This window comes from Meleagris gallopavo, chromosome 1 (genome assembly GCF_905368555.1).
Source record: "Meleagris gallopavo chromosome 1, MGAL_WU_HG_1.1, whole genome shotgun sequence".
Classification (NCBI taxonomy): domain Eukaryota; kingdom Metazoa; phylum Chordata; class Aves; order Galliformes; family Phasianidae; genus Meleagris; species Meleagris gallopavo.
Genome location: NC_139404.1, coordinates 152378755 through 152449239, shown reverse-complemented (window position 1 = coordinate 152449239; position 70485 = coordinate 152378755). Strand labels below are relative to the sequence as shown.

Genomic DNA, 70485 nt, shown 5'->3' with positions numbered 1-70485 from the left:
CAGCACTATTCGCAGTCTGAGAGTCTGTACATTCTGTGCTCTTTTCAGGCTTGGGGATTTTTGTATGTACTAAGACCGAGATGTATCACATATATCCAATGGAATCCTTAATTCATTGAAAGCTGTGGCAAAAAGCCTTCTGATATACAAAAGCTTGTTTTATATCTCTAGAGCTTTGTTTTTTTGTTTTTTTTGTTTTTTTTTTGGTGAGCATGTCTTGTACATGTTAATGTCAGCTAAATAAGAGAACTGATATCTCCTATCAGTACATGTTCATTTACTCTATATGCCTCATTTGAACCCAATAAACTGTTAGTGTTCTGAGCTGTAATAAGTCATTAAATGATTTTAAGAGCCCAGGAAAACAGATGGAGAACCTTCAGGGCATACCATCTGATGAATTTAAAACTATAATCCTACTGCAAGAAAACAGTGTGCAGTTATATACACACGACACAAAATTCCACAAAAATTAGGCTTTGGCTATTAGTGTGGCTTATGCGAGAACTGCACATCTGTATTTGTAAGGTTGAAAGATCCATAACCTGACAGCAAGCATCGAAGTATATTCCTTTTCAATTACAATTAATAAACAACACCTTAGCCTGAGCAAAGCGGTGAATTTTGAACGGGTTTTGGGGAATTATAAGCCAGACTTGGAAAACCCAGTGGCTACCAGAAGCTTCATCAAATGCTATCAATGGAAATACTATGCCCCCAGCCTGCCACGGGGGAGGATTTGCTATGCTGCTTACAGTGCTAATGCACTGTGAATAAAATCTGCTCACAGGTGACCTTTCATTACATAAAACGGCAGATGGCAGCCTACAGCCAGTATTTTCTGCTGTGCTGTTTGGTACAGTAATTAATAAACAGAATCCACTCTAAGGGACATTTTTGTAGGAAATTTCTGGTATATCTAGGTGTTTAGAACTATGAAAAAGGAATGTTTGTGTTACTGCCTTCTCTCCATGTCATAGCTGTGCTCATTTGTATTTTGGGAGGGTGAGGTTCTCCACTTTTCCCCATTCTGTTGGTGAAATTTATTGCTGCAGTATAGTCAGCTTCTGAAAGAAACTGGGCAGCAGAAGCTGATTTTCAGCCAGCATGAAGGAAGTTTTAAGTCTTTAAGGCAAGTTGCTGAATATCCCTGACTGTAGTGTTTGGTGAACAAAAGATCACCCAAGTGACCCTTCTTGTTTTTAGTGTTTGGCCAAAAAGGCCTTCGTAACAGTCTTCACTCCCTACTGAAGTCTGCCTTAAAAGAAATAACTGTAGAGGATGTCCCATTTCCCCGGCTGCCTGCTGCTGTGCAAAGGCTGCTCCTAAAGTAATGCTTCTTGTTTTACTGTGTTGTCCCACAATATCAGAGATGAATGTTGGTTGTATGGCAATAGAAGCAGACCCTTCCCACCAACATGCCATTATGTTTTGTTTCTGTTTGATAGATGGCAGCAGAGGGGCAGTCTGACAAAATGACATCTGACATTGAAATGCATATGGAGCAAAGGGGTCATTGAATTCCTCCATGTGGAAAAATGGCACCCACTGACATTAATTGATGCTTGCTGAACATTTCTGGAGACCAAACAGTGGATGTGAGCATAGTGTGGCTGTGGGTGGTTCATTTCAGCAGTAACAATAGCAATGTGAAAGACAGCTGTCACACCACGAAATGAAAAACACCTCAATCAGCTTATCCATGTGAATCAGCAGATTATGACCAGGGAACTGTGTCCAGAGCTGAACATTGTCTTAAATGTGTTGGAAATTATGGTGGCAGCTCTGGAATATTGAAAAGGTGGGTCCCACAAATACACAGGAACAGGTTAAGCACTGCATGAAAGTCTGTTAGAACCTACTGAACCAATACGAGGCTGAAGGTAACAGTTTTCTAGATCGCGTCATATCCGGTGACAAGATTGTAGTCACCACTGCTAGACAGAGGCAAGATGGCAGTCCATGGAGCAACTATGTGAATTCTCCATCAAAGAAAACATTAAAGGCTCAGCCCTCAGTGGGTAAATTGATGTGCACTGTCCTTGCGAGTACATTCGTAACTTGAGAAAATACAGCTTCCATGTGGCATTCCTCTTATGACTGGTCAACAAAACAAAGTATTCTATCCAGAGGGAAGCCTTATATAAATGCTGAATGATGGGCTTGATAATAGACTTACAATTTTGATCCAAACACGCCCAAACAAATACATAGTACAAGGGACCCTGCTGAAATCAGTGAAAGCTTTGTTTCTTATTTCAATATGACCAGCATTTTAATTACCCATTTTAAGCATGGTTTTTAAAGAGTTGGCACTGTGAGTTTCAAATATCTTTTGTATACAAAATTTTACACAAGCAGTTGATATGCTAGTTGTCCCTTTAACACTAAAATGGCCACAATTACATGTTACAAGCTAAGAATAGTAGAATGGCAGTCTATTTGCAAAGGATTTTCTTTGGTTCAAAAATGAGAAAGAACAATTTTTTTAAAATGTGGTCTTTCAGCACAATTTGATTTTAGAGATGCAAAGGGAAATTTTATGTATATTCATTAGGTGAACTATGAGTCTATTTCTTTCTTTAATTTGCTGAAGAAAAATCTAATCACAAAAAGATTTTTATAGCATTAAAAAAAAGCCACTACAAACATTGCCAACAGGATATTATATCAATAATTCAGGATATCTTTTACAAAATATGGAAATATTATTAGGACATTTAAAGTGGAAAATCACAAAGTTCCTAATACCCTCTTTCATTGGAGAAGATTTGTCTCATCTCATTTGTTACCCTGCCTTAGAAAAATCTATGGAAAGTCACCTTACATGCTACTCATAGAACAGGGTCTGATCTTCTTGTGAGCTACCGCATGCCTTTTCCGGCCTTTAGATTTGCCTCCTTGGATCAGTAGGAACAGAAACATAATCTCAGAGTCTCAGTTTTGTCACCCTCTTCTGTATTCTTGTGGTGGTTTGATCCTGCCCAGCAGCTAAACCCCCGCTCAGTCACTCACTCCCTGCAAGGGAGTGGGAAAAAATACTGGGACAGCAAAAGCCATGATGACTCTTGCTCAAGATAAAGACAGCTTAAAAAGTAAAGGAAAAGCTGTTAATGCGATTAAAGAAAAATAAGGAATTAATTCTCTACTTCTTGTCAGGAGGCAGATGTCCATTCATTTCATGGAAATCTGGGCCTCAGCATGTGTAATAGTAACTTCAAAGGAAAAATACCACAACTGTGAACATCCCTGCATCCTCTTTTTCCCAAGCTTTTATCTCTGATCTGTAGTCAGCTGCCCTGGCTGTGCCCCTCCTGGCTTCTTGCACAGCCTCAGCCTCCTCATTGTCAGAGCAGAGTAGGAACAAGAAAACTTCAGTGCTCTGCAAGTACTGCTCAGCTACAGCAAAAACACTGGTTTGCTATCAACACTGTTTTAGTCCAAAATCCAAAACACAGGACTATGCATGCAACCATGAAGAAAATTAATGCTATCCCAGCCAGACCCAGTATAACTCTTCAACTAACCTTTTATCCAATGGACAAGATTAAGAACAAGGAAAGAACAAGAAATTCAGTCTTAACCGTCTTTCTAACCACAAAGACTTTGAATTCATTCAACATAATCAAAATGAGTAAGGATAAGGTGTAACACATTTTTCATGAAAGTCTCCTGCTAAGAGAACTTAATGGGGGCTTTTTTGAAACAGAAATATAGCAATAACTCTTTGCGTTGCATTTAGAGCACTTCTTTATTTATATATTAAATACTTTATGAAGTTGTAATTATAACAATGTGAACATTATAGGAGAAATTGGATTTTTTTTTTCCAGACAGGCCCAAATGAAAGACATCTGCCATGATGCCCATTGTTACGGTCTAGGAACCATCTCTTGCAAGGTTAGCAGGTGTGGTTTGAGCTATGCCAGATGCCTCCAGAGGAGATGCTCTCTGGTTCCCTGGACATTAAGAGCATGTGCATGTAGGATAACTGACACATAAACCAAAACGCAGGAACTGAAGAGATTTGCCAGATGGTCTGAGGAGCCTTTTCTCTGGTGAGGATATTATTTTGAAGGCTTATGGAAGGATTTGTAGAACCTCACTGAAAATAACCAACAGAAATTCACCTTCACAGAATGGCCAGGGTTGGAAGGTACCTCAAGGATCATGAATCTCAACCTTCTCTTAATCTCTGTCATCTTCTCATCACTGTTTCCTGTGTGTTGCATGCTATGTACAATATTTCTTTTCAGCTGCGTGATGGTATCACTGATTCTGTAAAACTGTCATCAGGAATAACAGAATTAGGCTGGCTTTTACAGATTTCTTTTGTTTCCTCTTTGCCTGCAGACAGCATCGATTGTCATATTTCAGTGGTAGATTGGAAGATGAGATTATAACTATCAGCTTTTCTGGAGAGTAATTTTCCTTTAATTGCTCTCATAATACTGTAATAACAGAATCAGAAACAGGGAATATTAACATATTACTGTTACCTTCTGCTACTGGAAGGTGACTGAACTACAACTGCAAGACAGAAACAAATGTTTCCCAAATTCTACTGTACATACTGATTGCCCAGCTCTGCAAATGCAGCAACTCAAATCCAAATCCTCTTCTCGAGTGACAGTAGTTTACAGGCTGAACCAGCCTGATTCCATGACTAGCGGGGCAGAGGAATTCTCGAATCTGTGCATCCAAAAAGGGGAAACAGGACCCCTAATGATTAAAAACAATGGCAACGATCTGAGGAGGAGTAAACTAATTTACTAAACATGGTATTGAAATGCAAGATAACACACTATAATACAATATAATACAGTATGACTAGAATTGAAGCTAATAAATCAAATAAGATGAGAGTGTCCGAAAGCTGTAGGCTTTATACTAGTGCTGAGGCGATGCATGCAGTAGGGATGAGCAGCAGGAAGAAGAGCCGACGGAAAAAGGGCCATCATGTGATCTTGCCAGGGGTTATATCTCCTCTCTGAACATGAAGTCCTCTGGGGTATGTAGTTCTTCTCTTCTGGACAGGTGCCTGGAACTGGAGCATTAACTCTTTAACTCCCAGTGCGCTACATGATGTTATGATGTGGAATACCGATAACCAAAAATCATAAAACTATGACATAAAGCATCCTGAAAAAACTGTCAATCAGCTTCTGAGACCTCTTCTGTTTGTAACACGTGTTCTGTGCTCCAAAACCTCACTATTTCTCTAGCATGTATAATACTGTCTTCATATAACTGTTGTGCAGTTGTCAGTTTGCTAAGGCAATCCCAAAGTTATTAGATTGCATTCTCTTTTTCTTCATTCTCTTTCTCTAGTTCTGATATTTACACCTCACATAGCTGTAATAAAATTTAGCTAGTAGGACACTGTGTTTCCTAATTGGCAACATGTGCAGTAATGAAGAACTTATCTCCTAGCAAGTATGTTTAGAATGACTGGACTGGAAATATTTGCAAAATAATTTTAAATTCACACCTCTTTCCTTTCAGTGCAGAAGAAGCTGTGTGTGAGAGATACTGGTAGAAAAAAAAGGGAAAGAGAAGGAAGAATGTGGACCAAGTAAACAGAGAATGGCATGCATGGGATTATAGATTTGAAAGGAACAGCTTTCTGTGTTCATAAGTTTGTTGAAGATTCAGAATTTGAAATTTCTCCTGTGTGTGCTGATACTAAATTTGTGCTTGTGTATAAAAGAGAACACACAAGTACACATAATCCTGCCTCTCTGCACAGATATTCCCACTAGCTGCTCAAGGTTTTTACCTTTTGGACACTGGGAATAGTGGCTGAGGTTTGCCAGTGTAGTCAGGCAGAGTGGAGGCATTTTCCTAGCTACTGTCAAAACTAGATAGGAAGATAGATAGGGAAGACAAAAGCCAATCCCTTATTTACCTCAGGGAAAAGCCAGTAGGAACAGAATGGTATTTAACCTTAAAACTCAGAAAATTCAAGTGCTAGAAGAACCGAATTTTAAGTTATAGACTTTGTATCAGTGCTGTAGTAGCTGCCACAGTTCTTTGTTAAACGTTACTCTTTAGGGAGTACTATTTGCTTGTTAAAGACAGCTTGTGTAACAGGAAGGAATGCTAAATAGAGAGGAACACATTCTTAAAACTTCTCTTTCTCTGACTAGTATCTGAATGGCCACCAGGTACGGTTTGTCTTTTAGATTTGCACCATCGTTAAAGTTAGGGTTTGTACCCTAGAGATAGTGGTGTGTCAATCACACTGGTCCTTTAATGTAATACATGAGGCTATGTTTCCAATGTCTGTATTCATTTATTTCAGTTTTCATGATTTAGCGACAGTGCCTCATTCATTACCTGTGTTTCTATGGTAACCAAATATCCCATAATGGCCCTGTTACAATGCCAAAAAATGTTTCAATTTAAGCTAATCTGTTCAATTTTAGGTCATTATTCTGCAGCACTAGCAAGGATGATGTTATAGCTTTTTGACCTTTTTAGGCTTATTTTGTCGTGGAGAAAAGAAAAAAATAGACACTAAAAAGATGATGAGAATAAGAAGCCATGGGATATCCACACATTCAAAAAATCTTTCATAGCTGTCTAGCATCTAAATCAAATATATTTTGTGGTCTTGTGGTCCTTACAGATGTGTGCTACAGTTGGTTTTTACTTTGAAAAAAAGAGTAAAGTCCTGCTTTGATTTCTGTGGCCTTGATTTTCCTTGCTTGGATTCTGGATGCCTTATGTTTTCCCTATTAAAAGGAAATATTCAAGATTTTTCTAGTGTATGGATACTCATGCTTCAAAAATAATGGGACTTATGCTCATTGATTAAATATTATAAGATTGATGTTATCACTTTGATCATAAATATCTCATGGAGGCTCTGACCTTCTAGTGACACGTTCCAGGACAGTACCATTACACATCTGCAGCCTCAACACTGCAAACACTGAACACACATTTGACCTGAGGTTGGTGGAACTCTTGCAAACAGCTGAAAATGAACAGCTGCAGAAGAGTTTGAAGAAATAGGAACATAATGTATTTTTTTTGTTCTGCTCATGTCTGTTTGTCTCTGTAATTGGTTGCTTTTTATCAGTGGGTATAGCAGTGGCCATGTGAAGGAACTCAGAAGAGTTCCCTTAGGTGCAAAGTGAAGCAGCTAGAATTTCAGCAAGGGGCTTTGGTATCAGTAAGTGATACTGCTCTTTTCTCCACCTTATCTGCTCAGTATTCCTCCTGATTTCCTCTGAGATTCTCTCAGACTGAAGAACTTTTGCCCCAGTATCAACAAATTGTTGTAGGAGTCATTTCAGTGATGTGTTGCTACAGGGTTCTGCTGCTACAGTAGTATCAGGCCGCCTGCTTTGGTGAACTGAAGGAAAGCAAGAAACCTGTTTACAGGTCCTTCGACTGCAGCTAGTAAATGTATTTTGTTACCTGGGCTTGACAAGATAAATACCAGCACCAGAAACGAAGCTGGAGAATGGAGAGAAATTGAACAATTTTTTTTGGAGCATACATACTTTTTGTAGAAACAAAAGATGAAATCTGGAGGAATATATAAAGCACTCAGTGCTTTAAATGTGTTGTAATGACACACACGTGCCTGGCAGACAGACTGTAAGTGGGTATGCCATGAAGACAGAGTGGCAGTGTCACACTTGCATTGGCAGCATACCTTGCTGGCGAAAAGGAGACAGACAGCACAGCTGGATTTGCTCAGGCTCACTCATACTGTAGGCTATGTGCTGCCCAGCTGGAGTCTTTGCCTGACAGCTGAGTACAAACAAATGAGGGCAAATGGAGACTGAGTTTTCCTAGAGAGGAAGAGGAGGAGGAAGCTTTCTGCACATGCTCCTTGCAGCAGAGAGATTACTAGATCAAAGTGTCTGAAAAGCATACATCATCTTTCCATTGCTCCACCCAAACTGGCCCTTTTGTCTCTCATACTTTGCTCTCCTGCCCCCTGGAATGGCTGAGCTGGTTAAAAAGACACTGTTTCTAATGTCATTGTCCAGCCACCTCTCCAAGTGGCACATGAGCAACTGTGAGCTCTTGACAGTGGTGACATCCACCCTCAGCCAGCATGTGTGGCCACCAGCCAGTACCTGGGCAGGCTTCAGAAAGCAAAGCACTCATAATTTCTCTCCCTAGTTAGTTATACATCAGAAGGAACTGTACTAATAAAAACCCTCTATTCATTAGATCATCCTGCAAGTGTTAATTTACAGAGAACTGTTCCATAAAGGATCCATAAAAGGTAAAGCACTGATATCAAATTTTACAACCCATTGTTGTTTTTTTATACGTGTGAAACAGTGGTACCATAACCTTTTAAGACAGTGATATTATATGCCATGTGCATAATTACCTCTTCTTCAAAGTTCAGTGGTGAAGGAAACAAAAGACTTATGAAGAGTTGCGTAATGTTGACCATACTGCCCAGATTTTATCACTGTGGTACCTATAAATCTTTGGAGGCAGGAATGCTTAGCTGCTTACTAGCAGGTGCCCAGAAAAGAGGCTTAAGTCTGTGATGAATAATTAAAGAATGTTATCATGGATCAAAATTTTCATTCCTTTAAGCTTTGTTTTGTCCAGCTTTTCTAAGAAAACAGTAATGGTTTCTAGAATCTAGTTCAGAACATTCATATAGTCCATCAAATTGCACCCTTTCCTACCTCTTATGTGAGCACTTCTCCAAAACAGAACACTGCAGTGCTTGCTTTCAGTGTTTCCTGTGTCTGGGTTTGATGGTACTTTGTACCAGAACATTACTGGTAATGGAGAAAATGCAGAAAATTCACCCATTCACAATCCCCTTAATTTTGTCCACATACAAGTGCCGCACTTCACTGGGATGTGAAGAACAATATAGTACATTAATGTGAAATTTATATTCTTTGTGATCCTTGAAAATGACATTTCTAACTGTTTATTGAGAGAAAAATGCTGCTAGTAGAACAGAAGTGTATTCTTTCTTTGAAGACGATACTTCCTTCTGTACATCAGGTTATACAGCCATCTTGTGTTTGGGCCCCTAGCCTTCATTAAGCCACAACATTTAAAATTGCTACTGTTCACTGCTTTGTTTTCAAGAGTCACAACAAGTAAAAACATGCACAGTTTTAAAATCTGGAGATTTAACACAGCCAAAGAGCATGTAGGCAAGGGCTGTGCCCATTTAATGACATAAATATGTAAAAGTGGGTGTAAGGAAATACTCATCTCCCTCTTAGTTAGTGGCATGCAGACTGCTGTTTTTAAAGAATGGCTTTGTGATAGCTATGATATTTCCCCAATACTTTCTGTCTTCCTCATGCACAACTGCATTGTATTGTGGAAATTTAAAGTGCAGTAAATGGGTAATTTCAATTGTTAGAGTAGTATGTTCATGACAAGTATAAGTGTAGCGATAACCCTTTTTCTTCTATGTGTGTAGCTACTTTAATACAGAAGTGAATACAAAGATCTGAGCCTACTAAAACCACTAAAAAGTTGCTTTAGATATTTCTTACCACTCACAAAAGAATTTGTGATGTCCCTATTTTTTAAATCCAGGGTAGACAAAGAAAAGTCAGCATGATTCCTGTTCTGCAAGTGAAGATCTGCAATAAAAGCAAATATACAGAGAGGTACCAAAATGCTGTGCATTTAAGCACACTGTCAAAAATAGGCATAAGCATGCTGCTGCCCAATCCACATACTTTGTGTCTGCCTTGTGTGAGCTACTGTCACAGGTGCAGCTCAGGCTCAAAGCACAGAAAAACCTTAGAATAAGCAAATTTATGATGATGGATTTAGCTGTAGCTTCTTGATCCGGACATGCCTAATCATTTTAAGCTGTATGAGGAAGAACTTTGGCTTCCCCTCAGAAATATCCCAGAATAATGCAAGTCTTTGACTGAACTTGGTTTAACAGTAAATATGAGCTGAGAGTGAGAGTACGCTCAGACCACTGTGTAACTGATGCACTGCAAATATATATATATATATATATATATAGGATCACACAGAAAGTATGTGGCTGAGTTGGGATCTGATGAAATAGCTCCTATGTTCCAGTTTAGAGGTGAAATAGTTGACAGAAGGAGCATTTGTTTTTCTTTGGCTGTTCCCATCTGGAATATAATACAAGGTTTGCAGTGACTCATGCAAGTTGACTCACAAATCTAAGGAGTACCCACTGGTACAGCAGTTGCTGTACATTTTGCTCCTGCAGCTTAATAAAATTTCTCCCACATATGCAGTATTGCCTTATTACTGCAGAGGATAATGAGGAAATAGAATTACATATTAAAAAAAACATTGAAAAATCATTCAGGGCATCATTGCATTACTGGGAAGTTCCTGACTAAGTATTATGGTGGCTATCAACCTGATTCAGTTATTCTGGGAAGATAGTTAGGGTGGCTGGTTTAGGTAAAAGACATTTTTATAACAAGATGTTCAAGTGGGCAAGGTGGAAAGCCTTGGAAGAGCTTGGAAAAATATCTGCACTGAAGTAAGTAGAAAAACACGGCTATTAAAAACAACAGAGAAGCGAATAGTGAGACATTATCAATGATTGCATTTATTGTGCAAAAAGAATGCAGATTTTCTTCTGTTGGCATGCAATACTGTTATGAAAAGTATTATTCCAAAAGTGTGCATTTTCTGCATAAATTCTTGTAGGCTTTCATTTGACAACATTAGCCAATATATTTCCAACAGCTTTTCTTAATATTTGTCTTTGACCCATTCACAATATCAGTTTCCATTACTCATATGGTAAAATCTTGAAGAGCACATTGGTACTTTCTGCCTATCGCTCTCTGTGATCCCATCAATGAAATCATCTCTGTATAAATATGTGCAAAACCAATCCTTTGCTCTCCTTTATACAACCGGGTCTTAGGTTTGTTATTCCCAGAGAGAACTGACAGTAATTTGCTATTCTGATTCTTTGAGATTCATTTTCTCTAATTTTAGATGCATGTAAAGTGGATGTCTCAATCAGAAATCTCCATATCCCTTTTATAATCTCTAGAGAGAAGAGGAAATTTTGGGGGCTTTGTCTATTGCACTTTTGAGTGGATGTATATTTTTAGTATGAATATTTTTTCTGTCCATTGTTCTGTCTGGCATAATTTTTGCACTGCCTTCTACCTCTGTAATCTCATGTTGAGATCATACACTCTTACAGGCAGAGAACACTTTTTGTTTCATATGGGGAAAGGCTGCATGGAATCAGAACTGAAGTTTTACGTGTTTTATAGGAACAGTAAAAGCACAAAGTATTGAATGTACTCCCAGATGATTATTTGTCTCTTATAGTATGTCATCGAGTAGTTCAAGGATATTTGAATCTCCAGTTGTAAGGTATATATGTGGTTTTAAAAGACTCGGGTTTTGACAAGCTGGTGCTCTCCGGCCTTCATTCTTGTGACACAGCAACCAGATAGCAAATCTGTAAGCAGAAAGAGGAGCCTTGTTTATTGCCTATTCTGCTGTGTCTGATGAAAATAGCTGTAAGATAGAAAAACTTGAAACTGAGAAGCAAAATAGCAGCATAAAAATATTTTTTTTTCCTGGATAGACTGTAACATCTGGTCATACGTCACTCTGGCTAAATAATGAAGAAAGTTTTCTTCTGCTCCAGGAAATTTGAATTTTAAGCCTGTCCAACAAAAGTTTTATGAACACACTTTAAATACATTAAAATGCACTTCAGCAATCCCTATCCAACATTACATTCAGTCACTCATTTTATTTTTATAGCATTCTCCAAGTGCCACAGAGAGTTCGACTGCAAAGCACACTTAATTAAAAACACAGCTAAGTAAATAGGATTGGGTTTTATAAACCACGAGACACCTATCATTTTAATCATACATGGAAATGTAGTCCATACACCAGAGGCATAGGTAGCTATCTAGAAAAACTGCAAAAACAATCCCATTTTTGTTTTATTGAGCTTCGGTAGAGATTAAAAAAAGAAATCCATATATGATGTAGAATTCTGAACATCTGGTGTTTCATGTACAAATAACTAAATATTGAAAATTGAATTGATGTTGTCCTAAAGCAGGCTATAAAAATGGAAGCTTAAAGTTGGACCTCTTTCAGACAAAAAGAAAAAGAAATGCTTTTCAAAAAAGATGAGTTTTTCAGCTTGGAATCTTCATCAGTACTGTCATATTGCCATCTATTTTTTAAGTAGTTGTATGAATTATGTTTATGTTTTTATCATTTCACTACATCTCTAGTTATTACATTTACATATCCAATATGATGCACAAGAAATGAGCCAGATAATCATGAGTAAGATGAGCCAGCCGCAAATTCAGATAGTGTACATTCATTATGCTCTAATAAGAAGACTCTGTAAAGATTTGTATACTGAGCTATGTCTGTTTTTCAGTTGTTATGCGTGCACCATGAGATGCTTACCAAGGTTTTCAGGTTTGTGCAGACTGCCTCTGCTGCTTTTGTGAGCCCACATGAACAGAGAGCTGCATGCCAGTGGGCTTTATGGCAGGAATTTGTCTTCAACTCTGTCTGTGTGGAGTAGTGGATAGCTTACAGCAAGACCATGAGTGCTCTGACTCAATGGTCCTGGTCCTTAGAAAAGCCAGCATGCTAGGAATAAATAATAAACAGAATGTTAACAATAGTGTCACTTATTAAACAAATATTCCATGATAAGACTGACATTTTTTACTTTAAATGACAACTCCTGTAAGCACAACAGAGATCTCTTGCATATAAAAGGAAAAATATTAGAATTACTTATTAAATTGCTATTTTAAAAGTGAACAGAAAGCTCAGCGCATTTGCACTTGACAGCTACTGTTGTTGTCATAAAATGAGTTTGACATTTAAATGTCAAAATTATTTATATGGATATGCTATTCTTACAAGATTTACATTGTCTTCGATCATTCTGGTATTTCTGTTCCCTTTATTTTGCTTTTCAGTCTTTTGGTTTCACTGTGGATTTATGTCCAAGTGTTGCATGATACCTTTAACCCCATACACTTCACAATGTGTTGTGAAACACACAATCTTTTTCCTGGCATATACTTCATGTTTTCTTTCTTCTTACATCTCCATCTTCCCTCCCAGTGCATCCCCTACTTTTCTATTTCCACAAGCTTTGCCTTCTATATGAACTGTGGACTGTCTCAGATGGCTGCTGTCATCACATTCTCATATTTAATCATTGCTCTCATATTACATCATTTTCTAAACTTTTCTGCCTTGTTTATTTGGAGTGGATATTTTAAGCAAGGATTGCATGTTACCCTGTCTTGCACAATGCCTTGCTCTGTTTAGGCTTTAGATTTTATTGCAATAGCCATGATTATAAATGTTAATTAGTTGTCATGTATAATCTTGTCTTGAGAGAGAATCATAGAATCATAGAATCATTAAGGTTGGAAGAGACTAATAAAGTCTAGTCCAACAATCAACTCATTCCCACTGCGTCCACTAACTATTTCCCTCAGTGCCACATCAGTTCTTGAACGCCTCCAGGGATGGTGACTCCATGGTGATTTATCACTTTCAACTTCATGGAATCATAGAATTACCAAGATTGAAAAAGACCTCGAAGATCATCCAGTCCTATCATCCTTACCATCCACCTATCACTAATATTTTCCTACTAAATTAAGTCCCTTAGTTCAACATCTAAACATTTCTTGGACTTTGGGCTTCTCACTCCTACATACGAGAAAAGGTCTGAGTTCAATTCATCGGCTATTTCACTAATAGTTTAATTGAAGGTTAGCAAAATATTTCTTCCACATACATAACTTCAGATAACTTGAGATCTGTGATGGTTTATCAGCTGATAAACCACAAGATGGCGGTTCACCTCCATTGCACTGCTCTCTGAGAAAATAAGATGGAAAAAAAACAAGCTAGTGTCTAGAAATAAAACAAACAGACAAAAAACACCAAAAGACATGCAGAAGAAAAAGGAGGAAAGAATTATTCTCTACTTCCTGCCAGCAAGAGATGTCTGGTCACATCTTGGGAAGCAAGGCCGGAGTACGCAAAGTTTTTCCAGAAGACAGATATCTTCATAGTAAATCCCCCCTCTTCTCCTTCCCATTTCCCAGCTTTTATTGCTGAGTATGACATCATGCAGCTTGGAATACTCAGTTTGGTTTAGGCCAGTTGCCCTAGTGATGTCGCCTCCCCATCTCTTGTCCACCACAGCCTACTGGCTTTGAACAACTGGAGAGAGCCTTGATGCTGTGCCAGCACTGCTCAGCAACAGACAAAACATCAGTGCAATACCAAAGCTGTACTAGCTACAAATGCTGAGCACAGCATTGTATGGACTGCTATGAGGAAAGCGAACTCCATCCTAGCCTTGAAAGTGCTTTTCCTGTTGGTGCCTGAAGGAAGGTGAGAGGGGTGTAATCCAAGGCCCCAGTTGAAAAAAATTAAATGACATAGATTGTTTTTGGAGAGGACTCAAAAGCAACTGGTTCCATCACAAATTAGCTGTGTTTCTTCGCATGTATACATTCAAAGCAGCCAGACTTGGGGTCTATCACATGTTCAGAAGGATGCTTGGACCCTTAATTCAATGGCCTACAGGGAGAAATGGTCTTCTCCAATGCATTCTCTCACTAGTGCTGTGCATGTAGCTTTTAATAGCATTTCATTCCACTTCATTTAAATAAAATATGGCCTTTGTAACCAAGAAGATAATTAGTAGCTGGTGGAAGCTCATCTGTAATTATGTTCAGTTGAAACTGGTAATTATTACATTGCTTTATATGTACAATGTTTTTCTTCCCAAATCCCCTCTGATTCCCTCATAGATGGCTACATATTCTGCAGCAATTTTGCAATCACATTTGTGGGAAACAGAGGAGATCCCAGCTGCTCCTTGTTACCTCTCTTTCACTACACAAAAAGGAAATAATTCCTCAGCTCATGAGAAAGTCACCCATCTATACATTATGCTATTTAATCAGTGACAACTCACTGTAGGCTCCATTGAGAAACACCTTGCTCTGACAGTTCCACATCTCTCTCTCAAGTGTTACAGGTTTGTTTTTAATTTTTTAGTCATGGAATGTATCTCCTCTTCTCACCCCTTTCTTAGTGCATTCCCCAAGGTCTGTGAGGTCACCTGCAGAGCCTGGAGACTGTTCTGAGGGTTACTCCTTGACGTAATCACCACTAAGTAGTGTCATAATTCTCACAGCTGCAGGGGGCTTTTTCTTCTCCTTCTCTGACCTCCCGCAGAACACTGCTGGTTCAGCAGCAGATCAAACCATCCTAAAGCATTGCTGTGCAAAAGCTATGCAAACTTGAGTTCAAAGTTCCTCATCTCTGTGTGTTGTGTTAGCTTTTCACTTATTTAGGGATAAGATGTCTGAATTTATCAGCTCTCAGTTTTCAAACAGAGCACTTCTCAATATTTTCCTGATATTTTACTGAATTTCATAGGTGTGAATACTGAAAATACTGCTTAATAATATATCCTGTGCCTCTTATTCAGTGTTGTGTTTTGTTTTTTTTTTGTAAACCATGGCCAGATTCTGTATGGTTCCCTGTGAAGTGCCTTATTATCTTTCAGCCTCTTCCCTAAATTGACAATAGAAATACAAGAGATATTGCAGATGAGATGCATGGATGTAATACCACCTTCCTCTTCCTGTTTCATGTCATTTGCATTGCCACTACAATGCCTCTACAATGAAGAAGAAAACTGGCACCATGTAACTGTGGCATCTGTTTTCCTTGAATGGTTCTGAGAGAAAGGAATCATTTCAAGAATTAAGAAAGATAATTTTAGGCTGATAAATTTGATGCCTGGTGGTATCTGTAAAGGAGACTTCATAGTTGGTGAAGCTTTGAGGAATGAGTCAGCTGACCACCATGAGGAGTGTGATTCATTCACTCCACAGACATTAATGCCACTTCTTATGTCCTTGGTAATTCTTGTCTGGCTTCCAGCTGCTCATCCAGAAGAGCAAGAGTCTCCCATAGGTCTGTATGATATCATGCATATCTTGAGATGTATCAAAGGCCACTGGAAACCAGTGTGTAGGCAGCTGAGTCATCTTCTACACGTCTATATTATCATAAGCTGAAATGCTCTGTAGGCTTTGTTGGCTGTAACAGGATTTTAGACATCTATAGAAACTTACATGGAGACATTTTAAGTTTCCTAGTCTAAAACCCATTTGAGCCCAAAGGCATAGTTTAATTGTAAGCAGATGTTTATGATTTCTTTAACCTCAAGTTAACTTACCCAACTTAACCTTACCTGTTGGTTGGAAACCTGATAGATACCTGTAGATACTATGGTCTGTATCTTCCAGCTTTAAGAACTTATGGCTTTAAGAGTTACAAAATTTAAATGCTACAAATTTGTCAAGGAAATAGAAGCTATTCCATGACTCCTGAAAAATTTAAGTGCCTTTTTCTGATTTCTCCACAGATGAAGACCACACATACCTATAGAATGCATTTGCCTTCAGGTCTTCATTGGCAATTCTATCAGTGCTGTGTAGTGTAAGGGTACTTCTAGGATTTCACTTGCACACAGCAGTATGCTGTATAAATAACATGCCTTAGGTATTTTAGCATTCCAGGCATGTGACTCTAAGCTTCAGTATTGCCAGCATTATCATTTTCTTTCCCAAGAAATGAACAACTCCTGTTCCTTGTGTTTATAACTTAGGCCACTACATAACACATAAATTAAATCTTGGCTTTCATAACAAATGTGACAATCATCAGTCCTTCTTGTCATATTAGAGAGTGTGCAATAACATTCTACTTCTTTCCTGCTGTTCCCTTCAAAATAATAGCAGTCAGATTGTTAGGATTAATACTAGAAAATATGACAACATTCTCTTTCTTTCTTTCTTTCTTTTTTTTTTTTTGCTTGGACTTTGAAAGATTAGATTTAGATTTAGATTTAGATTTAGACTTAGATTTAGATTTAGTTTGAATATTCGGGAGAATTGTTCTGCATTTCTGAGACAGAGGCTGCACTACAACTCTGCGAGGTTTGGATGTAATGTTCTACAGACAATTTAATTTATTACTTGCTTTTCTTTTTTTTTTTCTTTGATATTTATTTATGAATGTCTAAAATCAAGATGCTCTATAGTAGGAGAGACAAAAGCTAGTCATCAACATTTCCACACAATCTTTTCTACACTGTATCACAGGCTTTTTGTGCCTTAATAGCATGCTAAAAAGTATTGTAAATATGTCATATTTGATGCTTATGACATTTCACATAAAAGATTATGGGCTGTACAGTTCAGCTGGTGGTTCCAGGTGCGTATGCACTTCACTTCAGTAGATATCACTAAGAAATATTTATGATGGGTAAGGAAACGATTGCAAGAGAAAAGCATTGCTGTAATGGGAACTACTGTATAGTTTAACTTCTGTCAAATTCTTTTTATTCAAGTTGCTGTCTTAATAGTGCTTGTCATAGATGCCTTACATTAGCATATTCGTGGTGGGATTCAGCTGCCAAAATTTAAGTCTAAAGACATACAATTCTAAGTTATTCATCCTATGCGGTATTGTCATTTGAGAGAGATAGACACCTCCAGAGGAACAGTTGCCTTAAACTCTTATTTTATGATGAGCTGAATTACCTTTGAAATGTAACTATCTCTCACTGACTACAAAATGAATCTAGAGTTACAAACTCAGATTCAGGAATTAAATTTTAAGTCATCTAAATTATTGAATTTGGACAGTTCAATATTTGAATGACTACAAAAACTTCTTATTTGTTTTCTTTAAAAACTTTTCCCAAATAATCTGTTTTTAATTCTATATCATAATAGTTATCATATTTTTAACTCAAGCGAAAATGACAAACTGCGATGACACACATCCAAGGTCTGAGAATTTTACAGTACAGCTGCGCAGTGCAAATGATCTGATCTCAGACATTTTTGTCCTGAGCAATGTTAGATGAAAACAGAAAGGAGTAAGGCATCCCACTTTCAAACGGATTTGGACATGGCTATGCTCCTCTCTAGGGTGATGGCTTAGTCAGGAAGCCCAGCTAGAGGCGCTCGCTTGGCTTCATGCTTCTGCTAGGATGCACAGTGATTTTGCACTACTAAATGACATTTCCTCTCCTATAGCTGTACTCACATTACTGTAGCATTTTTAATGAGGCACACAGACTGATTTCAAGAACATGAAGCCCAGGAGCACATGCTGCTGTGTGCAGACATACAGCATAATAAAAAACAGGCGCCATTCCTTAACTGATGGTGGGAGACATGAAATTCTGATGGAATAAGTTCTCTCTTTCACTGATGCAAAACAGACTGTTTTAATCTTTCTCCTCTGATTTCCTGTTAGATATAAAACAAAGTAGATCTTGTGGGTTGAGATAAAACTATTTACTAAGATAGAGAATAGGAAAAAAATAATGACATACATATATGAATATATATCTATGAATGTGTATAACAAGTGATGCATGAGCAATTGCTCACCACTCCCCAATGATTCCCAACTAGTCTCCAAGCAGTGGAGGAGAAAGAGTAACTCCCACCCCCTTCAGAACTCCTTCCACATGATGCCATGTGGTATGGAATATTCCTTTTCCTAGTTTAAGTCAGCTATCCTAATTCTGTTCCCTCCCAGCTCCTCAGGCCCTTTGCTGCAAATGGCCTTGGCTCTGTACAACACTGCTAAGCTGCAACTATAAACATCAGTGTGTTATCAACGTTGTTTTTCTCCTAAAACAAAACACAGCATGATATCAGACACTCTAAAGAAAACAATTCCATCCCAGATGAAATTAAGACACTTTTATTTACTGAGACAACAGATCTTGGTTTAGTCCTTTGTCTTGCCATCTAGAGTCAGCAAACCTGGTCAATATTACATTATTTTGCTTTCATGAAAATAGATAAAAACATATTCCATCCTAATAGGCAGAAATGAGTATACATTAGATGAATAACGAATGCTGTAAATTGAATTTTCATGTGTTTGTTAGCTTCAGATCAAAAAAAGGCTAGGGATGTTCTGTACTGCTTCTGAGACCAGCTGTCTGGACTACAGCAGGTGGGAGCAGAGAGTAGATACAGACAGCTGTGGGGAGATCTGAAAGCAGGGACAGCTCTGCCTTAGCGAGCCAGCCCGAGGCCTGCTGAGCTGTGATGTCTGCTGTGAAAAGCCTGAATTCAGCCCTCCTTGCTTTGAAGTCATTTATAGGAATATTGGTTTATTTTCAGATGTTTGAAGTGTGCTGTCATAGTTATGCAGTGAGTCACACTGCCTAAAAATACATCCTCTGTTTTAATGAGTGGTAGTCTTAATCTTATATAATGATATATAGTATAGTTATATCAGCACATCTGTGTAGTCTTCAGCTTGTTATAGATAAGCTATTCAGAGAGTAACCTTTTGGATATACACATATATTTTTCAACAAAAAATATTAGGATGGGGTGCTGTTATGCTTCTGCCTGAAGAGATCTGTATTGTGTTCTGCCTTTGGCAACACTATCTCTTTTTGGTGGCAAAACTCAAATCAAACATTCTCTTGACTCAGTAAACATAGAGCATATCCAAATGCCCATAATGTTGTGTAACATTAAATCTATATGAAATGTTTACGATAGATTTCAATGTTTAGTCCCTCTATTTTTGTCATCATCATGTCCCTTGTGGAAGACAGAAGGGCTTTAATTACCATTTCAGTTGAAAAGATTCTTGATACTGTACATTTGTTCCATGTCACACAGGAAGTGCAAACAAAACATATATTAAGCCACATCTCCCATAGCAGAGGAGGCCAAGCTGAGCTTCTCAAAGACAGTGAATTTTTTGTGACCTCTGTAAAAAGCTTTAGAAGCAATTGGAATCAAATACTGTAGATATGTCTTTAAATAAATCTTCATCTGCTTTATAGAAGTACAAAGAATGATGCAGACTCTGTGTTAATGTAAGATGGTATATTTGCACCAGAGTGGAAATTCAGGTATATTTTATGATATATTTGCCTCAAGAGAAAAAAAAACAAACATTTTCACTCAAGTGAAAACACTGGGAGTCTGGAGGTATCAGTTCTTGTATCCTACATTAGAGACAGACCTTAGAGCCAGCAACAAACAGTAGCTGTTTAAGTGTATGTCCCTCACTTTAGTGGCTTGCCAGGGTTGTTTCCTGGGAGAATTGTTATTTGTCACCTTGCTGATGTGCTTTTACTTTTTCTTCTAGAAATATACAGATGACCCTGCCCAGTCTGGCATACCCTTTCCAAAGGGAGCTGTCTCATCTGTCTGGTTTGCCCTTTGAATATAATTATAGAATAATAAAATAATAGAATAATAGAATCCTAGAATCCTAGAATCCTGGAATCATAGAATCATTAAAATTGGAAGAGACTTCTAAGACCATCTAGTCCTACTGTCAACTCATCCCCACTATGCCCACTAATCCATTGCCCTCAGTGTCACATCAACAAGTTGCTTGAACACTTCCAGGGATGGTGACTCCTCCACTTCCCTGGCAGCTCAATCCAATGCATTACTATTCAATACTATTTATACTACCCAAAAGCTTCAGTCTCCCTAAAATGACCTCCCCGAGACTTCAGACCAGATCTACAAGGAAGAGACTTCCTAGATGTTACAGTGTGTCTGACTTTTTCTTTCTCTTTTCTTTCTGAAAGAGGGAACAATTTGCTTTAGGACTCAAACCGGGTGAAATTAGAAATTAAAAAAAAAAAGAATCTCTAGCTGCAGGAAGGAGTTAAAAGCATTAGCATACGAGGCCACAATCTCTCCTTGCACATTGACTTTCATAGCTGCAAGCCCAGCTTCCTTGAAATTTTGCAAGTTTCAGCATGTCTTACTCCCTGCCCAAATGTAATGATCGCAGAAGCTAAGCTCTTTGCTTGTAGAAGCCAATGTCATTTGTCCCAAATGTTTCATTAGATATTGAAGCAGGCAGAGGATGCTTTTACATCTCACTCATCATGACTCCTTATTGCAGAATGTGTGCTGGATACAGCTGTGCAGCGATGCGTTGCTTCCCCCAGTTACTTGCAGGGCTTTAATAGCTCACGCTATCTGAGCTCAGTTGTCATGAGCCTGATGAATCTGGCTGTCGAGAGATACATTAAGGCAAACAGAGCAGTTTTCTAGCAATTTTTACAGCACAGTAATATTTTTTGCTTTTTTTTTTCAGAAAAAAAAAATTTAAAAAATAGAACCCATTGCCTTACTTAATGAGACAAGAACTAGCTTTGCTTTCCTTTGAGAAAAAGCCCAGAACATCCTTGTAAATGCTATTGCAAGTGCCATCTTCCTAGTCAGTACAGCAGGATTAGTGTTGGAATTTTTCTAATCTGAATAAGTGCACTGTGCCTTTTTAAGCCAAAATGGTTTAACTGGCTGAAAGGAAGAAAATACAATATTAAAAAAAAAGATATGTGGGAGAAAGCAAGGCATCTTAATGGATTTCTTTTTAATTACTTTTGCTTTTGGGTTCAAATGGAGATAGTTTTGTTGCCTGTTGGTGGATCTCACTGATCTCCTTCCAGAATAACGGTTCCTGGTAAGGTAAACCAAGAAAATCCAGCAACTTACCAACACATGCATCCCACAAAAAATATCAGAAATTACTTTCCTATTTGGCAGACAAAATGTCATTAAAAAATGCAAGAATTTGCCAAAGGAATTAGATTATCTTTTTTTTTTTTTGTCAACAAAGGGAGTCTGAAAACATGTTATTTGTTGTATTGAGGAGACTGTAAGTATGTGTTGCAGCTACTTATTATAGTTACTTTGAGAAATAGCTTTGCTTAAGGCTATGGGAAATCCAAGCTACTTCTATTCATATACTGAGCTCTGATTATCTGTGTGTACTTGCTGTATATTGGAATTTCTTCCTATATACTGGCTGATGGATTTGGGAATGTGGAGGAATGTGATAGAAGCTCTTAATCCGCCTGGATTATTTTGTCTCTAATGAATGTTTGGCATAGCAATTGATGAGATGATATTTATAGTTGTTACAGAACTAAGTATGAATTTAAACCTAAGTCTCTGCTCATGCAGTCACATTTTCTTGTTTTGGGTCGATTTTTTACTCTGTCTGTGTATTTCAGTAAATCCTTTGACATCACTATGGCCTCCTATCTCCTTACAAACAACTAGGGAGCTGCAAATGATTAAACAAACTGAACCATCTCAGATGTACATAGAAGAGTAGACTTCAGAGAACAGTCAGATCTGTACGTGACAAAGATAGCCATTAAGAAACAAACAATTCTTGGTAGCAAAGTACAGAAATGTAAACTGCAGTGCTAGATCTTCTTTGTCAGTGCAAACTTCTGCCTGCCTAGCCCCTCTATTTTCCATTTTTCTTTTCTCATTTGCCTAAATCATTGGAGTTGCAATTGAAAAAGATTAGCAGCAGGTTCTGTCCAGACGTTCACAGCAATGAAATGCCATTTAGCCACAGGAGTAAAAAAGATGATCCATGGTTGATCATCAATCTCACAGGGGCATGATAGCAACAGAAAGCAAGCTGAGCCCCCCTCTGGCCCCTTCAGCCCCTTTCTTTCTGGGAGAGCCCACTTGTCAGAAGTAAGCTGTTAGATTAGTTCAGCCATTTCATGAAGTATCACGGTTGGATGTCGGGGGAAGCTCTTTACAGAGAGAGTGGTGAGGTGCTGGAACAGGCTGCCCAGAGAGGTTGTGGATGCCAGGTTGGATGGGGCCCTAGGCAGCCTGGTCTAGTATTCAGTAGGGAGGTTGGTGGTCCTGCATGTGGCAGGGGGGTTGGAGATTCATGATCCTTGAGGTCCCTTCCAACTCTGGCCATTCTGTGATTCTGTGATCATCCAGAAACCCTGGGATTTCATACAGCCATTTCAGAACCATATCCCAACAAATATTCCTTCTGTTGGGCCTCTTTGTAAGTGCCTCTAACACAATTTATTCTTTGCAGTCTCTGGTTCCCATGCCTTTCCTTTCAATTTCTGAGATGATATCAGTATATGTTTTCTGTCTGAAACAACTTCTGTATGCTCAAGTGTATGTTTCTGGGTGAGAGTTTGATCTTTCAGATCTCAAAATGGCTTATAAGAAAAAACAAGTTACTTCTGTGTTGTTTTATTTTTGTCTGTATGCCTTTTCAAACTAGAGGCATGGTTTGCATGTCTGATCCTTCTTGTAATGAATTTTCAAGCTCAGTATTCTGGAAACTGTAACTGAAAAAGAAGCAAGAGAAGAACTTTATCGTATGAAATTTCTTTATAATAATATTTTCTATAGTTCAAAACAAATCCTTCCTGAGATTGACTGAATGGCACATGACAGCAGAACATTCTGGGGAGATGGTTTGAAGCCCACCATTTTTTAACCTGTTATTTACAGTGTTATCTTCTTCACTAATTGATCTAGATTTCAGGAGCAACTATCAGTAAATAAAAAGGTGGTTTTTTTTATCCTGTGTCAAAGAATGGGGTTCCATCAAAGTTCACAAAGAAAACTTTTAAAAGTCAAATGACAAACATGACTGAATAATATGTATAGTCAACCTACAAAATTTGTCACAACAATCAGCTTGACTGACTAAATTACATTCCTGTTGCCTGACAAATTAGCAAGCATCAGCTCCCAGTACTGTGGAAAGATCAGGAAGATTCTATAAGTTCCTGTTGTGATTCTAATCCAACTGATAGTGTCAAATTTGCTTCCCTGCCCTTTCCAAAGTTGCATTTTTGTCTCTGGGTGATCTTTGTATTTTCACAGCAAGAGTATATGCTGTTGTTACATGTCTTACAATGGGGTCACAGGGAAAAAATCTTTAGCATTCTGAATACAAGTAATACAAGTAGTCATCTAAACATAGCAAGAATTGAAAGGAGAGTTAAAGAAACATTAACTTTCTGATCTTTTTTTTTTTTTTAAACATTTTTTCTCTATTTGATGGCTTCCTAAAACTGTTCTCCCCTAAGATTGCTCTTCCTATTCTGCGAAGGAAAATAAGGAGATCAAAATACCCTGTGCACTTTTATATATTTCTTATATGGCTGCCAGCATACAGAGAAGCCCAAATTCTTCCCCACTTTTTATTTTCTGGACCATTCATGAGAAAATGTCTCTACTTCAAGCCATAATAATTTCACTCAAACCCTTAACAAAGAAAGTTGGCTGCATTTTCTGCTACTCTTCCAAATCAATTTTTGCAATATTTCTGTTTGTCAAAATGAAGAAAGAGAAAGATAATTTGCTTGAGATGCTAATCAGAACAATTTGCTGTGCAGGGTGCTTGAAGTTGCTGTAAATTTCAATAGCATAATTGCTGTTGCAGTCTTAGATCTCTCCCTGACACATTCCTCTGTACAGCTCTTTCTGAATTTGGCCCAATTGGTATATGGAAGACGTGATACCCATCACACTTCAGTGAGCTCAGTGCAGCAAGAGAGTGGAAAAAGATCACTGCTAATATCTATCTTCTGCTCTGGGTAGCACTGTCTGGGGTATTTGCTATGGCTCTGGCATTGCAACATGATCAACAGAACATCTGACAGAGGAAGTTACCTTACAGTTCACTTAAACTATTGCTTTCTCTCCAGAGGGATTATTTTCACATTATAAATAATTAACCTGTGCAATTAATTGTCACAGGATACTGTGGAGGCCAAAAGGTGTTCACATTCTTCAGCATCTGATAAAGACAATCATTTTGGTGCAATCTCTGGTATAGGAAGCACTCTGTCAGAGCTGCATGGGAAGTATCAGGGGACCTCTATCCTATGCAAGCCTGATTTCCGAAGTATCTGTTACATGCCATTTTTCAAGACAGGATATTGAGATGAATGAATTTCTGGTATTAGTCATTTTGGCTAATTTTATGTTCTTATCATTTGAGAATCAAGCTTAACTTCATTTGACAGTCCATATCTACCTAGTCTTGCTGATGTCAGGTAGAGTTTACATTTCCTAGCAATTGCATTTTATCGGTTGCAAGACCTATCTAAAGTGAACAAGATTAAAGCTTAGATCAGCTTGAACAGGATTTCTTGGCATAAATCAGCGTATTTTAAATGCAGTGTTTGAACAAATTTTTGTTTCTAAGTTCCTAGTTCCCTCTCTTATTTGCCATGAAAAGAATATATTTTAGAGATCTCTCAATGTCCATCAGATGAATGTGACTCCATTGTGATACAAAGCAGCAGCCTGACAGTCAAAGGTTTGAGCTGAAGTCAAAGGGAAAATGATTAATTTCTGTGAACTCATCATTTCATCTCTACTTTCCTGCCCCAGTTGTCCCATTGGCCTGATATTTGAATAAAGATAAGGTTCAGAGAAAGGGAACCATTTAAGTGTGCTTCAGCCTCCCATTTTTCTAAGAATAGATAGAAAGACTGACATTCATGAGTGAAAGTTGATATATTCTGTGCAGAAAGTACACCATAACTTCATGGAGGAATGCCTGACTGAAGGTATTATATATGCTTACTTCAGGTCTCATAAGAATTTTATCTCTGTCAGTTGACTTGGGAGAACTACCCAGTTCTATCTGTGGGTGTCTGCCCTGCTCCCAGTTTTATATTTTCTTTCTCTCCTTTTCTTTCCTCTCCTCCTTTTTCAATAGAAAGGAAATGTGGTCATGTGGATAATATGGAAGCTTAAGTGTGCTCCAGCACTTTCCCTATTGCAGCTTCAAGAGGAGACCCAGATTATTACTCGCTGCTACTTTCCATAATCACAGTTCCTAGACTACAGTCGTGATTTATCAGACCCTGGTACCCTGGTGTGAGCAGAAAAGGTGATAGTACATCATCTGATCATATATAGACAGACTGTCACCATGCACTGCTAAGGCAGGGAACAAAATATAATGTGTTAGTAGTCATAGAAATTGAATAGCAATGCATGACAGCACATTTCATAGTACTCAGGTCTAAGTTCAAATCCTTCTCATTGTGAAACAACTCCTGAAACACACAACTGTGAAAATACAGATTAAAAGATAATGATGACATTAAAGTGGGTATTTATCTAATTCTGAAGACAAGAAGAGAAAATGCTGATCATTGTTCATTATTCCAAAGAACAAATTTGCTGCTCACTATTTACTTTGGTGAATTGTGCCTGAGAGGAAGTTAGAGCAGACCAAGGTATGTAAGATAGAAAGGGAAAAGTGAAATAATAATCCTGGAGAATATTTGCTTTTCTACTTAATTTTCATGTATGCATTATTCTAAATTTTAAGATGTTACTATATTTAATAGTCTGTTTAAAATTCCTGCAGCCTATTGCTGTCCTCCAAGTTTAGGATATATAACCAATTCATCCACTAGCATGAAACACTCTGTGGGAGTCTCTTCCTGTCTGGTATATAGGTCAACAGGATAAAAGCAACACAGGAATACAAGAAACCCTTCTATTAGGCAATGAAGCAAAAGTAAAAATGAAACAACAACAATAATAATAAAAAAACATAAAGGGTTTTCTTCTTCTATTTGTTCTTCACCATGGGAATGCAACTAAGTTAGCACTAGTGCCTTTCCTTTTGTCATTCTTGCTCATGCACTTCAAAGCAGCATCTGATCCTCCTTTGATCTTCACAATATTTGTTACAAGTCATCCACAGAGCTCTGTGATTTACAGCCCAAGTTTATAGGGTTTATTTTCTCCAGTGGACCCTCTCCAAGGCAATGTGTAGAAAACCTCTTTAGAAATGAAAAAGAATGCAGTTCTGATGCAGACCCTATTCTGAAAACACAAAGTGAGAAGAAAATGTTTCCCCACTTTCAACGAGGTGGCAAGGTTCTTTAGTTTCCCAGCCTTTTCTTACACAAAAGTGGCAGATGAAGGACTTGGAGTACCTGTATCGATGATGTATTATCCTTATATATTATCCTCCCCTGAAGCACCTAGGAGGCAAAAGAGAACTTTTGGGCAACTTCTTCCAAAAAGTGACCTAAAAAAAAAAAGTAATGAAAGCATGCAGATAAGCAAGCATTAATACTAACTTTGTTACTCTCTGCCACTCTGTGATGGAAATATCAGGAAGTTTTTTATTTTTGCACCATTCTAGAAAAAACTTTGTTACATTTGCAGATGCCAAGCCCTAAAATCTTTAATCAGAGCAGGTGAGGTAACAGATTGATAGGTCCTACTTATGCAGTTTCAAGCCTCTATCTGCTCATTGCTAAGCCAGATGAGTGTGCTTTCAGGCTGTGACAGCATCAGTCTTACCTGACAATCTGTTAACTTCTGTTAACTGCCAAATAACATTTCAAATAATAATAACGATGAAAATATATTCTATGAATGAAATGGTCACCTCAGAATGTACTTAAAGAACTGGTGACTGAACCAAGAATGCCATTTATAAATTTATATAAATAAATTTGAAAATTTAAATTCGAAAATTTCAATTATAAATTGGAAAATTTATGTTTTCATTATAAGGACAGGGACTGACAGTAGAGGATCTGACAATACTATTTACTTAGAACTGTGCTGCAATTTTATTGTTATAATTCAGGTAGATATATTGCTGTGGTATCTGAAAAGGTACAATTTCCATATTGAAAAGATAGCATTTGCACGTTTATGAGGAGGTTTCTTGTTGTAATGACATGGATAATGGCTTAAACTCTTTAGATTATCAAAAATAAAAAGTGTTACAAGAATGTCTTGAGAAAGAAGAAAAATATTTTCAATAGAAAATAGCATTGAGAGTCATATAGCATCACATACACAATCTGCTGATCAAACTCTAATGCTCTAGTTCACCTGCCTTTGTAAAAAATAAAATGAAATATATTGAGCAGGAAAAAATGTCTGCCCAAATAAAATCAAGGAATTAGAAGGCTACAACCATGTATAATGATGGCATTTATTTAAGCCTGTATTTACCATATTAAGACATGGGTAGCATGTGCCCCGTGCCCTGCACAGTTTCACAATTTCCATCTCAGTAGCTCATCTAGGCTAACTAATTAACATAAAGGTCATTATTCTCATTTTTCTGATATGAACAGTTAAAGCAGCACATCTCTGATTATCTTGGAAGATGAGAGATGCAGCAGTTGAGATTAAATTTAAGTTTTACATGATCTATGACTGATGTCTATGAATTTACCAAGTATCTAATTTAGGTAAATTTTAATCAGTATCTAATAAGATTCTTTTTTGAAAGGAGTAAAACATAACCATCATGAAAGCACACAAACAAGAAGAAATAGAAACAGGGATGATCTTAGTGTTTTCATCAAAGCTGCATCTGCAGAACTCCATAGCTTCATGCTATGAATCAAAATGCCAAATACTGAAACAGTAAATGGCACTAGATGTAAATTGGCAGTACAGGTAAATGTGTAATAGCAGGTTCTATATGACTGCTCTAGTCACCTTGTTTAACTGAAAAAAAGTGTCACAATGGATAACACTAGTGGGAGAACTGTGTTCTCTTACAATCTTCTTCCTTTGTATCTACAATAGTGGTAGAACAAATAGTTAACAGTGCAGAAGGTTGTGTGAGAACACTTGTGAATCTTTTTGTGAGGTTTCTGCTGACTGTTCATTTGCACTAGAAATACATGAGGCAAGAATAATATTTTTCTTAAAAGATAGCTTTTCTTTATATTTTGGCAAGAATAAAGCAGTTCTGATATTAAAGAAAGGAAATAGAGGTTTTTTTTTTTAATATTACTTGAGTTTTTTTCTTGAATACTGCTGGAAGTCTAGTATCATTCTTATTTTAATTAAATAATTTCTCCATGTCCTCTAAGTAATTGAGGCTGCAAGGGATCGTTCTATTCACCTCATTTGTTTTCCCATTAACACCATATAATGAAGACTTTGAGTTTCAGGGTTGAGCTGAAACATGCCTTCCAAACTGTTGTTACACGTAAACATGCAAGCAAAAGAATTTTGATGAGGAAAGCTGATCCTTCATATTAGATTCTGTAACAGAAAAATGGCTAAAGGCTATTTCAGATTTGATTGACTTTGATAAAACAGAGGTGAACAAAGTAGTGTGACCCTATTCCTTTTGAATTCTGTTGTTGGGAGGAGGAATAAATGTCAGAAATAAGAAAACTCTGGAGTTAGTTTTGTGACAGAGGTGCAGTATATACTGACAGAGAAAGCTGCACTTCCAGATCTGTTATTCATGAATAAGAAAGAGCTTCCTTAGCATGTGATAGCCGGTGGTAGCCTTGGCTGCAGGCCTATAAGATAAAGAAGCTGAAGAACCTGAAAAGCAGCTATCAAATTATAACAATAGACTACAAGAGGGCAGACTTTGGTTTGTTCAGAAAATTGATAGCCATGACAGGCTGCCTTGAGGTTTAAGGGGGTCAAGGATTTGCTGATTCATCTTCAATAAAACTTCTTCAAAGCACAAAAGCAGTCCACCATTATGTGCAATTAGCAGAAGACTAAGCAGCAGATGAACAGAAGACCAAGAAGACTGAAAGGGTATTTCCTGGCTAAACTGAATAGACAGGCAAGGAACACATAAGGAAGGTCAAGTCTCTGCTGCAGGTGAAGATAGTGAGAGATATGAAGTGCAAATAGAAAGGACCTATTGGTATTTGGGTAATAGAAGAAAATCATGGAAATTGAGTTCTGCTATTGAATGGAATGTGCAGCTTTATGATGAAGGAAGTGAAAAGGCTGGAGGTACTCAGAGTCTTATTTGCCTTTATCTGTTCTGGCATGTGATTGTAAGTAATTGTTAGACTGTATTTGTATCCATGGTGGAGATCTGAGCTATAGAAAACAAAACACAGACAAGTCAATGGAACCAGACTGGTTAAATCTCAGCTTTCGCCAATAATACCGTGAGTCTCATCTCTAATGTTTTTCAAAGCATTTGACAGTCGGGAGCTTTCTGAGGACTGTCCACCTTCAGGAAGTGAGCAAGAAAGAAAACAGTAACTACAGAAAGGTTGGCACCAATGCAATCCCTTTGACAGGAACAATCTTCAGAGAAGCTATTTCCAAGCAAGTGAAAAACAAGATGGTCAGGAAGCAATTAACATAGATTTTCCAAGTAGAAATAATGCCTGATCAGCCTGGTTGCTTTCTGTTACAAAATTAGTAGCTGTGTGAACAAGAGTACAGTAGAGCATGTCATTTATCTTGGCTTTCCAAGATTGGAAAAGTGTCCCATTCAACATAGCCCATGGCTATAAGGCTAACCTCATAGATAAATTATGAACTGGAGGAGTGAATGGGGTAGATGTTTGAAATGTTAATATAGAGCCCAAATCTGTTTAATGTCTTAATCACCAATCTTGCCTTCTACAAGTTCACGGGTAATACAAGACTATGATGAAGGGCTGGTGAGAACATTTACCATTTGTAAGAACCTTGTCAAGCTGGAGAAATGATTTAACAGGAGCCTTATGAAGTTCAGTAAAAATGAGTGTAGAGTCCTGGATCTGGAGCAAGACAGTATAATTTAGTAATGCAGGATGGGAGCTGACTAGTCAGGTTACAACTTTGTTGAGAAGGGCTTGAGGCCCTAGCAGACAACAAAAGGAGAGTGTCAGCACCATGCCTTTACGGCAATAAAGGCTAAACATGTTGGGCTATGTGGGCAACAGTTGGTCACAGAAAGTGATTATTCTCCTCTGCAGAAGAAATTTGAAGCCATGCCTGGAGCTGTGGATACTTTTTCCATCTTCTCCCTCAGTAAAGGAGGGAGATGAAAGAACTGAAGACAGTGCAATAGAAAACCACTATAGTGGTTTGGAATCTAAATCACATGGAGTGCCAGAAAAGACTATGGTTCTTAGGACAAGGAAGAGCTGTAGAACAGATGGAGCCAGACTCTTTTCGAAGGTGTACACTGAGATTGCAAGTGTCAAAAGAAATTGCTAAATTACAGTCGTGTTATTTGGCATAACACTGAAATATGGTTCTATTTTTCATAGAAAAAAAAAGCTATGTGCATCATAAACAGATTGATTACTGCTTCATCACGCTTAATAAGCCTTTCAGCTGAAGACAAGAGATTGCTTTTTGCTAATAAGCAATCTTATATCCTTAAGGCAGTAACTTTAATATGAAACCCTGTAAAATTTGCTGAGTGAGGAAAAAGAATTTATATTACTGTTTTGGAGTGTTCAGAGAAGAGGATCTACATGGCTTAAGCAAATGCACAAACAGTGTCAGATTATGAATTATTCTGGAATGAAAATGAATGTGGAATTAGTGCCCAGAAACATGGAGAGTTTCGTAGCTGATGCCAGTGTGATTGCATTGTCAGCTATTATAGCAAAATAAAACTTATATGTTCAAGTACATATAGTTCAGTAGTCTTGTTTTCTTTCATTTTTGATTGATACAGCACATTAATTTTCTGTCTGTATCACAAAAACTTTGTTTTCTTCTGTTTTGCTACTAATATGGAATAAAATACAGAAAGCAATTGAGGTGACAATCGATAAGAGTTTTTGCTGTAATGTGCAGTTGTTTTTGAAGGGATCTGATTATAACAACATGCTAGGTGTACTGAGGTATTGCATACCAGGAAGTAAAGTAATACAGGATAGCCTCTTTAATAACTCTATCTACAGTTTCAAGAAAATGCACTCCATCACTTTGAAATCAAATTAAATCTTTCTCAAATGAAAAAAATAAGAGGGAAAAAAAAAAAAAAGCTAATAAAAATCCATGACCAGTACTTCTCCAGCGCTGCTCAGATCAGACTTCTTTGGTTGCCATGATTTATTTTAGACCTGATATGCTCAAGTGATTCAAAACACTTTGTTGTCTCATTCTGTAGATTTTATTCTATCTCCTGCTACTCAGATACCTTTTCTCCTGTTGAACTTGCATTGCTAAGTCTCTGCAAGTTGGTTTCTAATGTAACCTTTCAACTAAGTGTTTAGACTGTATTGTCAGGTTGCAATTTGAACAAAACAATTTTTAAATTTTAAATCAATTCACTTTGAACATAGGGTCTAAATCAAAGAGGCTTGACTTACGCAGGGTTCTACATACATATGTCTGGTAACTATGGTGTGAGCATATTTAACTCTGTTAAAAACAAACCAGAATGGAAAACAGTTTCAAGTATATTTTCATAAGTCCTTGCTGATTATGGCCCAAAGGGTGTAAGTATGTCTGCCCTTTGAATCATTTAAACTTCCTCAGGATCTAATGGAACTTCTCCAGGGGAATGGATATGTATCTAGAAGAGAAATCAGCTTCTCCCAAATTGTTCTGAAGTGCAATAAAAACAACACAGTAATGGCTCATACGTGAAATACGTTAGACAGAAGGAAGAAGATCCAGTTTCCAGTTTCTACTGTTTCACAGAAGGAAAGAAAGTAAACAGAAATTATCTTTGATAGCATAATAAATGAGTGATGGAAAATATAATAATTGTGGCTCTTTCCTTCTTTCTACTTGATATTTATGTGCCTCTTCATTAAATTCTCTTTTTTTTTTATTTTGATTTCTTTTTGCAATAAATCCCTCAAAATGCTCCTTTGATTGGCAAATTTCAAATACTAAAAAAAGCAAATGGATAAAATAACGAATCATTGTCAAGAACTGTAATAAAATAATAGAATCACAGAATTGCTAAGGTTGGAAAAGACATTAAAGATCAAGTCCAACCATAATCTAACCATACTACCTAACTATAACAACCCTCTGCTAAATCATGTCCCCGGTTTTTAAACACATCCAGGGATGGTGACTCAACCACCTCCCTGAGGAGCCTATTCCAGTGCTTAACAACCCTTTCTGTAAAGAAGTGTTTCCTGATACCAAACCTCCGCTGGCACAACTTGAGGCCATTTCCCCTTGTCCTGTCACCTGTCACCAGTGAGAAGAGACCAACCCTGCTCTTGCTGTAAACACCTTTCAGATATTGGAAGAGAGCAATAAGGTCTACCCTCAGCCTTCTCTTCCCCAGACTAAACAGCCTCAGTTCTGTCACTCTCTCCTCTTAGGGCATATTCTCCAAGCTTTTCACAAGCCTTGTTGCCCTTCTTTGGACCCACTCCAGGACCACAATGTCCCTTCTGTATTGAGGTGCCCAAAACTGAACACAGTACTCAAGGTGAGACCTCACCAGAGCTGTGTACAAGGGCAGGATGACTTCCCTAGTCCTGCTCACCATACCATTCCTGATACAAGCCAGGATGCCATTGGCTTTCTTGGCCATCTGGGCACACTGCTGGCTCATATTCAGCTGACTGCCCATCAGTACACCAGGGTCCTTTTTCCATCAGGTAGCTTTCCAGCCACTCCTCTCCAACCCTGTAGGGTTGCCTGGGATTATTGTGACCAAAATGCAGAACCTGACACTTGGCACTGTTGAAACTCGTACAGTTAACCTTGGCCCATCAATTCAGTCTATCCAGGTCCCTCTGTAATGCCCTTCTCCCCTCTGGCAGATCAACACTCTCTCTCAGCTTGGTGTCATCTGCAAACTTACTGAGGATACACGCAAACCCCTCATCAAGATTGTTAATAAAGATGTTAAATAGAAGCAATCCCAGTACCGAGCCCTGGGGGCACTACTTATGACTGGTCGCCACTCATGACTGTCCAAAAGACTTACTCATTATTTGCGTGGAAGGACATCTTAGTTTAAAATTTAATTTTGTCTGTATTTTATTATCATTTTTTATTCTGAAATTAGTAAGAAAAAAACAAACCTGCTACCAATAATCTGCTAAATTTATAGAACCTTCTCTTTCTAATTCTTTTCTATTTAAATCAATATTCTTTTTAAATCCTTGTTTTTTATATAGCCTGCAGATGTTAAACTTGCATAATCCATTCAAAGGTCTAACTACCCTGTAGGTGTTTCTGTATGCACATATATAAAGCACAGATATGCAGACAAATAGGACAGTCAGAATCTCATGCTTAAAAAAAGTTGTTTTTAGAATAACATTCCAGCCTTAAAATTGCAAAGGAAATAAGCCACAACAATTTAGAGCTGCATTAACAGACCACTAAGATATTCCCACTCCTGACCTCCATTAGCACAAATTCCACATAAATTCCTCCATAAATTCTCATACGAATGTATTAACTTAATTCAGAGACAATTTTATATTGTTTGATGTTCAGTTAGCACCTTTTTCACTTCTCAGCACCAGGTTGAAGGGGGAAATGGGTAATTTCACAGTTTGCGCACATTTGTACATCATATAAGCAAGAATCACAGAATCACAGAATCAGAGAATCATAGGGGTTGGAAGGGACCTCCAGAGATCATCGAGACCAATCCCCCTGCCAAAGCAGGTTCCCTACACCAGGTCGCACAAGTAGGCATCCAGGCGAGACTTGGATATCTCCAGAGAAGGAGACTTCACAACCTCCCTGGGCAGCCTGTTCCAGTGCTCCATCACCCTCACCGTAAAGAAGTTCTTGCACACATTTGTGCGGAACTTCCTATGCTCCAGTTTCTGGCCCTTTCCCCTTGTCCTGTCTCCACATACCGTTGAAGAGAGTCTGGCCTCACCACTCTGCCCCCCACACCTTAGATATTTATAGACCTGGATCAGGTCCCCTCTCAGTCTTCTTTTCTTAAGGCTAAACAGACCCAGTTCACTTAGCCTTTCTTCATAGGGGAGATGCTCCAGGCCCTTCACCATCTTTGTGGCCCTCCGCTGGACTCTTTCCAAGAGATCCCTATCTTTTTTGTACTGGGGAGCCCAGAACTGGACACAATACTCCAGATGAGGCCTTACCAGGGCAGAGAAGAAGGGAAGGATCACCTCCCTCAACCTGCTGGCCACGCTCTTTTTAATGCACCCCAGAATGCCATTGGTCTTTTTGGCCACAAGGGCACACTGCTGGCTCATGGCCAACCTGTCATCCACCAGGACACCCAGGTCCATCTCTGCAGAGCTTCTTTCCAGCAGGTCATACCCCAACCTATGTTGGTATGTACCAGTGCATGCAATTATTCCTCCCTAGATGCAAGACTCTACACTTGCTTTTGTTAAACCTCATCTGGTTTCTTACTGCCCAGCTCTCCAGCCTGTCCAGGTCTCACTAAATGGCAGCACAGCCTTGAGGTGTGTCAGCCAATCCTCCCAACTTCATATCATCAGCAGACTTGCTGAGGGTGGCCATTATCCCCTCATCAAGGTCATTGATGAAGATGTTGAACAAGACCGGACCTAGCACAGACCCCTGAGGAACACCGCTAGTTACAGGTCTCCAACCAGATTCTACACCGCCAATGACGACCCTTTGTGCTCTGCCAGTCAGCCAATTCTCAACCCACCTCACTGTCCACTCATCTATCCCACACTTCCTCAGCTTTGTTATAAGGATGTCGTGGGAAACAGTATCAAATGCCTTGCTGAAAGTAAGGTAGACTACACCCATTGCTCTCCCCCATCCACCCAGCCAGTGACAACATCATAGAAGGCTACTAGGTTGGTTAAGCATGACCTCCCCCTGGTGAACCCATGCTGACTACTCTTGATAACCACCTTTTCTTCCAGTTGTCTGGAGATGGCATCCACCACAAACTGTTCCATCACTTTTCCAGGGACAGAGGTGAGGCTTTTTTTTTACCTGGATCTTCCTTCTTGCCCTTTTTGAAGACTGGAGTGATATTGGCTATCCTCCAGTCTTCAGGCACCTCTCCCACTCTCCAAGACCTCTCAAAGATGATAGAGAGCAGTTCAGCAATCACCTCTGCCAGCTCCCTCAGCACCCGTGGATGCATCCCATCAGGTCTGTCAACGGTTTACGGGCTGGTTTGGCCCGGTTCCATGACTAGAAGGGCGGATGGATCCGCGGATCCGCACCCCCGGAAAAGGAAAATAGGGGACCCCGAAATAATTGAAAACAGTGGCAATAATCTGAGGTGAAACAAACTAATTTACTAAATATGGTATCAGCAGAATTTTATAAGGAGAGAGAGAGAGAGAGTGTGTGAAATTGAAGGTGGATCGGCCTCACCACAACGCTGAGATGAGAAGCGCAGGCAGAGAAGCGCAGGCAGAGAAGCGTAAGCGAAGCAGCGCAGGCAAAGAAGAGAACATCAGGTGACCTTGCCGGGAGTTATATCTCCTCGCTGACCGCAAAGCCCCCTGGGGAAATGTAGCTCTTCTTCTCCTCCAGACAGGCACCTGGAACTTGAGCATCAGCAGTCAAACCCCCAGTGCATTACATCATGTTATGATGTGGAATACTGATAACGAAAAATCATGAAACCATGACAAGGTCCCATGGATTTATGGACATTGGTATTGCCTATGTGCTCTCGGACCGCCTCTTCCCTGACTAAAGGGAACTCTTCTATTCCCCAGACTCTCTCACTAACCTCCAGGGCCTGGGATTCCTGAGGGAGAGCCTTTTCACTGAAGACGGAAGTAAAGAAGGCATTCAGTATCTCTGCCTTCTCAGCATCCCCCGTTACCAGAACACCCCCCTCACTTAGGAGGGGAGCTACATTCTCCCTAGTCTTCCTTTTACTGTTAACGTACTTAAAAAAGCCTTTTTTTATCACCTTTGCCAGATTCAATTCCAGGTGGCCTTTAGCCTTCCTCACTGCATCTCTGCAGGCCCTGACTACATTCCTATATTCTTCCCAAGTGGTCAGACCCTTTTTCCACATTTCATGGGCCTTGTTCTTCCCTTTGAGTTTGTGCACGAGCTCCTTGCTCATCCACACAGGTCTCCTGCCACCCTTTCCTGATTTGCTCACAGAGACGCACTGATCCTGAGCTTGGAAGAACAGCTGTTTAAATGCTGACTAGCTCTCACAGGCCCCCTTACCTTCTAACACCCTAGCCCATGGGATAGCTCCAAGTAGGTCCCAGAAGAGATCAAAGATGGTTCTCCTAAAGTCCAGGGTAGCAATCCTACTTATTGCTTTGCTTCTTCCACTCAGGATCTTGAACTCCACCATCTCGTGGTCACTACAACCCAAGCTGCCCTAAACCTTTACTTCCTGACAAGCCCTTCCTTATTAGTGAGAAAAAGGTCCAGCAACACCCCTCCCCTCGTTGGTTCCTCCACCATCTGCATCAGAAAGTTGTCTTCAACACATTGCAGGAACCATCTGGACCGCACGTGCCTGGCCATGTTGCTTATCGAGCAAATATCTGGATAATTGAAGTCTCCCATAAGCACCAGCACCTCGGATCGTGATGCTACTTCCAGTTACTTATGGAAGGCCTTATCAACCTCCTCCTCCTGATCAGGGGCCTGTAGTACATACCCACAACAGTGTCACCCATACCAGCCTGCCCCTTGATTCTCACCCACAAGCTCTCCACTGCTACACCACTGTCCTCCAGGTGGAGTTCAATACATTCTAGCTGCTCTCTCACATAAAGAACAACTCCACCACCCCGCCTCACCAGCCAATCTTTCCTATAAAGCACATAGCCTTCCATGACAACATTCCAGTCATGCGAGCTGCCCCACCATGTCTCCATGATTGCAATGAGATCGTGGCCGTGCAACCGCACGCAGATCTCCAACTCTTCCTGTTTATTTCCCATACTGTGCGCAGTAGTGTACAGACACTTTAGGGAAGCAGCATCCCCATGCCCCTCTCCATCTCTTTGAACTCCACCCTAATCACCCATCAAGTTCCTGATGAGCCTCAAACTACCCGCTCAACCCCAGTGGCCCTCATTTTGTCCCTTTCCCCCTTCTTACCTAGTTTAAACACCTTTCAATGAGTCCTGCCAGTTCCTGGGCTAGGATCCTTTTACCCCTTGCAGACAGGTGAGTTCCATCTGCAGCCGTCATGCCAGGTGCCAAGTAAATTGCCCCATGGTCAAAGAAAAACAAAATTCTTGTATTTGCACCAACTTCTGAGCCACTTATTTATGAGGAGGGTTTTTTTGATCCTCTCAGTATTCTTCCTCGCCACTGAAGGGATAGAAGAGAAAACCACCTGCACACTCGCTCCATCAAGTACCCTCCCCAGTCCCCTGAAGTCAGGCTTCTCTCAGCAGCATCATCACTGCCGACCTGAACTACCAATAAGGGATAGTAGATTGGCGAATAAGACCGGGAAGCTTTCTAGAGATATCCTTGACCCATGCCCTATGGAGGCAGCACACTTCCCTACGGGTGGGGTCAAGCTGACATATAGGGCCCTCCATCCTACTCAGAAGGGAGTTGCCTACGACAACAACCCTTCTTTCCTTCCTGGTGGAGGCAGTCTTGAGGCATGGGGTTGACTGCTTCACCCAAGACAACCTTGCAGGTGGACCTCCCACCACACCGTCACACACCACATCCTTGCTCACCTCACCCTCAAGTTCCAGGGCCTCAAACCTATTTTGCAGAGGCATCAGGGGAGCCACGCATGGTTGGGATGAGGGTTTCCTACGTCTCCAAGCTGTTACCTGCTTCCACTCCTCCTCTTCTCTCAAACTGCCTCTCTCTGTTTGGTAATGGCAGGGCAGGGGATCCACCACCGCCTGGTGGGTATCACCCCGGTGTCTCTCTCGCAGGGATTTACTCCACCAGTCTATCTACTGCTCACACTCTCAGATGGTTCGTAACCTCTCAACTTCCTCCTTGAGTTCCACCACCATACTGAGCAGGTCATCCACCTGCTTGCACCTCGCACAGCTGAAGTCCCTGCCCCCCTTCACTGCATAGGGAGTGTTGCAAATCCACCAAATCCCCTTCAGCTTGGGGATTCAAAAGCAAGACAGTAAGAGGTGAAACTGTGCATTTGCATGGAATTTTTGTATAGCATATATATTTTGTATAGACATATATATTTTATATATGTATATATACGCAGCAGTATTGTAGTGTGTGTAGTTACATAGTGCAAGTATAAAGAAATTCTCTGTGGATTGGGTAGCAGCTAGCAGGATGTTTAGATCCAGAAAGAGGCTTAAGTGTTGAATTCCACATTTTGGCTGAATCCATTCATCTGAACTGTGCATACAATCTTAGTTTTGGCATATAGAAACCATTTTTTAAATTGTTGGGAAAATCAGATAATATTTTTGCTTAGGGTTGAGCAAAAGATCAAATTGGGTCCTTACCAATTTAAAATACATTGAATGGTCTTCGAGGATGGAAAACAGAATTCTTTGTAAGTCTCATTTATACTTTGCCCAAGTCATCAATTTCACTTTCTAAAGTTGTAGTTCTACCATTTTAAAGTAGTTTCCTCGCTATTACTACCCAGCACCTCACATACACGAATGCGTACAACTGGGCAGTGTCCGTACCACTTCATAGCTTTTCTATCTGGGCGTAACCCTCACAGGCATTTCAGATGTACCGCTAGCTCTGTTGAGTTCCAACTTTTATTTATACCACACTAAGTAGGTGTGCTGTCACTTGATTTTGAATTGTATGTTGTGAACACTACAACTGAGTACCAAATGAAATACAAAATACATTGAATAGTCTTCAGTAGGTCTGAAGGACAAGCTTAAATAAAAAATAATTCAGTTTAAAAGGAACTGTTCCTAGGCTTGGAACGTGGCGAGGGACGTGAAAAACAATAGGAAGACTTTCTACAGGTACATTGGCCAGAAGAGACAGGTCAAAGTGAGTGTGCCTCCTTTGGTAAATGTAAAAGGAGAACTGGCTTCAACAGACGAAGAGAAGGCTGAAGTACTGAATGAGTTCTTTGCCTCGGTTTTCACTGGCAGCCAGGATTCCAGTACTTCTCATGTCCCTAAGCCCTGCATTCCTAAACCTCTAGGTGGGGACCGGGGCGGTAAATGGACACAGTACTCCAGATGAGTACTGGACACAGTACTCCAGATGAGGCCTCTACTCTGCCCTGGTAAGGCCTCATCTGGAGTACTGTGTCCAGTTCTGGGCTCCCCAGTACAAAAAAGACAGGTATCTCTTGGAAAGAGTCCAGCGGAGGGCCACAAAGATGGTGAAGGGCCTGGAGCATCTCCCCTATGAAGAAAGGCTAAGTGAACTGGGTCTGTTTAGCCTTGAGAAAAGACGACTGAGAGGGGACCTGATCCAGGTTTATAAATATCTGAGGTGTGGCGGCCATAGTGGTGAGGCCAGTCTCTTTTCAGTGGTACGTGGAGACAGGACAAGGGGAAACGGACATAAGCTGCAGCACAGGAAGTTTCGCACGAATGTGCGTAAGAACTTCTTCACGGTGAGGGTGACGGAGCACTGGAACAGGCTGCCCAGGGAGGTTGTGGAGTCTCCTTCTCTGGAGATATTCAAGTCTCGCCTGGACGCCTACCTGTGCGACCTGGTGTAGGGAACCTGCTTTGGCAGGGGGGTTGGTCTCGATGATCTCTAGAGGTCCCTTCCAACCCCTACAATTCTGTGATTCTGTGATTCTGTGAAATCCCCCCGTTGTAAGGGCAGAACAAGTCCGAGACTGCCTTATGAGACTCAATTTGTACAAGTCTATGGGGAAGGATGGCATGCATTCCAGGGTTCTGAAGGAGCTGGCTGAGGTGGTTGCTGAGCCGCTCTCCATCATATTTGAAAAGTCGTGGCTGTCAGGTGAGGTCCCAGATGACTGGAGGAAGGGTCACGTCACTCCCAGTTACAAGAAAGGGAGCAAGGAGGACCCGGGGAACTACAGGCTGGTGTGTCTCACCTCTGTGCCTGGGAAGATCATGGAACAGATCATTCTGGACAACATGCTTGATCACATGAGGAATAAGCGTGTGATCCGAGACAGCCAGCTTGGCTTCACCAGGGGAAGGTCATGCTTAACCAGTCTGGTGGCCTTCTGTGACGGAGTGACAGCATTGGTGGACAAGGGGAAGGCGACCAGTCTCATTTATCTGGACTTGAGCAAGGCCTTTGACATGGTCCCCCATCACATCCTTATCTCCAAATGGGAGGGATGTGGATTTGATGGGTGAACCACTTGATGGGTAAGAAATTGATTAAAAGGCTGCAGAAAAAAGGTGGTCATCAATGGTTCTATGTCCAGGTGGAGGCCGGTAATGAGCGGCATCTGCCAGGGGTCTGTCTTGGGACCGGAGCTCTTTAACATCTTTATCAATGACATTGATGACGGAATCAAGTGCACCCTCAGCAAGTTTGCTGATGAAACCAAGCTGAGTGGTGCGGTTGACATGGTAGAAGGAAGGGATGCCATTCAGAGGAACTTCAACAGGCTAGAAATGTGCGCCCGGGTAAACCTGACGAGGTTCAACACGGCAAAGTGCGGGGTTTTGCACTTGGGCCGGAGGAATCCCAGGCATTCAAACAGACTGGAAAGAGCTTTCCTTGAGAGCAGCCCTGCAGAGAAGGACCTGGGGGTCCTGATGGATGAAAAGCTTAACATGAGCCAGCAGTGTGCTCTTGCAGCTCGTAAAGCAAATGGTATTCCGGGCTCCATCAGAAGAGGAGTGGCCAGCAGGGACAGGAAGGTGATTGTCCCTCTTTGCTCTTGTGAGGCCCCATGTGGAGTACTGTGTCCAGGTCTGGAGCCCCCCATACAAGAAAGACAGAAAGCTGTTGAAGAGGGTCCAGAAGATAGTCACAAAGATGATCAGGGGGCTGGAGCACCTCCCATACAAAGACAGGCTGAGGGAACTGGGCTTGTTCAGCCTGGAGAGGAGAAGGCTGCAGGGTGACCTCATTGCAGCCTTTCAGTACCTAAAGGGAGCCTACTAACAAGAAGGGAATCAACTCTTTGAAAGGATAGATAACAGCAGGACAAGGGGAAATGGTTTTAAGTTGAGGGAGGGAAGATTTAGGTTGGATGTCAGGGGGAAGTTCTTTACAGAGAGAGTGGTGAGGTGCTGGAACAGGCTGCCCAGAGAGGTTGTGGATGCCCTGTACCCTGGAGGCATTCAAGGCCAGACTGGATGGGGCCCTGGGCAGCATGGTCTAGTATTAAATGGGGAGGTTGGTGGCCCTGCCTGTGGCAGAGAGGTTGGAGATTCATGATCCTTGAGGTCCCTTCCAACCCTGGCCATTCTGAAATTCTGTGATTCTGTGAACAGAACTTGTCCTTCCTTAATTTCCACTGCTATTCTTTCCAACAATTTATCTGTAATACACTCGACTTTCTCCATGTTCTTTGCTTTTTAAAAAAAAGTAGAAGAGGTTCTGCAATGGATCTAGTAAAAATTGTTCCGAATTTGAATGGTTAGAAGGTTAAATTGATGTTTTTAAGAGAATTATCAAATATAATTACTTACAATAGCAGGAAGTTCAGAAGGTCCTGCAACATGGTTAATACTCTTCAACATTCCTTAAAACACAGCAGAATTCACTACAAATTTTACAGGCATGAATCTGGTATTTCTGTGCTAAGTGTCTCATACAGAATTGTTCCCTGATGTGGAATGGTCCAGAAAGAGGGCCCTGGAGACCTTCAAGCTTAAATTTGAAGAATGTGGCTCTTGAGCAACCTGATCTAGCTGTAGACATCCTTGTACATTGCAGGGGAGCTGGACTAAATGACCTTTGAAGGTCCCTTCCAACTCAAACATTTCTATGATTCTGTGATTCTGTACAGATACACAAAACAAGTGATGCACAAGTAATTGCTCACCACCTGCCAATCAATGCCCAGCCAGTCCCCAGGTACCAGCAGCTTACCTGGCCAACTACTTGCTGTTCTTCAAGTTTTTTTCACATGATGTCACATAGTATGGAACATCCTTTTGGCCAGATTAGGTCAACTGTCCTGCTTCTGTCTTCTCCCTTGTGCCTCCTGAGCCCCCCTCAATGGCAGAACAGTATGAGAAGCTGAGAAACTAAAACATATTGTCTCTGTGCAGTGCTGCTCAGCAACAACTAAAATACTGGTGTGTTATCAACACTTCTTTTCTCCCAAAGCCAAAGCACAGCATCATATCAGACACAAAGGGGAAAAAACAAAACAACAGAAACAAACAAAACCATGTCTGTCCCAGTCAAAAGCAGGACAGCATCTCTTGCAGTTTCCATGGAAATTAACAGGAGGTATTACTTTCTAAGTGAAACTATGTATTTAGTTAATATCCAACGGGGTAAAATAATGATATCAGTGTTTCAGGTGATGAATTTCTGTCCTAGCCTTCCTATATTGGGTGGAGAGATGTTCAGTACAGAATAGAATCTAAGCAGCTGCAACGTAAGCCAGTTAATATAAAAAGTAAGCACAAGGGCATCTGACTGCTTTCTCAAGAGGCACAATCTTGGCCTCTGATTATGACTGGAATTTGTATCCCTAGGGAAGATTCCCAAAATGAGTCACACAGATATTTTACCAGCACATATTGCTTGCTTTAATGCAAAAAATTATAAGGAATACCTTTTATACAAAGACCTAATGGTTGGAATTCCTTCTGCAGTGATTTAAAGTGATTTATTGCAGTCATTGCTGGCAGAGTGCTGTGATGGGCTGGTGACTACACTGAGTTTGCCATTCCCTTGTGTCACTGAAAAGGACCCAGGATCCCAGAAGCCAGACTGCTCAAGCAGGACCACAGCCATTTATCTTCCAATGCTCACACAGACAGGGACTGCCCGGACTTTTGCTTCCCGTGTCTACAGAAATTTAAAGCAGAAAAGTATGTTGCCTTTTGAAAGAAATGAAGACTGAACATTGTGTTTTGTATATTGGGTTTGAATTTTGAAACCAAAACCCAATTACATTTATACGCTCTCAAATTAGTCCATACATTCCTTGTATGGACTTCCTAGTCATTCCAGAATCTAAGAAGAAATAAACACATTATTTCTGCTTCTTTTTAACTATATTTGTGTACTTGCTTTCTTTCAGGTTCTTTGAAAAAATTGCTGGAACTTTCAAAAGCCTTTATCCCATGATAGAGTTACATCACAACCATAACCTTCAAACCAGACTCTGATGCAGATGTGAGCTGGAACAACTCTCCCTATCTTAACTTTTCATTGCCTGCTGAGCCCACTGCAGTAATGGTAGCAATTACCCATTTAGCAATGTGTACAGTGTGAACTTCTTTTTTCCTGTCTGTCAGAATTCTGTCGGTGTTTTGTTAGCTGCTAGAAGACTGAGTGTTTTGATAGATTTATCTCTTTGATCAGCTGGAAATACCAAGCAACCAGAGGCTACTCTATAACCTCTGGTTATGTTGACAATGGCAGATGGTGATTTCATCAGTCAAAATTGACGGTGCTGCTCAATTTAAGGCCACTTGACACCAGTTCCTATCTAAAAATTTAGATTTTATATGTTAAACTTACCACGAGGTACTGAAGCATGGGGAAAACATGAACTGGGAAAAAAAAAAAAAAAATGATGCGACAACGCATAAAATTTTGAAGAACTTTTGATTGTTAGAGAAATAGCAGTGAAATGTCTTTTTTGTTATTGAAGAGTTAAAAATTTAGCAAGGAATAAAATCCATCACATGATCTCCTTTATTTTCTTGATCTTGACATAATTATTCAGTAACAGAACTAAAGTCTGAATTTTTAATATGACACTAAATATAAATTATAAAAATTCTACCATTGCCAAATCAGCAGAGAGAACAACTGGTCTATCCTGGTTACTGAAAATTAAAAATGTAGATCAGATGAGAGCCATAATCATTTGGGAAAATTCATGCAGAATAGTCAGCAAGGTCCTTTGTGCACATTATAGCTTACTTCAGACTGGAGAACTTCCAGTGACAGGTCAAGTCCAAAATTTTGAATTTAAATTATCTTCTTTTATCCCTTCCTGAAAGCCCCCGAATTATTAAAGTCTGATGTTATTTCTAGCAGAGGCAGTAGAGTCTATGATCCAGACTTCAACAGAATAAGCGGTAGAAGAGATTCTTGCTCGGTCTCCCTTCTTTGACACTCTTCTGAGAGCTACTAAAAGGCTGCTGCTAATAAAAAGGCATTTTGAATTACCATTAAGCTCTCAGTTTCATCTAATGTCTGAATTCCAATGGGATTCTGAAATTCTACATGTGGATGCTGTCCACTAACTGAAGGATTGCCAAGAACGTTCACTCTGACTTTGTCTCTAAACACTACTACCTCAAATTTGCAATCAGGCTCAGTTTGGCATCAAGAGGCATTCAGATTGAAGGGCTTACAACATATGCAAAGGTGAGCAATGCAGGGTTGCTGAATGCAGTTCTAAATGCATGCAGATCACTCTCTGCTGTATAAGACAATTTTCAGTAAAAGCCTTTCAGTAAATGTGTTCAGTAAATCTATAGAATTAATAAACTCTTCAGAAGTTATATTTTTAAGAAGTAGAATCAGTATACATGAACAGCACAGATAATACCTCTTTCTACACTATATATATATAATATATATAATATATATATTATATATATATATATAATATACAATAGGGAATATACAATGAATTGTCAAGCAAAGCATTACTTCTGCAAACTTCATATGTGATTTTTTGAGAAAAAAATGGCTCTTCAATAATTTTTAGTTCTGAGGGGAAAGGATACTTCCCCAGAATCATCTCAAGTATTAAATATCCCTTTCAACAGTCTTTTAATTTGGAGACAAAACCAATTGGTCAGAAAACTACCAGTTTCCTATTATAAGTGCATTACTTCAACATTCTTTGTGCTTCCAGGCTCTGGCTTTAATTTCATGTGAGAACACTACATTTTCAAATGTATATGGAAATAATGTACAGTATTTTGTTGCTATGGCAATATAGATCCCTATCTCTTCATTTATGAATAATAATAAAAATCTAATTGGATCAAGTTATATTTTTGTTCCACTATTTCCTGAAGCTAACCTTTCATGAAGTCTTTATTGTAGTCTCAATTTAAACTACTTTATTGCCCTCTCTTACAGGATTTTATGTTCTACCTGGGTTTCTTTGCTGAAGTTTCAGGCATTGATTTTAGCTTATGCTACCTCACCAGCAAACATTAGTACATAAATACAAAACATGTCTCTTTTCATTAGGAAAGTCAAACAGTGGAACATACTGCCCAGGCTGTGTAGTCCCCATCCTTGGAGGTTATAGTAACGCAATAAAGCTTCAAGCAATGTGGTCTCATCTCATATCAGACTGCTTGGGGCAAGAGGTTGGACCAGAGACTGGCATTCTGTGATTCTTTTATTGGAGTCATCTTATTTAAGGATCCTGAGTGCCCAGTTTGTCTATTGCTGGAGCTTTGCATGTTAAAATGAGAGCATGTGAAGGTTTTTTCCAAAATCTCCTGCATCTGGTTTAGGTGCTGCTGAAAGACTGTTCTGAAACTTCATCCCAGTGCCTCATCTTACCCTAATGCAGTTCCCTTTCATTTTATCTTTTGTATCACTTAAAGTCACACCTTTTGCTGAATGATATTTTTCTTGGATCACTCAAGGAAATTCTTAGACATTAAAGATACCACTTGTTGTTATTTGCCCATCCTCTTTTCAAATTCCTGTTAGTAAGGAGGTTTCGCATATGGATAATATTACATTATGTTAATCGTCCTTTATTAAAGGCATCAAGCTCTAGAATGAACACTGAGACAAAAAGAAACAGTGAATTCAGCCCTTCAGCTCCTAGGCATTCAAATTTAATCTGTGGAAAATCTAAGGGCTATTATTTATACATATATATATATACACATACATACACATACACATACACATACACACACACACACACACACACACACATAAATATATGTATATATTTATATTATTATTATTAAAGGTCACACAAGAGTTTGATAAAGGCACTGTGTTATAAACTATTGTTGTATTGTCCCTGAAATTCAGTAATTCAGTATTGATACATATCATTCCCATACAGAAGTGCCTAGCTCAGGTCAACTAACAAGAAAAAGAAATTTCTCTAAATTTTATTCTCTTTTCCAAGATGGACGTACCAGGTTTAAAAATACTATTCCTTGTGATCCTTTTTGCTGTGATACATATATACATACATTAATAAATTTATATTTATCATGTGCAAAATAGAAAGAAAACTGGCATATATATAATTATGCACATATGTTTAGATATGCATACATGCAACAATACAGAGAGCCAGCTATAGGACCTTTTCATACTATTTTCTGTATTTCCAGGATTCCGGGCAACTATTTGAGATTTTCAATTCAGAATGATCTGTTAAAAGGGAGTTTGCCTTTATTATTCTGATCTGTCATATCTTTTATGTAACAAGCCAGCTGTTATTTGAACAGCATCATTCATTTCCTCAATGAAATGATGACACTACAATCACCCTTCATTATCTTCCCATGCTCTTATATGAGAACTAAGTGCAGAGGAAATACTTTGTAATTACTCTAGGCAGATTTCCCACATGTTAGAGATGCCATAGATGGGATTAATGAATATCACTTGAAAAGGTTGAAGTAGACAAAAACAAAATTAGGCTTCAGTAATCGCAACATGCAGATGGGTTGAAATGCTAGTGGGAAAAAATCCCATCAGCAATTAAACTTGCTTCTTGTAACAGCAGATGTGCAGTCTCTTACTGAATATCGAGTACACTTGAAAGGAGTCTGTAGAGGAAGAATGCTGAAATATATACAGCTCTGCTTAAGCAGTGTTGGGATGTGTGACAGGGTTGTTATTTTACTTAGCAAGCCTCAGAACCCCTCATCTCTGCTCAAAAGAATGCCAAACTTCTGCTAGCTGATGAGTGCTCCTCTTATCACTTCTCCATTCTGCTTCTGCCTGTACTGGGACAACAAAGATATGGCACAAAACAACCCTTTAATCTCTGAAGGGCACCATTGTTTCTCAAAAGGAGACATTTCTCAAGCCCTATTTTGCATCTGGCCACAATACAAGAACAGCCCTATTAGGTGCCTCTCCAGCTAATATCAAAAGATCTTACCGATAAGAAAAACCATGCAACTAAACCACATCAACTACATCAACAAAACCAATTTAGCCACCTAGAGGACTTGCTTTGAGTCACCAAATAGGTGATTGTGATCTAGAGGGAGTGAATGTGTCACTGTATGACACAGAGGTACTAAATCTGTTGTTTCAGTTTGTAGTGCTAGCATCTTAAAACAGCTGGCTCCATGACAACTTTGACCCGCAAGGTCCAAAAAAAACATTCCAGTTTCCTCCATAGGAGCCACGGCTGGAGAAGGGGAAAGGTCAAATCAGCAAGGCTCAGAAAGTAGAGGTGTCTGTCATTGCATTACTCAGAGTTCCTTCTTATGCTAATTTTTCACTGATAGCTTTTGTCCTCACACATGTAGAGAAGCACTAGAGCATTCACAGAATCACAGAATGGCCAGGGTTGGAAGGGACCTCAAAGATCATGAATCTCCAACCTCCCTGCCAAACATGCAAGGCCATCAACCTCCCCATTTAATACTAGACCAGGTTGCCCAGGGCCCCATCCAATCTGACCTTGAACAACTCCAGGGAAGGGGCATCCACAACCTCTCTGGGCAGCCTGTTCGAGCACCTCACCACTCTCTCTGTAAAGAACTTCCCTCTGACATCCAACCTAAATCTTCCCTCCCTCAACTTAAAACCATTTCCCCTTGTCCTGCTGTTATCTACCCACACCTAGAGGTTTAGGGATGCAGGGCTCAGGGACGTGAGAAATACTAGAATCTTGGTTGCCAGTGAAGACTGAGGCAAAGAACTCATTCAGTACCTCAGCCTTCTCTTCGTCTGTTGAAGCCAGTTCTCCTTTTACATTTACCAAAGGAATACACTCGCTTTGACCTGTCTCTTCTGGCCAATGTACCTGTAGACCCTTGCGAAGCTCAGTTCTGCCTGCGCCTTGGCTTTTCTGATCCCACCTCTGCAAGTCTGGACAGCATCCCTGTATTATTCCCAGGTGAGACGCCCTTGTTTCCAGAGCTTGTACGCACCGTTCTTTGCCCTCAGTGTGCCCAGCAGGCCCTTGCTGAGCCATGCCGGTTTCCTACCTCCTTTGCCTCTTTTTTTATTCAGAGGGATGGAGAGCTCTTGTGTTCTCTGGAAGGCATCCTTGAAGAGTAAATTGCCCCATGGTCAAACAAAAAACCCAAAATTCCTGCGTTTGCATCAACTTCTAAGCCGTTCATTTATGAGGTGAGTTTTTTGGTACCTCTCAGTATCCAGCCCTGCCACTGAAGGTATAGAAGAAAACACAACCTGCATGCCCGCTCCATCAACTACCTGCCCCAGTCCCCTGAAGTCTTTCTTGATAGTCCTGAGGCTTTACTAAGCAACTCTGTCACTGCCAGCCTGAACTATCAGTAAGGGGTAATAATCACAAGGGTGAATCGGTCCAGGAAGTTTCCTAGAAATGTTCCTGACCCGTGCCTCAGGGAGGCAGCACACCTCCCTAAATGTCAGACTGACATATAGGGCCTTCCATTCCTCTGAGCAGGGGTCGCTTATGACAACCACCCTTCTATCCTTCCAGGTGAAGGCAGTCTTGAAGCGCGGGGTCATCCGCTTCACCCGAGGCAACCTCAGGGGTGGACCTCCCTCCACACCCCCAGTCACCTCTCCCTCGAGTTCCAGGGCCTCAAACCTATTGTGCAGAGGCACCTGGGAAGGTGAGGATGGTTGGGATGGGGGATGCCCACTTCGCCAAGCCATATCCGTTTCCACTCCTCCTTCTTTCTCAAATTGTTGCTAGGGGAAAGAGAGGACAGGAGGCTCATAGCAGCACTGTCTGCCGGCCGCTTCCCTCTCCCACTTGTTACAAGGCAGCAGGGGGTGACATGCTCCATGTGGAGCCTCAGCTGTGTGCCAAGATCTCGGGGCCGATAGGGACTGGCACCACCAATCAATCTTCCTCTCCTTTATGTTTCTCAGCCTCTCTACCTCCTCCTTCAGGTCAACCACAATGTTAAGTCATTTAGCTGGTCACATCTTATACAAGTGCCGCCTCCATCGCCTGGCACTGCAAAGGCCAGGCTCTGGTGCTCGTGACAGCCAGTGACCTGCGTACTAGCATCTTGTGCTGGGGCCTCAGTCTGAGGCTCCACACTTTTCTTAGCATCAGCTATCCTTTCAAGCACGCACAGGACCTCAGTCTGGGTCTCCATGCTCTTTTTGGCTGCAGTCTTCCTTCTACGTGAGCATGCGACTTCCGTCTGGGTCTCCACAATTTTTGTGCTGGTAGCCTTCCTCCGGGGTGCAGCCACTGCAAACCAGTAGGCACACTAACACTACTAGATAGTCTTAATGAGGTTTGCCTGATCAGCCCCGCCCTGCTGCCGGTAGTGCTGGCTCTGCCCTCGCCCCCTGTCCGGGTCGTTAACAGGAGCCCGCGCACTTATCACTCACTTGACAGTGATAACAACCGTCCTTGCTGGGGAGTCCCGTGTATGGGTGGCTTACAGTTTCTCCTCGTTAAAGCAGCCCAGGTGATTCTCACACCCCGACTCCTCTCCCTCTCCGTTGGGAAGCGACGCCTCGCTGCCCTCCCCGAGGCTTTTTCTAGGCCAGGGGGTGGACGCAGATCCATTGCCCTGGCAACGCTCCCGCCGCGTCAGCCGCTCTCGCGAGAGCTGCCCGACCGAGAGCTGCCTGGCCGCTCTGTTGTCTGGGATTCCTCAATGAGGGGACTGCACTGTACCTCGCAGTCAGTCGCTGCGGTTCTGGCTGGAACAGCTCCGAAGCAGCAAACCTCGGCAATCAAAAGAGTGTGTATTATGGAGTGTGTATTATAGCTTGTTATTTACTGAAAATTTGATTTCAGTACCATTTGGTTATAGCAGGAGAAATGGATTCTAATATTGTAGATAAATTGTCATATTCTTCCCTTGCACAAAAGACTTGCCATGATCTGCCCCAACTGCTCTTCATTAACAAGAGAAGGACTGGTGGGAGATGTGAAGGTTGGGGACTGTCTTGAGCAGAGCAACCATGAAATTGTAGAATTCTCTATTCTTGGTGATGTCAGAAAGGTGACTGGCAAAACTGCTATCTTGAACTTCCAGAGGGCGGACTTTGACCTGTTCAGGATGCTTGTAGCACGGGTCCCTTGGGAGTCGCTCCCAAGCGACTCAGGGTAAAGGGGTCCAGGAAGCCTGGGCACTTCTAAAGATGGAAATCTTAAAGGTGCAAGAACAGACTGTTCCTGAGTGCCGTAAGGCAGCTGCAGGGGAAGAAGACCACTGTGGATAAGCTGAGAGCTATTGTTGAGATGCCAAAAGAAAAAGGGAGTCTATGTCCTCTAGAAGAAGGGACGGGCTACTTGGGGAGATTACAAGGAAGTTGCTAAGATATGCAGGGTGGAAGTGAGGAAGGCAAAAGCCCAACTAGAACTCAGATTGGCGACTGTAGTAAAAGAGAACAAGAAATCCTTTTATAAATAAATTGACAGTAAGAGAAGAACCAAGGAGAATTTCCATCTTTTACTTGATGCAGCAGGGAATGTGACCACTGAGGATAAGGAGAAGACTGAGGTCCTCAATGCCTCTTTACATCTGCCTTCAATAGTCAGATCAGTTATCCTCAGGGCACTTTATGCCCTGATCTAAAAGTCTGGGATGCTGTGCAGAATACACCCCTGGTGATTCAGGTAGAGACAGAGAGCTCCTCCTCCATCTGGACTGTCACAAGTCCATGGGACCAGACGGGCTCTACCCTAGAGTGCTGAGGGAGCTGGCGGGGGTGATTGCCGAGCTGCTCTCCGCCATCTACCAGCGCTCCTGGTTATCTGGAGAGGTCCCAGAGGATTGGAGGCTTGCCAATGTGATTCCCATCTACAAGAAGGGACATAAGGAGGATCTGGGGAACTACAGGCCTGTCAGCCTGACCTCGTTACCAGAGAAAGTTGCGGAGCACATCATCTTGGGTGAGATCACATAGTATGTGTGTGACATCCAGGGGATCAGGCCCAGCCAGCGCAGGTTCATGAAAGGCAGGTTGTGCTTGACCAACCTCATCTCCTTCTACGATTGGTTGAACAGAATGGTAGATGAGGGAAAAGCTGTTGATGTAGTCTACCTAGACTTCAGCAAAGCCTTTGACATGGTGTCTCACAGTATTCTCCTGGGGAAACTGGCTGCCTGTGGCCTAGACAAGTATACCCTTCTTTGGGTAAGGAACTGGCTAAAGGACCATGCCTAACAGGTAATAATTAATGGAGTTAAGTCTAGCTGGCAACCCATTACAAGTGGTGTCCACCAGGGGTCAGTACTGGGGCCCATCTTGTTTAATATCTTTACTGATGACCTAGATGAGAGGATTGACTGTAGCCTCAGTAAGTTTGCAGATGACACCAAGTTGGGAGGTGCCCTGCCTGAGGTTAGGGGGGCCCTTCAGAGGGATCTAGATAAGCTGGATCACTGGGCTGAGGTGAATGGGATGAGGTTCAACAAGGCCAAGTACTAGGTGCTGCACTTTGGCCACAATAACCCCATGTAGCGCTATAGGCTTGGGACTGAGTGGCTGGATGAGTGTGAAGAGGAAAGGGACCTGGAGGTGTTGGTTGACGCTTGGCTGGACACGAGCCGACAGTGTGCCCAGGTAGCCAAGAGGGCCAATAGCATCCTGGCCAGCATTAGAAATAGTATGACCAGCAGGAGCAGTAGGTAATCATCCCTTGTACTCAGCACTAGTGAGGCTGCACCTTGAGTACTGTGTTCAGTTTTGGCCCCTCACTACAAAAAAGACACTGAGGCCCTGGAATGTGTCCAGAGAAGGGCAGCGAAGCTGTGAGGGGTCTGGAGCACAAGTCTAATGAGGAGCAGCTGAGGGAGCTGGGATTTTTAGTCTGGAGCAGAGGAGGCTCAGAGGAGACCTTATTGCACTCTACAACTTCTTGAAGGGAGGTTGTGATGAGAAGGGGTTTGACCTCTTCTCCCAGGCAACAAACAAAACAGGACTCGAGGAAATGGCCACAAGTTGTGCCAGAGGAGGTTTAGATTAGACATAAGGAGAAATTTTTTGTCTCAGAGAGTAGTCAGGCACTGGAATGGCCTGCCCATGGAGGTGGTGCAGTCGCCGTCCCTGGCAGCGTTCAAGAGGCATCTGGATGAGGAGCTACGAGATATGGTTTAGTGGCTTGTGGTAGCAATGATGATGGGAGTATGGTTGGACTAGATTATCTTGTAGGCCCTTTCCAAACTTGTGATTCTATGATTCTATGATTCTAACTTTCACCATCCAAAACAACTTCATGGAATCACAGAGCCACAGAATCACAGAATGGTTAAGGTTGGAAAGAACCTCATGAAGACGTTGAACAGGACATGACCCAGCCTGGTGTTTCTGACCACGCTTCTCTGGGTCTAGCCATTGAGCTTCCATGAATAGTTCCCTTTTCTCTCTTCTGTGCTACAAAGAGATCCGGTTCCTTTCCCCCTCGACTTGCCTCTTGGGGTGTGTGACGGATAAATACCCTTTAACACATCTGTCATAGTTTTTTGCTGCTCCCAGTCACAGCTAGAATTTAGGCTGAATCCAGAATCCAGCACTGTAATAATGATAAGCAGATAAATACATATGCAGACATATTCTATGATTCTATGTTATCTACATATGCATAAATAGAGAGGTACAGAATTATAGAAAAAGACAGGTAGACTAATCCTATGATTTGATCCTAATTGCTACAATAATTTCAACTAAAAGAATACTACCAACGAAGAGAAATATTTTGGGATTCGGTAGTTACAGTACAGAAGCATTAATCTTTCCCAATATGAAGCCAACTTTTTTTTTTTTTTTAATTGTGATTGCATAAAATGCCATTTGTGCCACTAAAAGGTCTTTATCTATCATCATTATATTTTCTTCAAAGGACACGGAAATGCATCTTTTATTCCAGATATTGTTACAATGGAAAGCTTTTTCAGGGCAAGAGAGAACACTTTATGTATGCATATGTGTAACATATATGGAGCTAATGATATAGTGTAAGACTAATCAAAGCCATAGCAATCTAACCAAAATACAGTAAGCATTTATTGTTAAGACTCAAAGTCCAAGGCAATACAGAAAAGCCTCATGACTAAGAAAACTTATTAATCTCTACTCCTTTTTTTTTTCTTTTTCTTTTTTTTTTTTTTTTTTTTTTTTTGGAGTTATGCTCATCTTTCCAGCATCCCTATGGACACTATAGACAATGACTTCAGTCTTCTTCAAGCAGAAGGAAGAGCAAGTAGAAGAGGTCTGTGATGACTTCTGGGCATCCTGAAGTCCTCAGAAAGGGGGTCTCTTTCTGCTCAATCCTCAAGTTGATCTGGAGATATTTTTACACGTTCTCTTAATAAGATCTGCTTCTACTCATTGAGAATCACCCAAGAACCTTCTCTAGCCTCTGTGAACACAAAGGGCTATTGTACTTCTGACACAGACTACCTAGGTCTGTTGGTTCTTCACCAGATGGTATTCCTAGAGCTGAAGCTACAGGATCAGGCTGTAGTCCCTTGCCTACTATTAAAAACACCTCAGCTCGAGAGACATTCTCGAGAGACAGTGGATTCTCTCCACTGTTAGGTCCATGTCAAAACAGTGGTCTTGTATGATTAATGGTAAAAACTGTATTTAAATAATACACACCGTTGTCTCTGTGATTATTGGTGGTGAACAGAAAATGCTAATTGATTATTATTAAATGTGTGGATTTATACACAAGAAGAAATATTGCCACCCTAATTAATTATTCAGTTTTCTTTTCCCTTTGATTTGTGCAGCATCCTCTGTCAGGTCTGCCTGTACAGTCAGATCTCCTTGCATGTGAATGTGAACAGACTTCCAAAATATCTTCTGATATGCTATAACTTCATGAAAAATACTTAGGAATCATAACTGCTGTGAGCATGCAGTAGCCAAGTCTGGGCTGAGGCAGTGCATGAAGTCAGGGATTTATGGAACTTTAAACTGGAGGAAAAAACTTCAGTATATCTTGTATCAGTTTTCTATTTATTCATCAATTTGTTCTCAAACCACTAGATATTCAATTATTATTGCAAGGTCCTTCATTCATTTCAAAATTTCTCTTTTGATGAATGATTAATTAAACTCCAAGATTTGGAAATGCCTTGTTAGCTCTAATGACAGCATCTTCGCAAGAAGTTGACCTCCAGTCCTTGGAGAGATCTGAACAATGTAGCAGTTGGATTCCTGTGAGTGGAGCCCTCTGAGCATCTGCCACACAAACCTTGCTTTGTCTACAGCCTCACACAGAGCTTCCACTTCTGTACAAGTCTTTCAAGCATAGATAAATAACTCATTGCAGAGATCAGCAGATGGTTTTCATTGTTACTATTTCTATTGGCACCAATAAATGCTTAAATCAGTGAGTAGGCTTAGAAACACTATTTCTTCCTCTGTTTTTCATTTTGTTTTGACAGTCATTTGAGCATCTCCAGATTCCAGATTTGATTCAGTATGTGATTTATATGTTTCATCAATATTCTTAGAGAGAGAAGCTTATCTTCTGTGTCAGTTAGTTCCCCTCTGTCATTTCTGAAAGCCTCACAGTTATATTAAGTGTGCTCTCACACCCTCTTGCTATTTCAGGTTGTTGTCTGCATTTAGAGTCAGGTAATATTAAAAAATAATCAGAAAAGTAGTGGATGTGGGATTGTTAGCGATCAATATGCCTTATGTTGCCTATAGAAGACTCAGCTTTTTCAACAGCTTATTATCTTCCTATGATTTAACTGTTTTGAACTCAATTTTTCCATGCCAAATATCTGTTTCTGTCCAATAGACATATTTGTTTAGTTTTTAAATCAACTTGTAAGTAGTTTGGTAACAGTAATGAAATGGAAAAATACATTTCTTTTGTTCACTTTGAAAAAATCTAACTTTCTTTCAGAAGTTCCTTTGTGTATGAAACCACTTGTGTTTTGGCAGGAATGTACCTTTTTCTCCCTCTGGAAAAATCTGCTCAGATTTGGCCTTTGAAAAGCCATGGTTGGCTTTATCTTATAGATATCCTCTTACACAGCTTTCCACAACATCTCCACAGCTGTGACAAGTCCAGCATATGGTTGCATGAGCTGCATAAAACCATGCTTAAAATAGCATTAGCAATAACTGTGTGAAGTCTGGACCTTATGGATCTTTTCTCTATGGTGTAATTGTTAACAAATTTCTTGCTGGACCCAAGAAATCTGGAAGAAGAAACTAATTTATTCACACTCCAATGGGTTAAAATCTGGTCTGGATAACGAGAGAAAGTAGCAGAGACCACAGAGAAACAATTGTGAGGAAAGTGTGGCGGAAGCCCTTCACAAGCTTTGTTGCCCTTCTTTAGACTTGCTCCAGCACCGCAATGTCCTTTCTGTATTGAGGTGCCCAAAAGTGAACACAGTACTCGAGGTGAGGCCTCAACAGTGCCAAGTACAGGGGCAGGAGGACTTCCCTCACCACACCATTCCTGATACAAGCCAGGATGCCATTGGCTTTCTTGGCTACCTGGGCACACTACTGGCTCATATTCAGCTGACTGCCCAACAGTGCACCAAGGTCCCTTTCCATCAGGTAGCTTTCTTAGCCACTCTTCCCCAAGCCTGTAGGGTCGCCTGAGGTTGTTGTGACCAAAATGCAGAACCTGACATTTGGCGCTGTTGAAACTCATACAGTTAACCTTGGCCCATCAATTCAGTCTATCCAGGTCCCTCTGTAGTGCCCTTCTCCCCTCAGGCAGATCAACACTCCCTCCCAACTTGTTGTCGTCTGCAAACTTACTGAGGATGCACTCAATCCCCTCATCAAGATCGTTAATAAAGATGGTTCTATTTAAATAGAAATGGCCTTAGTACCGAGCCCTGGGGGGACACTGCTTGTGACTGGCCACTAACTGGATTTAACTCCATTGACCACAACCCTTTGGGCCTGACCATCCAGCCAGTGTTTCACCCAGTGGAGCATATACCCATCCAAGCCATGGGCAGCCAGCTTCTCCACAAGAATGTTGTGGGGGACAGTGTCAAAGGCTTTACTGAAGTCCAGGTAGACCACATTGACAGCCTTACCATCATCCACTAAGTGGGTCACCTTGTCATAGCATGAAATCAAGTTTGTCAAACAGGATCTACCATTCATAAACCCATGCTGACTGGGCCTGATCCCTTGATTGACTTTTAACTGGTCCATGATGGCACCCGAGATTATTCATTCCATAACCTTCCCAGCCACCAAGGAGACTCATAGGTCTGTAGCTACCAGGATCATCTTTCCGGCTGTTTTTGAAGATGGGTGTCACATTTGCCAGTCTCCAGTCCACTGGGACATCCCCAGTTAGCCAGGACTGCCAAAGAATGATGGAGAGTGGCTTGGCATCCACATCTACCAAAGCCCTCAGCACTCCACTGCTGCAATCCATGTGGCCCCATGAACTTGTGAGCATCCAGCTTTTGGAGCAGGTCCAAAACCATCTCATCATGGATCATACAGGGCCTATTCTGTTTCCCATCCCTATCTACCAGCTGTGTTCCCAGGGAGTAACAAGTCTTACTATTAAAGATAGGCAAAGAAGGCATTAAGTATGTCATCAAGTTGCCCTTGCCATCCAACAGTGGACGGAGATTCTCCCTTGCCCTCCTCTTGCTGTTGATGTATTTAAAGAAATATTTATTGTTTCCTTTACCTTAGTGGCCAAGTTCAGTTCTAGCTGGGCTTTGGCTTTCCTAATTTTCTTCCTCCACAGCTTCAATACATACCTGTAATAATCATAAGTAGCTCGCCCACTCTTCCAGAGACCATAAATTTTCCTTTTGCTCTCGAGTTCCAGCCAAAGGTCTCTGTTAAGCCAGTCCGGCCTCCTTGCCTGTCAGCTCATCCTCTGTGACTTGGGACTGGTCAGCTCTTGCACATTTAAAATTACTTCCTTAAAGTATTCCCAGCTTTCCTGGGCTACCACTCTCTCCAAAACTACCTTCCAAAGGATCCTCTCAATCATGGTCCTAAAGAGGTTAAAGTCTACCTTCTGGAAGTTCAAGGTGGCAAGTCTGCTGACTCCCCTCCATGGTTCAACAAGGATTGAGAAATCTGCATCTCATGTTCACTATGCCCCAGATGGCCTCCAACCTTTACATCTTCCACAAAACCTCCTCTGTTAACAAACATGTCCAGGATTTTGCTCCTGAACCCTTTACCTGTCGCCCCAAGGCTCTGAAGTCCTTTTTCATAGTCTTTAGGAAAGTTCTTCCTATTTTATCACTGCCTACCTGAAACAACAATAGGGGATAGTAATCTGAGGGCCAAACTAGGGAAGGAATTTTCTTGCTTATGTCTTTAACCCGGGCTCCCAGGAGGCAACAGACCTCCCTGTATAGAGGGTCTGGTCTACATATTGGCTCTTCTGCTCCCTTCAGCAGAGAGTCACCAATGACAGTGACCATCGTTTTTTCTTTGCCAATGAGGTTTTAATGCTAAGTGAAGTCTAGTTAGAGTTTGGTGACACCACCAACTGGGGAGAACAATCATCACCACCATTGTCCAGTTGTCCCTGCAGAGCACTGTACCTGTTCTGCAGGGGCGACTGGGGAGGCAGGAGAGTCTCTGGTAGTACACGCCTGCATCACTAAGCAGGGGTCTTTTCCCATTCTTCACCATTGTTGCTAGGGGAAGGAGAGGACGGGGGCTCACTGCAGCAGGATCACTGTCTGCATGCTGGTTCCCCTGGTCACCTGTTTGCAAGGCAGCAGGGGGTGATGTGCTCCATGTGGAGCCTCAGCTGGCTGCCAAGATGTTGGGGCCAATAGGGTTTGGCTCCACCAATCAATCTCCCTGTCACATTCCTTTATGCTCCTCAGCCTCTCCATCTCCTCCTTCACGTCAACCACAAGGCTGAGTTAGTCATTTAGCTGGTCGCATCTCACACAAGTGCTGTCTCCCTCATCAAGCACTGCAAAGGCCAGGCTCTGGCACTCACAGCCAGAGACCTGCACACTGGCATCTTGTTTTGGGACCTCAGTCTGAGTCTCCACATTTTTCTTAGCAGCAGCCTTCCTTTCATGTGTCCATGGGACATAACTCTGGGTCCCCACATTTTTCCTGCAGGGGTGCAGCCATGGCAAACCATCAGACTCACCAGCACTATTTGGACAGTCCTAATGGAATATGACTGATCAGCTCTGCCCTACTGCCGGTAGTGCTGGCACCGCCCTTGCCTCATTACCAGCCTGTTAATGGGTGCCCCTGCACTTATCACTCTCTTCACAGTGATAACAACCCTCCTCCCTATGTAGTCTTGTGAATGGGTGGCTTATGATTTCTTCTTGTTAAAACAAACATGATTCACACACCCTGATGGCTCCTCTCCATCCCCAACACTTTTTCTAGGCAGGGGGCGTGGACGCAAAGCCGTTGCCCTGGCAACGCCCACTTCATGTCAGCTGCTCTCGCAAGAGCTGCCAGGCTGCTCTGTTATCTCGGGGTTCACTGGATAAAGGAACCGACCGAAACCCTGCTGTACCTTGCGGTCAGTCGCTGCTGTTCCGGCTATTGGAAACATCCAAATAATTTATCAGGATGGTATTCTGATAAAGCAGATTTTATTTGCAATTGCAATGGTGGGCCTCCTGCAAGCAGGGGAGCACACAGAAAACATTGTTACATCTTTTATGTTCTGTAGCTGGACGCTTATCTCTTTCTCCCCTAGTTCCTCATTGGCTGAGTACTTTGGGTTTACAGTCTTGAAGTTTCATTAAACGTACAAATACTGGACAAACATAAATCTTTACTGGCTAAGTGTAATTCTCTAATTTTTTAATTAACTTCTGATACTCACTCACTCCAAACTTGATCATTTTTTCTGGATATCTGCTTGTCTTCCCTGGCATAGAGATAAGCTACAAAGGAGAATAGAGGGGAGTATCTTGATGGCTGCCTGTTGCATCCCAACCTTCCCACAGAGAGAAACAGTCTGACCTTGTGTAGAGGCATCTTTGATATTTGTTAAATCCGTTTTTCTTTTGTTGGGAGTTTCTTATCCTAACAGAACAAGCCAACAGTATGTTCTCTAGTTCCTAACACTATACCCACATTGTTTGGAATATTTAAAAACTATTGCAGTTTGGCAAGAAAGAATTAATTATGTAATTCAGCAATTATATTTCTAAAACATGCTGCTAACATATACAGTGTTCCTATTTTTTACATCAACTATTCCTAAGGATAAGTTACAGAATACAAATACTTGACATTCTACTTCTTCAAATCAGTTGCCCTTTTAAACATCTAATGCAGAAACAATATTCCATTCCCACATGGCCGGGGCAGATCTGAAGCAGTGAATCTCGTCGATCAACGTAGCATCCTTTATTTTCTCACATAGACATCCCACAAGAAATCTAACCTGTTTAAGATCTGTGTCACCTTTTTTAATATTTATGCTTCTCCTGGGCTGCAACAGAAAGGAAGGGCAAAATAGTTCCTCATTTTAATCCCTTGATTGGGCCTCTGGCTTCTAGTGAAACAGGGAGCTCAAAAGTGTTCAGTCAATACACATATCATACTGAAGCTTGAGAGATTAAGGCAGCAATGAAATTCTCTGGTTATGATCTGAACTAAAAAGCTCAAGAAAGGGGAATGGTGATTTGAAAATTCATTGACTCTTAGAGGAAAGGGATGGATGAAATTAGAGTCCCGAGTGCTTTCTGTCCCTCAACAGCCACAGATGAAATACAGAATGATAGCCTGTGGATATATAATCTTTTTTTTTTTCTGTATTAATGAAGGTTTGCCCTCTATAAAGATCTTTTTCTTTTACATTTCAGCAAGCATTGCATTATTTTATTGTTTTCAGCTGCTGATGTGGCAATCTCATCCTGTTAGCCTTCTGGATATATTAGCATCCCTACAATGCCATTTCCCTCTTTTGAGAAAATTTCCAAGAGAAAAATAACTCGTTTAACTCTTGCTGTACTGACCAAAATGCATATTTCTTCTTGTCATATGCATTAACTTTCCATCTGTTTTGAATTACCTTGCCTTACAGTCTGGATCAAAGACATCAGCCCATTTCATGGAGGTAACAAAAAGCCATCCAGCAATACAACAGTACAGCCAGTTAGAAGAGTAACAGCTACAGTTTTTATTTGATTCCTGGTTTGTTTTACTTGTTAGTTTGTTTATTTATTTGAAACTGTTTTTTTCCCATCTCTGGGTGAGTAAGACTGATCTGCCTGATTATGAGCATATACAAACTTAGAATTTCTCCCCTCCTCCATAATATCAGACTTGATTTCTTTGCTTTTTTTTTTTTGTTTTTTTTTTCTTTTATTTCAAATGATGCAGTTTTATACTGCCAGTATAATCTGTTTCAAATAATGATTGCCTTCTTATAGATTTTTCTCAAGTACTTATGGAGCACAATAGAATTACAGCATATTTAAATGAATTATATTAACATTCATTATTTACCTTCCATTTACTCATTTAGCAGAAATTGAAAATGCTAAACTTCTAACACCACTTACAGCTTTGTAGCCAAAGCGAAGCTATTCATACAACTATTTCAATAACCAGAACCATCTTATTCAAAACAGAAACCAGCATGCTAGCCCATTACCCTGCTCTGTCCCTACTCCTTCAAGGAGTGCAGATGAGCAGTCTGCACAGCTTGGGATACAGAGAGAGATCAGCAAGAAGGAGGAGTGAAGTGGGTTGTAGGAAAGTCAGAGTAGACATTCATAAAAAAACAAAGGAGGTGAGAAGGTAGAGATAAGGACAGAAATGATCAAGAGATAACAAAGTGCCAGAGAGAACAAAGGCAGGAAGGAGAAAATCAAGGAGGATGATAAACAGATATGTAAGGGAGAAGAGAGAAAGAAAGGAAGATAAGGTGACTGATGTAAGCATCAAGGAGAAAAGTAATCAACATATTAATCATGATATGCCTCACTTACTGAATCCTAAGGAGTAGTCTCTGTTCTCTATCATACGAACACCCTAGAGTCCACTTGAATTGTAAAGGGAATAGGATAGAATATCAATCAAATCCACAACACCAGAGTATCTGAGATCATGATCTTATGATGCAGGAAAGTCTATCTTCCTGTTCCTAGTACCTGATCAAACTGTTGGAGATGCAAGGAGCTGCTGATTACATGTAAGCTTTCTTTGCTGGTTCACATGAGTGCAAAACTTCTGGCATGTTAACTTTCCGGCATTAGAAGGCTTTATCATGTGTCATCAGTTCTCCCACAACTAACATAGAGTTTGTATTACATGCTTTGGCTAATTCAGTGGAATTATGCTCCTGTGTTTAGAATCAAATTTATAGTGCTGTTCAGAACCATAGAAGGCATAGATTTGGTAGTAAATGATCTCACTACATTGCGCATGTTGTCATAAGCAGAAAGAAAGGTGCCATTTACCTACAGCTAAGTATTTACTGTTAATCCACTTAATATTTTAACAGTCAAAATTATTAACCCAGTTAAAAAATCTATCTTCTTCAAAATAACAGAGATTTCTAATCAATAATACTCTTTAAATTGTTATATAGGAAAAAACCCTTTATAGTATGTGCTACATTTACCTGGAATAATGCTTGTCCTTTCAATGTCACCTGCACCCTAATGTTGAATTACATCTTCCCTCAGCAGTGAGGAGAGTTTTTGAAAGATACAGACATTTCTAGGATTTACCAAGAGAAGTACAAGAGATCATCTTTCCCCACTTTGCTACAGGGAACACAGTGCTGATGTCAAGATTTTCTTCTTTGGGTTATTTCACAGAATCATAGAATGGCCTGGGTTGAAAAGGACCACAATGATCATCTAGTTTCAACCCCCTGCTATGTGCAGGGTCACCAACCACTAGACCAGGCTGCCCAGAGCCACATTCAGCCTGGCCTTGAATGTCTCCAGGGATGGAGCATCCACAACCTCCTTGGGCAACCTGTTTCCACTGTGTCACCAGCCTCTGAGCGAAAAACTTCCTCCTAATACCTAACCTAAACCTCCCCTGTCTCAGTTTAAGACCATTCCCCCTTGTCCTACCACTATCTGCCCTCATAAACAGTCGTTCCCCCTCCTGTTTGTAGGCTCTCTTCAAGTACTGGAAGGCCGCAATGAGGTCTCCCTAGAGCCTTCTCTTCTCCAAACTAAACAAGCCCAATTTCCTCAACCTTTCCTCACAAGAGAGGTGCTCCAGCCCTCTGATCATCGTAATGGCCCTCCTCTGGACCCGTACTAAGAGCTCTGTGTCTTTCTTGTGCTGGGGGCCCCACGCCTGGACACAGTACTCTAGATGGGGCCTCACAAGAGCTGAGTAGAGGGAGATAATCACCTCCTCTCTTTGCTGGCCACTCCTCTTTTAACGCAGCCCAGAACATAGTTGGCATTCCAGGCTGCAATTTGCTTGCTGTAAATTCACATGTTTTGCTAACAAGACCCATCTGCATCTCCTTTGTTCCCAGATGAAATATGAAAGCTGAATAGCAACCTTTCCCTGATCCGTTCATGCAAAGGGCTGGTGCTTGACCCATGATGACCATTTAGGTTTTGCAGGTTTACATGTGGTAGCTCCAGAGATGAATATACAAGAAGTCATTTAAACACAGTTATTAAAGCAAGCTGAGACCAGATAGAGCCAAGAAAATTGGAAAAAATCCTGAAACTCTGAGCTATCCTATCAACACAAAGCCTGCAGACATTTACTAATAATTGCAGAAGTTGTATCTAGTAGGGCACAGCTTCAGAATTGTGAATTCATTTGAAGCTATCTGCAAAATTCTAAGATGCTCTGTAAATTTACTTATAGTATTTGTAACTTAAAATATGATTAGTAGGAGGTTCCTTCTGCTTTTTAGCTGACAAATCAGCTGTGCTTTGTAGTGATGGACTGAGACATCTGGCTTCCAGTGACTGATGTTTAAAATGGTGGAGATCTGAACTTATATGCTATTATATGAGGAAATGTTCCCGATGTATCTTTTTTTCTCTGTAAAGCATTTAGTTTAGCCTATCCTGCAGAAATCACAAAAGGTATTAGTTCCATCTCAGTTATTGCAGTTGGGTTCTGTTAGAATCTAAATTTATTTCACAGCAGTGTGTATTTATGCATTGTTAACACCTGATTGCTGAAAGTACCAGGCTTAGGAAAGCATCACTGGCAATTTCAGTGGGTGCCCTGAATGATGGCTTCAGTCTCTGCAGAAAAATAGCGGATGGGCAAACAAAACCCCAAGAGGGAAGTGTTAAAAGCATCTGCTATGCTTACCTTTGTCTAGCTGTAAATTTTGGCTAAAAACCCCCCAAACTCTTTCCTTCCCCTCCTTTTTTAATTTTTTTTTTTTTTTTTTGGCATGTCTGCCAAGCATGAATAAAGAGCTCATTTCAGAGCTCAGCAGATGGTGTTCCTCATTGTTATTCCTGTTGGTACCCAGGGATGCCTGAGTCCATGGGCACAAGAACGTTTTCGCCCACTGCTTTGTGGTTTCACTTTGACTTCAATATCTATGTTTCCATATTGTCAGCATAAATTGTGATGCATCTTAATAATACTTGACATCAAGTATTCTCCTTGAAAGCTTTGAAATTGTAATATTAACTATTTGTTAACAGTGTACTCATGTGACGTTCTGAGTTTGCCTGAAGAAAGGAGAGTTTTTAGGTGATTCTTATAATCTAGTGAAGAAGGCTGAATACAGGTTTTATATAGCAAGGTTTTCATAGACTAGAGGGTGGCTCTAGGGGTGCACCTCTACAAGCAGGCCTCAGTCCTTGTTCCCTTGCAGTCACTCAATAGGAGGAGGTAGAAAAGTATTGATGAGGGGAAATGTTTTTAGATTGCTTTTAGTTTCTCACTGCCCTAGTTTGTTATTAGTAGGCAATACATTACATTAATCTTCCTATGCTGAATCTGTTTTGCCTGTGATGGCAATGGGTGAATGATCTCACTTCTATTTTAGAGAAAGAGAAATTCATGTTTTTTCCTATGTGATTTGCACAAGAGAATTTAAGTTAATTTGAAAGCAAAGTTTTTGTTGCCTATGACTTTATCTGTGTCCTCTCTTAGTTTTGAAAAAGCATATTTAAATGTTGGAGTCTCCTGGTTAATTATTGGCTTCATTTTGGAGTCTTCATCACAGCAGTTATATTTTCACCTGTGAAAGAAATGTGCCTTTCTCTCCCATACAAAATAAGCCAGAGTACGCCAGGATTCTGCAGAGGTTTATAGACACTCAAAATACCTGCTAAAAACAATTACTGCTTATAGAAAATGATGCCATTACTTCAAAGAATTATTCAAAACAGAGGGATACCACAAATCCTGTCCCTTTTTGGAGGAAGATTATGCTGACTTTCTGCCTAGACTTAGTGTTATTAAAGAGGGCCAAGTCTGCCTATTTAGCCTTGGTTCTGTAAGAGAATTGCTCTCTGGCTGGAGGCAGGCAGCAGTACATCTTCAATAGATTTCAGGTTATCTATATGAATGTGTAAGTACACATCTGTATGTATGCCATCTAAATTCCCAGTATAGTCAGTGGAGATATTGATCTGAATTGTTACACAAAAAACCTAACTAATACCATATGCAGTATTCCTAAGGATATCCACGACATCCATATTAACAGCTGGATTGCTCTGCGTAAGTTGCCTGTATGACAGAGACAGTAATAAGTCTGAAAATCAATCTGCTGACGGTTTTGAAGACCTCTAATAACTAGTATACCAGGGAGAAAAATCTCTTCCTCTTTCTCTTGTCATGTAGCAGTGTATGATGTGTGGAAAGCAACAGACACACACGTTAATCAATAATGGAAACTACTGAACAGATACACTGACAGCTTCATCCACTGAATGAGGAAGAATTTGTTTCTTAAAAGTATTAAGAGATTCAATACTGGATCGTAATGCATGTATAGAAAGATGTTGCACTAAATGGCACAGAATCTTCATCCAGGATTTTCTTAATATTTTTCCAATTTGAGTTTGTATTTTTGTGTTTGCAGTTTGGCTTTACAGCTCTGCAAGTCATTTTTTTGTGGATGATACAACAGGCCTAACCTTCAAATGCTTGTCCATGGGCATATTTTGCTGAGAGAGTCTAGGAAAAAAATGAGCAAATGAGGTATATTATGGACCTGATTTATTTATCATACATCTACTAATATAACTTTTGTCTGCAAGGCAATAGCTGTGAGAGGGAAGGAGCAACCATAGTAAGTTGGGAATGAATCTCAGATGCAGTCAGAGAAATATTTGCTGCTAGGGTGAGCTGGGTTGGGATTTCACACACGGACTGATAAACTACAATAAAAGTAGCAGACAGAGTCCAAGTGCTGTCATACTTCATCAAAGGGACAAAATTGAATTTTCCCCGCCTCTTCCAATTTTTAAATGATTTAGAAGTAATTTTTCAGCAGGTTTAGATTGTTGAACCCCCTATTCATTTTCCTGTCAGCAGATCTCTAGTTATGCTTTTGTATTAAACGATAAAAGGGAGTCCTAGAAGTCAGGAATGAAAGTACTAGGTTGCCTATAATAATTATACATTATATACAGATAAAGTAACAAAGGAAGATAAGATAATAATTCTTGGGATTGTTTCCTTTAGGAAATGATAGATCACAAGAGATTATAAAAGTCTAATCATCCTAACTCATGTAAATGAAGTCCAGTACTCCTCACTATTACATTTTTATTGAGAACATCATGTCTGCTTGTTTTTAAAGGTGATGATTTTAATAATTTAAAAACCATAGAGATATTAAATATATATATATGCTAATTAGTTCCCTTCTTTGCTTTAATTCAGATGTTACTCAAAGTTGTAACATACCATATGCAACTGTGAAAAGGGATTTTGATTATCACATATGTTCTATATATATAGTGTGGCATTACAGACTGATTCAAATGCAATAGCAGAGGTGGTCTACAGGACCTGATCATTATAATGCAATTTGTTATTCATAATTGAAATGAGTGCCCATGTAGCTAAAACATCTACCATCTGGGGTTCATTTCTACTCTGTAAGTAAGTGGAAAATTTTTCAAATCTTTGCATTTGGAAATGACAGCTACATTCTACACCATTATTTGCCTTCAAGCTTTGTTTCATTACCTACTCAAATCTTTGTTCCAGGTTCTGTCACATTTTCAGCAATACAGAGCGCTTGTTTTAAAGATGCCAGGCTGGGCACAGGTAGTTATGAATCATGATACTGGATAGGGGAAAGGCAAAATAATTATGTGTTAATGTTTTTTTTTTTTAATGTCAAAATTGGAATAGGCAAATGGAAGCCAAGTTTTCTAAAAACTAAAAATAAACTTTGAAATACTTCACTGTAATATATACTTACGCATAGGTATGTACGTATGTATGTAAGCATGTGTATATATTTATGCTTTCCCTGAAGAATTTGGGTCTGTTCAGCCTTGAGAAAAGAAGATTGAGAGGTGTTCTGATTAATATTTATAAATATCTTAAGTGTGGGAGCCAAAGAGACAAGGCCAACCTCTTTCAGTGGTCTATGGGGACAGGACAAGGGGAAACAGACATAAACTTGAGCATAGGAAGTTCTGCACCAATATGCGAGGGAACTTCACAGTGAGGGTGACAGAGCACTGGAACAGACTGCCCAGGGAGGTTGTGGATTTTCCCTCTCCGGAGATATTCAAGACCCACTTGAACACCAACCTGTGCAGCCAGCTGTAGGGGGCCTGCTTTGAAGTGGGGTTGGACTAATGATCTCTAGGTGTCCCTTCCAATCCCTAGAATTCTGTGATTCTTTGAATGCAATTGCTGGTTTTAAGACTGTATTATTTTTAAAAACTTCAGAGAGTTTTTATTTTTCAGACTTGGGAATGTTTAGATATTTATCCCCAGTGTTTGCATTGTGTGCAGCAGAGCTCCCTACAGGCTCTGAATTAGTGAGTGTTAAATAGAACAATCCTTTCATTCCTCCTGCCTGCAGAGAGTCATTTGTGAGCAAGGAATTAAAAGTCTGGGTTCTAATATAACAGCTGGCAATTCAACACTGTGTTTCATTCATTCAATTAAACCACACAGTACAATTTTAGATTTGGTCCAAGTTCTATCTTGAAAGAATATGAGACTTTCACTGAGAGTTTGATGTAGTTCTCAGTGACTTGCAGCTATCAAATAAATTGCAGCTACCATAGCCCTAGAAGATTTATGACCTTCACTATAAACTTGACTATAGTGTTAAGTCCAGAGTTTTAGAGGACTGAAGCTCTGATGCTCACTAAGTTGATGGGCTGCATTTGTCAAGCTGACTAATCTCATATGGGATTGGTGTGAAACATTCTTCAAAGGGCTGTTAGAAAGATGCTGGATGTCAGATGTGAAACAGATCTTTCATCAACTGCAGATAACCAGACCAGTATCAGACACACAGTAGCAAAATACTCTGACTTAACAGCTTAAAAAATTGGATGGTACAAGAGCAACACAATTTATTTTTTCTTTCACCACACAAACTGAAATGATGTACATCAGGATGCAGTGCAAAGTCTTTCCTTCACTTGTGGGTCAGTAAATGAATTTAGATAAAATGATTGCATGTCTTTCTGTTCCAGTTGGTCTTCCTGACTTTTTTCAAGGTCCACTTACCTGTATGGGCTCCATATTAATCAGTCCAAGGAATTAGTTTCCATATATTCACCTGAAACAAATAAGCAAAACCCATCAACTAGCATCGCTATTGCATATTGTTTTCTAGATGATACTTCTTTTCTTTTACTTGTTTTTGCCTTATTTCTTTTTCACCTGCATTGAGACATTAAAAAGCATACGTCTAAACTGACTGCATTGACATTCCATTTCTTTTTCCAGCATGTTTTCATAAATATATCAAGATAAGATCCAGGAACTCAACTACAAAATAATCTCTCTCTTTTTTTTTTCCCAAATCCCTAACGTTTCAAATAAAAACTCTTCTCCACAAAAATACTGTATTCTGTCACTTATCTATACATAACTTTGTGTGTCCCTTTCATGCTTCATCATCTATATCCTCTTGTTTCTATCTGTCTTTTTTTTCAGCCGCATATGCTTGTCTTTAGACATAGGATATTTTTATTAGACAGGCACTTTTAATGTTAGCATTGCTGCTAATGTTTACTTACTGAAATAAAAAATCAAACATGCAATCAAACAAGTTAGTGAAAGCACATAAAAAAAAACACAAATAGGATTATTTAGCCTGCACTATCTAGAAGTCCCAGTTTGTAACAAGACCATATTTAAATAACGCTATCAGAAATGGTTATTAATTTATAATTTTTGCCTTTAGCATATTTTCAGACTGCACATAGACATTATGTTTTCCATGAGGTTAGGACAAATAAGGATGTTACCATTTCTATCAGTCAAGCGTAGTGCACTCTTAGCTCATGTCATCTACTTTTTTAATTTAATAAACTTGTTTTTTGCACACAACATTCATCCAGAATGCGTTTGGAATATGAGACACCTCTGTTCTGGATGTTCTTCTTTGAGCAGGATCTAGACAAGGTGACCTCCAGAATGACATCAGCCATTCAGTGGTTGTACAATTGTGTGATTCTGTAAATCACAGAATCAGAGAAACATAGAATCATAGAATGGTTTGGTTTGGAAGGGACATTTAAGATCACCTTGTTCCAACCCCCTGCTATAGGCAGGGACACCTCCCTCTAGACCGGATGGCTCAAAGCCCCATCCAGCCTGGCCATGAATGCTTCCAGGGAGGGGGCATCCACGGCCTCTCTGGGCAACCTGTTCCAGTACCTCACCACCTTCACAGTAAAACATTTATTCCTGATATCTAGTCTAAATCTACTGTCTTTCAGTTTAAAGCCATTTCCCTTTGTCCTGTCGCTACCTGCCCTTACAGAAAGTCCTTCCCCAGCTTTCCTGTAGGCCCATTTCAGATACTGGAAGGCCACTTTAAGGTCTCCTTGCAGCCTTTTCTTCTCCAGGCTGAAAAGCCCCAGCTCTCTAAGCCTGTCCTCGTAGAGGAGGTGCTCCAGCCCTCTGATCGTCTTTGTGGCCATCCTCTGGACTGGCTCCAACAGCTTGATGTCCTTCTTGTGTTGAAGAAGCCCCAGAACTGGACGTAGTACTCCAGGGGGTGTCTCAGGAGAACAGAGTAGAGGGGCAGAGTCATCTTCCTTGACCTGCTGGTCACACTTCTGATGCAACTCAGGATATTGTTGTCCTTCTGGGCTGCAAGCGCACATTGTCAGCTTATGCTGAATCTTTGTCATGGTTTTACGATTTTTTGTTATCGGTATTCCACATCATAAAATCATGTAGTGCACTGGAAGTTCAAGAGTTAATTCTCCAGTTCCATGGATTGTGGGTAGTTCCAAGAAACTGTCCCAGAACAGAAAACCTACACCTCCCAGAGGACTGTTCACTGTTCTGTTACCGTTTTCCGCTCAGAGGGAAAGATGGAACCTGTTTGCAGATCACAACACGTCCCTCTTTCAATTTTCTGGCTCGTCTCTGTTGTGGGTGCTGTATTGCCTCAACTTATTTAGAGTAAGGCTTCAGTTTTCAGACACTCTCATTTTATTTGATTTATTAGCTTCAATGGTATTATACTGTATTATATTGTGTTGCATTCCGATATCTTAGTAAATTGGTTTGTTTCTCCTCAAATCATTGCTGCTGTTTTGTTTTTAGGTCCATCTCCCAACCCTTTTCCTTTTCTTCCCTTTTCCCTTTACCAGGGCATGGGTTCGTGGATCTCCCCATCCCATGCATC

At 40.5% G+C, this 70485-nt stretch overlaps 1 long non-coding RNA gene across 1 annotated transcript; it reads right to left on the bottom strand.

Annotated features, from left to right (window-relative positions):
- Positions 1-10541: 10541 nt before the first annotated feature.
- On the bottom strand, positions 10542-50343 carry LOC104917465 (uncharacterized). Its single transcript, XR_796873.4, has 3 exons — positions 50133-50343; positions 12424-12612; positions 10542-11440 (listed from the first exon to the last, which is right to left on the bottom strand). It is a non-coding gene; the product is annotated as an uncharacterized LOC104917465 (long non-coding RNA).
- Between the last annotated feature and the right edge of the window lie 20142 nt (positions 50344-70485).